This window comes from Lycium barbarum, chromosome 1, assembly GCF_019175385.1.
Source record: "Lycium barbarum isolate Lr01 chromosome 1, ASM1917538v2, whole genome shotgun sequence".
NCBI classification, from domain to species: Eukaryota; Viridiplantae; Streptophyta; class Magnoliopsida; order Solanales; family Solanaceae; genus Lycium; species Lycium barbarum.
Window position 1 is genome coordinate 96622405 of NC_083337.1, and position 72089 is coordinate 96694493.

Below are 72089 nucleotides of genomic sequence, written 5' to 3' on the forward strand. Positions count from 1 at the left end.
TCGACAGGGTCCCGCAACCTTGCATCTGCAAGCGCAGGTCGACGGAGCAAGTCGATGGGCCATCGACCCGCTCGTCGAACCGGACCGTTGTAGCCTTTTTGGCTTCCAAGTATAAATAGGTGGTTCACGACCTTATTTCATATTTTCCTCCATTCTAAATCAGAAAAAACCTAATATATTCTCTCCCAATATTTTCCATCATATTAGTGAAGATTTGACAAGACCTGGACCCCGTAAACCCGAGCTTGTGAAGGAGAAGGTTGCTTCTAGGGTTTCTTCAAGGTTGTGAAGCTTACGGAGTTGAAGTTAAAGTTATTCTTGGGATTTTGATATGCAAGTAAATGATTAGCAAGAGTTTTAGTGAATTAAGTAAAGGGAAGGTATTTGTGGGAGTGGTAAGTTGATGAAGGATAAGATGGTGAATTGAGGTTATTTTAAGAGATGATTGGGAGTGGATTTAAATATATTTTTTATATATATATGTGTGTTGTCATCATGTTGTGGGTATTGTGGTTGATGTTGGATCGAATGAGCAGTTGAAGAGTTGTTAAGCTTATAAGGAAAATGTTGCCTATAAATTGTCAAGGTCTATTAGTGTTTAAATGATTAGTAAGCGAGGTAATAGCCTAATTAAGCCCTATGTTATCTTAATTGTAGACTTGCAAGTTTGAGAGGTAAAAGTTAGACGATTGAGTATACTTCAAGTTATGTTAAGGCCATTCTATGTTAAGGCCATTCTTTTCTTCTTTTGGCACGATCCTTTGATATGATCCAACAAGTGAGTAAGCGAGCTTCCATATTACTCGACTCTTAGAAGCATTTCAGTCTTTGATGTTCGTGTACCTCGTTCATGAGTGATCCCTCTGTTCATGGGTCCAGTCTTATGTATCCAGCTCTGTGCTGTCACGACCCAACCCCGTGGGCCGCGACTGGTACCCTAACTGGGTACCCATACGTACCTACCTAACAGAGTTGGCGAACCAGACCGAGAATTTATGATAGGTGCTCACAGATTCAAACCAATACAAATACGGCGCGCGCGAAAATATACACATACATAAACATACTAACGCTTACACATAAGCCGTTGAGGCTAACATAGCGGACAGAGTCACAAAAGCGTACGTACCTACCTGAATCGTAGCAACCCGTAACCCACATACATATCTACAGGCCTCTAACAGACATACAGAATCATATGACGGGACAGGGCCCCGCCGTACCCAGAATTTACCAAACGTACAGAATGTACAGATGTCAGAAGATATATATACCAAAAGTACACGCTCCGGATCAAAGGAGCTCTCCAAAATAGCAAAATCTGTGCCCTAGACTGGCGGCGTATCACCGGGTGCGTCTGTACCTGCGGGCATGTAACGCAGCCCCCGAAGAACCGGGGGTCAGTACTGAAACATAACTGTCAAAACCACAGTCAAAGCCGGAGATGCAAGGGTATAACTAGCAAAGTCACACTCGGAACCGGAGGTTCAGAAATATAACAGACAGAGCTATAGTGAGGGTCCGTAGTACAAAAAGGTGAGTACCTTATTCGAGACCTCAGGAAAAAGAAATAGTACCAAAGTATAGGTGATGCATGCCAAATCATATAATCATCATATAAGCATATAACATGTCCCGGCCCTCTGATAAGGGACTCGGTGAGTGAAATCATGCGTGTCATAATTATGTACCATGTATTCATAACGTGTCCCGGCCCTCTACTGCGGGTCTCGGTGGAAATCATCATGTGCCATCCTGGCCACCAACCCCGTATCATCATAACATAAACATATACAGATAACGTGTCCCGGCCCGCAAGTACGAGGGACTCGGTGAATAATGCAGAGGAATGTGCACGAGTAACAGAACCTGGCCCGGGCGCAGTGAAGGAAGCGTTGAGGCATCCACGAACAGATTAATGAGAAACCACATACATACAAATCACTATGCAGACTCAATGGAACTGAAAAAGACCAAATGGCAGGTCGAATCAAAGTATCCGAACAGTATTCATAATACGCGTCTATATATCATTTGGGAAGGCACGACAGATTATTACCAGAATAAGACTTTCAGATGTCAAAAATCATTTCGTAAGATTTATAGAAAAATATAGTCGTATCATGATTAGAATGTTAATCTAGATGTGGTCTGAGAAAATCGGACAAAAACAAAGTAGTTAAAATTATACCGAGAGTATCGGGCCTTGTGGGCCCACCTCGGACCAACCCGAGGCGACGTTCGTAAATTACAGATAGTAGACCTTATGAGGTCGTCCATAATCATTTGGAAGTATTCCGACTCCGTTTAGGAAAGTTGCATACTTAAAGCTCACTTTGAAGACAAGTTATAAGGAAATGGACTCAATCTTACTGAAGAAATTGGGGCGAATTTCAATCTCGAATTTCGAGGGACGGAGTCGTATCTAAGGCTCGCGGCCGAGCCTATTACGTTTAGAACATGCCTAAGAATGAAGGGGTAGGCTCTACATACCTTGGTTGCGTCCTACGCTCGTCCAAACTCGATTCCTGTTTCGCCCAAAAACTGCAAATGGTCACATTTACCAGTTAGTATTCATGAGACTTAAAATTTCTAACCTTAACCGATACTTGTCTATAAGAATTTGGGCAGCACCTCCCCTATACATATAGCCTCCCCGAGATTCAACTCGGCTCCAAACAACCAACAACAACCCAACAACAACATCAACAATTATCATAATTCATAATATACGCAATTAGTCTACTTTACGACATAATGCAATAATCCTCATTTCGACTTCACACTCCCAAATCAATACCAACATTCTCTCATTTATTCTAATCAAAGTCATTACAATACCATTCGGAATCATATCATAACATTTCTACAATATATACACGAGATATACACAAGATATACAAACATGCAAACTTTCCATCAAAGCCATAATTTATCCAATTCTCCTAATCTTTAACATACAAGTTCATAACACATTTCCATCTTCCAAGTTCATCAACATAAATCATCATTTGCACCTTAACCACTTCATTTTCTTAATTTCATAAGATCATACTAAAACGACATACTTTTCGACAACAACTTAACAACAATTTCTTCATGTTAGCTTAACCCATTATTCTTCCATCTACTTCACAAAACCATAACAACACAATTAACATACCAAACAAAATTAATTCATTTTTCCACCATCAACACAACACCACACGGCTACATTCCATATTTCCAATTTCCGTCGAATTCATTCAACTTTCATTTCTAATACAATTTTCACCATAACTACAACTAGAATACAACATAAAAATTCAACTCATTACATCAATACATCAACACACACACACAGCCACTTTCCAACAACCACACCCACTTTGCAAACTTCCATATTTTAACAAATTCTATTCATTTCTACATATTACAACATAAACCAAACTTCATAACATAAGAAAATGAATTGATTCTTACCTTTCTTCAAGTTCTTCACTTGCCACCAAAGCTACTTTCTTGCCAAAATAATTATACCAACTTGAAGAGCACCTTGAGCTTAGTAGAAATTTCAAAAGAGATGGATTTTTGAACCAAGAATCAAGCTCCAAGAATTTTTTTCTTTCCTTTTCTTTTCTCTCTCTCTCTCTAGGCCGAATTGCCTCTTTCTTTTTCCTCTCAATTTTTCTTTTGTTTTCTTGATAAGTCTTGAAGCTTCTAGGCTTATATAATAATGATCACATGGAAAATTAATTAAAATTCCATGGGCTTGGGCCATTGTTGGCCGACCACCTCTCTCAAATTGGGCCTCATTTTTCCTTTTTATTTTTGAGCCCAATTGGTTAGAATTCTTGTTTTGTAATTCCCGAAACTAATTTTTAAAATTCCTATTTTGCCCTTGGCCTCCTCTCGTATCTCCACATCAATATTTTCCTGAGTAACATATGCATATTGGCTAGAATCAAAATATAGCCTCATTTCTCCCAAGCCACAAATTATTTCGAATTTTCCGAGTGTTCGAAATTACGGGATATAACATCCTCCCCCCCTTTAGAACATTCGTCCTCGAATGTTAAATTTACCTTATGGGGTCTCGTAACACTTCGGGGAGGTTCCTTTCTTTCCTTCAAAATTCCTTTCAATGTTACAATTGCCATCAACGTCTTTCACCTCTTGTCACACTCCTCGGTCGTAATACCACGTCATATCAAACATATTCATAACTGGGGTCGGACGCATAGAAGCGTATCGGACAGATTCGTAATCGGAGGCAAACGTACGAAACTATGACGGACAGATTCGTAGTCAAAATTAGACATATGGGAGTATGTCAGACAGATTCGTGGTCGGAGTCAGACGTACTAAGATGTATCAAACATATTTGTAATCAGAATCGGACGTACAAAGGCATATCAGACAGAAACATAATCAGATTCAGTAGTACAGAAGCATAATAGACAGAGTCTTGTCAAGATCAGGGGCGTAGAAGTATAGCAGACAGAATTTTTTTGATTAGAATCAGACCGTTTCCACTAATGTTTCAGTAATTTACAAAAATTTCCCTTGTCGACGTTCCACTATTCATTTACCGGTCCGTTCACCAAGTTTTCACACAAATAGTTTTATGTGCCGCTTGTCTGCTCTTTCTAATGTCCGTACTCATTTTCTTTCCTTTAGGTTATCCCAGAGTTCCCACTTACCTCTTATAGCAGTATTTATGAAAATTGGGTATACTTCCCAGGGGGGTCACCCATCCCAGAATTACCCTGGCTCCAGCACGCTTAACTTCGAAACTTTCATATGTTTTGGTGTGTTATTGCTAGTATAATTGCGTCGAATGCCCCACACGACCTTTGTCACGCCATTTAAGGTAGATTGGGGTCTTAGTAAATTTTCGAAAATTTTCCGTAGCGGGTCCCACCCTGGTTTAAACCATACAATTATCAGTTTATCCTTCCGAATCCTCAATGTCAATTCCCATCTGTATGTTCATAGCTGTGTCAAATGGTTCTATCTGGTTTAAAATTATCTTACTTTTACTAATACCCAGAAGAAGAAGATCACGTAATATAATAGAACATAGATCCAACCATACGCATATATCTCAAGAAAGGATTAATAATATACCTGGGTCTGCGCTTGATAACGCTCCTGGGTCCTGCCGGCCGGTCAAAGCATATACGCGGTTCAAAGGACCGCCAGAACTAGAAGCTCCGCCGCGACCTCTGCCACGACTCCCTAGTGCCGGCATATCTCGCCCCGTGGGGCGCATGGCTACTGAAGGAGAAGATGAGCCAGCAACTGATCCAGTAGGCTGGGCGGAACCTGAACCACCCTTGTACGGGCACTCCCTCATAACGTGGCCCTGACGGCCGCATGAAAAATAGGCTCCGGTGGCGCGACGACATTCTCCCGAGTGGTGCTTGCCGCACTGAGGACACTGAGGCATAGATAGCCTCGTCTGACTGAACCCCCCACTTTGTTGCGAATCCAAGGCCCTAGAACTCTGGCCTGCTCCAGACGGACCTGCGCCATCAAAACGCCTGCCGGCGGAGTGTGTACCCCGGCCTGACGGAGGGAGGGATCTACCGGACTGCTGCTGCTGAGGCCATCCGACTCGGGAATCTCCAGAATATCCCGTGAATCTATCCCTTTTGGGCCGTCTCCTATCATGATCGCTATCTGGCTGTCGCACGCTGCGTCGGTCCTCCATGCCTTGCGCATAAGCCTGTAACCGGGCGATGTCCATATCAGTCTGCGACGTCATCGCCATACAACCATCAACCAGGTAATCGTCTAGCCCCATCACATACCGGTGCATTCTGTCCTCCATATCGGCTACGATAGTAGGAGCATATCGGGCTAGGGAATCAAACTCTAAATTATACTCCCGAATACTCCTACCTCTTTGCTTTAGCTGCAAAACCTATCAACTCTCGCCCGTCACAGCTCTGGAGGGAGAAAATGGCGAAGAAATGCGGCCACAAACTCATCCCAGGTAGCTGGGGGAGCACCCTCACCCCTGGACAGCTCCCAGGACTCATACCAATTAGCCGCCACATCCCGTAGTCTGTGCGAGGTTAGCTCAATGGACTCGGTCTCCGAAGCCCTAACCAGTCCCAATGAGCGCCTCATCCCCCGAATGAAGTCATGGGGGTCCTCCTCGGGCTTGGTCCCGAAAAACTCTGGGGGACCGCATGTCAGAAAATCACGGACTCGCAGGCTATCACGCCTGTCATCATCATCCTCACCTTTCCGCCCGCGTCCGGGAGCCTGCCCTGCCACTATCGTCGTCAACAGCTGCACGGCCTCCCTCAAAGTCCTGTTCTCAGTTTCTGGTTGGGGAGCTGGGGCTTCCGGGGCTACTGGTGGAACTGCCTCCGGCCCCTCCGGTAGTGGTACAGTAGAACTCTCTGACTGGGGCACAACGTCGGGCATGGTCTGGGTGCGGGCTCTAGTAACTCTCTGGGCCCGGCTAGTCTCCCCTGTCTCTGGCACCGCTTTGCCCTTCTGGGCGGCCGTCGCCTTCTTTGGAGGCATCGCTGAAAACATAACATCTCGTCATAAAAGAAAACATCCTGATAGTACAGCTCTAACGCACGATCTAAGATCCAAAGAAAGGGTAACATCCTAAATGCCCTGTAGCCTCCTGTTTATAGATGTGGTGCACAACACACCGATAAACAAGACTCTACTAGACATGGCCTGTAGACATTCCGAGGACTAACCGCTCTGATACCACTTTTGTCACGACCCAACCCCTTGGGCCGCGACTGGTACCCTAACTGGATACCCATACGTACCTACCTAACAGAGTTGGCGAACCAGACCGAGAATTTATGATAGGTGCTCACATATTCAAACCAATACAAATACGGCGCGCGCGAAAATATACACATACATAAACATACTGACGCTTACACATAAGCCGTTGAGGCTAACATAGCGGACAGAGTCACAAAAGCGTATGTACCTACCCGAATCGTAGCAACCCATAACCCACATACATATCTACAGGCCTCTAACAGACATACAGAATCATATGACGGGACAGGGCCCCGCCGTACCCAGAATTTACCAAACGTACAGAATGTACAGATGTCAGAAGATATATATACCAAAAGTACACGCTCCAGATCAAAGGAGCTCTCCAAAATAGCAGAATCTGTACCCTAGACTGGCGGCGTATCACCGGGTGCGTCTGTACCTGCGGGCATGTAACGCATCCCCTGAAGAACCGGGGGTCAGTACGGAAAATGTACCGAGTATGTAAAGCAGAAATGTAACAAATATGAGCATCATCAAGAACAGGAGTACAAAAACATAGCTGTCAAAACCACAGTCAAAGCCGGAGATGCAAGGGTATAACTAGCAAAGTCACACTCGGAACCGGAGGTTCAAAAATATAACAGACAGAGCTATAGTGAGGGTCCGTAGTACAAAAAGGTGAGTACCTTATTCGAGACCTCAGGTGTCACGACCCAACCCCGTGGGCCGCGACTGGCACCCTACTTAGGCACCCCAAACAGACTCACAAACCAGATCATCATATTAAGACTCATTCAGACTTAACATAAGTCATTCGAACTGAAAACTAATAGCAGACGTCATACAAGCATTGAACAAACACTTATCTTAAGCGGTCGCCCGTGCAGGACAGTCATATTAAAATCAGAAAGGTAGCGGAATATACATCGCCCAAATGCACACACACACGTACAAACTTATGGGCCGTCTTGGCCATAATAGCATACGGGCCGCTTAAGAAAGTAAAACAGAACCACATACGAACACACCGGACCCACGACCCACAAATATGACTACAGGCCTCTAAATCAAAACGGAACATATGAACATATGACGGGACAGGGCCCCGCCGTACCCACACAGTCACAAATGTACAGAATACACACATAGCAGAAGGTATATACCGAAAGTTAAGCTCCGGATCAAGGGGAGCTCTCCAAATAGCAAAATAAGTAGCCTAAACCGGAGGATCACCCAAACGAGCTTCTGTACCTGCGGGCATGAAACGCAGCCCCCCGAAGAACAGGGGGTCAGTACGGGAGAAGTACTGAGTATGTAAAGCAGAAAGTACAGAAATCCCAATCATAACTGGAGTCGGAAGGAACAAACACAAACATCAAAGTAGCAAATCAAACCTGTGCGGAAGATAAATGTACAAATGCAAATAAAATCATGTGTAGGGCTTAGGAACGTGGCCACCCCCGACGTTGGTGCCACGACACATCATACTCCAGAAGTTTTTCAAATCTCCGTACAGTCTCCAGACAAATCGTATCACACACATATCACATCATCAGAACATATCAAATGCCATATCACATCATAACTCCATAGACGGTAACCGGCCCTATGGCGAGGCCTCGGAAACCGTAGCACATCATACTTCCGAATATGGTATAGTGCTCACGATCACAAAGCCGGCCCGGGTACCGACGAACGAAATCATAGCGAATGGCACGAACGGAGTAGTGCAGAGACCATATGCATATTAAAAGTGATGTACAGGACTCGACACATAATTACATATAGGCATATACCGACGCCAGAAGGCTCGGAGTAGGAGTCAGGTCGATCAAAATTAATATATGGAAGTTACGAAGTTCCAAACTGCAAAACCTTTGAAAAACAATTCACAGGTCATTTTCCGAAAATCTAATATCAATCATAGTGCAAAACGTTCAATAATGTTGTAGGAAATTTCAAACGGACCTTTGAGTCATAGGCAAACGATTACTTTTCATATCGGACGGAAATGAGTCAAACAAACCAAATAAGGGAAGCCTCGGGGCTTGCGGGCCCACCTCGAGTCAAATCGAGGCGGCGGACACAAATCACAGACTTTAGGTTCCATAAAGCCATCTACGAAAGTTTCGGAGAGATTCGGACACAATAGCAAAAGTTATGAAGGTTTGAACATTCTTTCAACCAAATGTAAGGAATATGTTTCAATTGCGCTGAATGAATAGTGCCCAAACTTGAACTCGGATTTCCAAGAGCAGAATTATCCCCGAGGGTCCGATCTTAACCTAGTATGACTAGGACATGCCAAAAGAAGGAAAGGTAGGCTTTACATACCTGGATAGCGCCTTACGCTCGCTTGGCGTCAATCCCAATTTCGTCCAAAATCTAGAAATGGTCAAGTTTACCATTTGTTAGTTTCAAACTTTTCAATAATCCAACTTAACACATACTTGCCTACCGAAATTTCGGCAGCATTTTCTCTGTATATAAGACATCCCCGAGACTTAGCTCGGCTCAATTCATCAACACAACAACCCAGAAATGACATCAAAACAACAATAGACATTAAAACATACACTATGGCATCACTAGCCATCTTTCGACATAACGGAACATCTTTCGCTTCAAACTTACATTTCCAACCCAAACTTATTATTTTCATATTCATCATCCATCAAAATCATTACAACCTACGTCGGAGGCATATCATACCATTTTCACACAATATACATAAGATATGCAAACATTCAAACTCTCCATTAAGCCACTACTTTTCCAATTTTTTTCCTACCCTTCAACATACAAGTTCATTATACATTTCCATCTTCCAAATTCATCAACAATAATCATAATTTGCTTCTTGATACTTTCATTTCCATTTTTTACATAAATCATAACAAAATTGCATGCTTTCCTACAACAACTTGATAACCATTTTTCCAAGACAATAAAGATTGTTATCCTTCCATTCACTTCACCATAACATACTTAACATACAAACAAGATCAAATTCATATTCCATACCCAACATAGCACCATACGGCCACCTTCTACATTCTCCAATTTTTCACTAATTCATTCCTCTTTCATTTCTAACACCATTTCCATCATACTACAACTAAATTACAACATGAATTCAAGCCATCTTAAACATACAATTCATACATAAATTCGGCCACCATAAACACCATCCCAACACACAAGGTTTCCAAGTTTTTCATTCATTCACACATACTACAACATACATACATATATCTCATGGCATGAAAATGGAAAAATTCTTACCTTTCTTCAAGTTCTTCACTTGGAGGTTAAAATTGTTTTCTTGCCACAATACTTATACCAACTTGTAGAGGGCCTTGAGTTTAGCACTAATCTCACAAAAAAAGAATTTTTGAACCAAAGATTTGGGCTCCAAATTTTTTTTTCTTTCTTTTCTTTCTCTTTCTCTTCTCAAACCCGAAATGCTCCCTTTCTTTTCTTTTTTTGTTCTTGTTCCTTTTTCTTGAAGCTTCCTTACACTTATCCATTATATGGACTTATCACATAATAATAATTAATAATTCCATGGGTCAAGGCCTACATGGCCGGTTGGGCACCCTTAAAATTGGGCCTCACTTCACTTATTTTTTTTTAGCCCAAAATGGTTGGCTAATTATTGTAATTCATGGGGCATGTTTCCAAAATTCCAATTTTTCCGTTGGCCACCTTTCGTAATTCCACACCATTGAATTTATAACCTACACATTCATACCAAGTAAGGGCCAATTGGGGCCTTATTCATCACAAGTCAATTTATCTTGAATTTTTCGAATAAGCAAAAATGTCGGATGTAACATCAGGAAAACGAAATAGTACCAAAGTATAGGTGATGCATGCCAAATCATTTAATCATCGTATAAGCATATAACATGTCCCGGCCCTCTGATAAGGGACTCGGTGAGTGAAATCATGCGTGTCATAATCATGTACCATGTATTCATAACGTGTCCCGGCCCTCTACTGCGGGTCTCGGTGGAAAATCATCATGTGTCATCCTGGCCACCAACCCCGTATCATCATAACATAAACATATACAGATAACGTGTCCCGGCCCGCAAGTACGAGGGACTCGGTGAATAATGCAGAGGAATGTGCACGAGTAACAGAACCTGGCCCGGGCGCAGTGAAGGAAGCGTTGAGGCATCCACGAACAGATTAATGAGAAACCACATACATACAAATCACTATTCAGACTCAATGGAACTGAAATAGACCAAATGGCAGGTCGAATCAAAGTATCCGAACAGTATTCATAATACGCGCCTATATATCATTTGGGAAGGCGCGACAGATTATTACCAGAATAAGACTTTCAGATGTCAAAAATCATTTCGTAAGATTTATAGAAAAATATAGTCATATCATGATTAGAATGTTAATCTAGATGTGGTCTGAGAAAATCGGACAAAAACAAAGTAGTTAAAATTATACCGAGAGTATCGGGCCTTGTGGGCCCACCTCGGACCAACCCGAGGCGACGTTCATAAATTACAGATAGTAGACCTTATGAGGTCGTCCATAATCATTTGGAAGTATTCCGACTCCGTTTAGGAAAGTTGCATACTTAAAGCTCACTTTGAAGACAAGTTATAAGGAAATGGACTCAATCTTACTGAATAAATTGGGGTGGATTTCAATCTCGAATTCCGAGGGACGGAGTCGTATCTAAGGCTCGCGGCCGAGCCTATTACGTTTAGAACATGCCTAAGAATGAAGGGGTAGGCTCTACATACCTTGGTTGCGTCCTACGCTCGTCCAAACTCGATTCCTGTTTCGCCCAAAAACTGCAAATGGTCACATTTACCAGTTACTATTCATGAGACTTAAAATTTCTAACCTTAACCGATACTTGTCTATAAGAATTTGGGCAGCACCTCCCCTATACATATAGCCTCCCCGAGATTCAACTCGGCTCCAAACAACCAACAACAACCCAACAACAACATCAACAATTATCATAATTCATAATATACGCAATTAGTCTACTTTACGACATAATGCAATAATCCTCATTTCGACTTCACACTCCCAAATCAATACCAACATTATCTCATTTATTCTAATCAAAGTCATTACAATACCATTCGGAATCATATCATAACATTTCTACAATATATACACGAGATATACACAAGATATACAAACATGCAAACTTTCCATCAAAGCCATAATTTATCCAATTCTCCTAATCTTTAACATACAAGTTCATAACACATTTCCATCTTCCAAGTTCATCAACATAAATCATCATTTGCACCTTAACCACTTCATTTTCTTAATTTCATAAGATCATACTAAAACGACATACTTTCCGACAACAACTTAACAACAATTTCTTCATGTTAGCTTAACCCATTATTCTTCCATCTACTTCACAAAACCATAACAACACAATTAACATACCAAACAAAATTAATTCATTTTTCCACCATCAACACAACACCACACGGCTACATTCCATATTTCCAATTTCCGTCGAATTCATTCAACTTTCATTTCTAATACAATTTTCACCATAACTACAACTAGAATACAACATAAAAATTCAACGCATTACATCAATACATCAACACACACACACGGCCACTTTCCAACAACCACACCCACTTTGCAAACTTCCATATTTTCACAAATTCTATTCATATCTACATATTACAACATAAACCAAACTTCATAACATAAGAAAATGAATTGATTCTTACCTTTCTTCAAGTTCTTCACTTGCCACCAAAGCTACTTTCTTGCCAAAATAATTATACCAACTTGAAGAGCACCTTGAGCTTAGTAGAAATTTCAAAAGAGATGGATTTTTGAACCAAGAATCAAGCTCCAAGAATTTTTTTCTTTCCTTTTCTTTTCTCTCTCTCTCTCTCTAGGCCGAATTGCCTCTTTCTTTTTCCTCTCAATTTTTCTTTTGTTTTCTTGATAAGTCTTGAAGCTTCTAGGCTTATATAATAATGATCACATGGAAAATTAATTAAAATTCCATGGGCTTGGGCCATTGTTGGCCGACCACCTCTCTCAAATTGGGCCTCATTTTTCCTTTTTATTTTTGAGCCCAATTGGTTAGAATTCTTGTTTTGTAATTCCCGAAACTAATTTCCAAAATTCCTATTTTTCCCTTGGCCTCCTCTCGTATCTCCACATCAATATTTTCCTGAGTAACATATGCATATTGGCTAGAATCAAAATATAGCCTCATTTCTCCCAAGCCACAAATTATTTCGAATTTTCCGAGTGTTCGAAATTATGGGATATAACATGTGCATACAGTTTATTCATGCATTACTTTCATTATATATTTATGTACATTGACCCGTGACCAGAAGGCGTTATATACACAAATATTAGATATACGCAAAGTATGAGAAGAGATATAGGCGTTATACACGCATTGTCACTATGATGATAATATTGATTATGGCCGCAGAGGAACCGATATGATATGATGAGATGCCATAGAGGCTTTACAGGCGTTATATACGCACATACATCAGGCGTTATATATGCACATATATCAGGAGTAATATACGCACACATATATAGATGCATGACCATCATTGATAGGCATGAGCATGCATATTATATGCCCATAGAGGCATTGTTAGTTATATAGATTTATGTAGATTTAGGAAGATACTAGTTCATACAAGTACATGCAGTCAGTCATTTCAGTTTATGAGTTCATATCTTATCCATGATTCTTATGTATATATGTTGTTTTTATGCCTTACTTACTCGGTACATTATTCATACTAATTCCCCGTTGCTCGGGGGCTGCGTTCATGCCCGCAGGTACAGGGAGACAGACAGGTGGTCCAGCTCAGTAGGACCTCTAGATCTAGCAGTTGTCAGTACGCTCCATTTGATCTGGAGCTACAGTAAGTTTTGGTATGCCACCCTTTTGAGATGTGTATGAATATGGGTGTGACGGGGCCCTGTCCCGTCCTTTCTACAACTTTCATTCTAGTAGAGGTCTGTAGAAAGTTGTATGTAGTAGTTAGACGATGTAGCCTTGTCGGCTTCTATTCTTTTGTGTACAGTATATGTAGCAGCCTAGTTGGCTTGCACTGTTCTTCTGTATGTTGTGTATATATATGCAAATTGTACAGAGTTCTGATGTTTCTCTCTTATGAGATCAGTTTATGCCATTTATAGGCCTTTGATGTTCAGTATGTTTCAGATACGAGTTTAGGGGTGTTTGGTCGCTAGAGGTCAGACACTTATAATGACTCATAGGTTTGGGTCGTGACATTGTTCCATGAACTTATGTATCCTCTCGAATTATTGATCTTGTCTTCTTTGAGCCCATCCTCTGTCTCGATAGCTGCTTCAAGAGTTTCATCAATATCACGATAGTTGTGGAGTCTGTTTTGGGAAGCAATTTCTCCATTTAACCCAGCTCGGAACCGAGTCATAGCATTCAATGCATCCTCTTTAAAGTCGATTCTCTTTTTTACAAGTTGGAACTCATCATAGTATTCTTCCACTCTCTTCTTGTTTTGTCTTAAAGTGTATACCTTCTTGAGTTGCTCTTGTTTGTATCATTCGATAATGTACTTGTGCCTCAAGATATTCTTTAGCTCTTCCCAAGTAGGCGTGGGAGCAAGTCCAGACAACCTTCTCGCTTTCACTTGAGTTTCCCACCATGTGGAGACGAATTCTTCAAATTGAGCAATGGCATAAGATGTCTTTTTCACCTCGAACATGTCATTTATCAAGAAGATTCAATCAAAATGCATCACCCTATCAAGGAATACATCGGATCACTACCCTCTTTGAAGGTTGGGAGAGTGACCTTGATAGAGTTCAGACTCGTGTCCCGTCCTTCACCATTGTTCCCATTTTCTCCATAGTTATCACCATAGAACTCACGGTTTTGATAGACTCCTTGCTTACCCATTTGAGGGATAGGGCCATTTCTCCCACCTCTTTCTCTTTGAGGAACTTGCACATGCACTCGTTTTCCCCTAGCTTGATTGACATAGTGGTCACCCGCATCTTCATTCCACTCTTCTTGGTCATCATCATCCAAGGGTTGTACATTCTGAATTGGTTAACAGTTTGGTTGGTTTGGAGGGTTTTGGGATATGTTGGGGTCATTTGGAGGTTGTTTATGTGGTATTTGGTCTTATAGAGGTGGTGGGTTTCTTTGGGGTATGGAAGGTTATATGGTGGGGTGGTGTTTTGAGGAGTAGGTTATATAATTGATGGATGGTTCCGGGTGACAATGTAGGGGAGTGTTCTTGATGTTCCCTACTCATAGTCCCTTAGAATTGAACTTGAGGAGAATATGACAATTCCCTCATGCTTCTTTTTAGGGCCCCTATCTCTCACTCCATATTTCCCATTCGATTAGCCGAAGTGGCTATCAAGTTAGCCAAATCATCAAGTGTTACTCTCCGGGTGGGAGTTGGAGTTTCCTCCCCATTAGCCATGGTACCCAGTAAAACAAAACTCAACAAAACAAGCAAACACCTTAGGTTAGTGAAAACAACTCACAATCGCTCAAGTATGCGCACCTTTGGTTGCCTCTCAAATTGCTTCGGCCAATGATTGTGTTCTTGTTAATGTCGATTAGTCACTAAGGATGTAAGTTCTACTCTTGGTCGGAATAGATTCTTGTTAGACTTAAAAAGACAGGCGACTCAATTCAATCTAGCGGACTTGAATCAAGAAGTTTTAATGAAGTTAAAAGAAAAAAGCACGAAGAGAATTGGTACGAAAAGAAAAAAGGACTCAAGAACTAATCAACAACCAAGTAAGGATGATTACTAGTTGTTACTTAGTTTATAGAATCAAAGAAGTGAAATGAAAGTGAAACTCGAATTAAAATGCGATTACCTTTAGGATGTATGGTTTGGTCTTGGATGATACGATCCGTATATTTCTTGGACGCTCAATGTACGCTCTCTTCAACTTGTACGGTCCGTACCTTGAGTACATACTTCGATGACCAAAACAGTAAGTCCCAATTTGTAATGCCTAGGTACGGTCTAATTGTACGAGGCGTAAAAACTTATACGGTGGAGACTTCCCAAATAATACGGTGGACTTCCTAACATTGTACGGGTTGTACAAGATTGTACGGTACATATTTTGATCACGTACCTCGATGTCCAAAAAACAGAAGCTCCAAAATTTTCATGGCCACATACGGTTTAATTGTACGGGCCGCACAAAATTTTATGGTCCATATTTTTTGGCCATATAAACCTTCAGTGATTCCGAATGGTACCTCATTTTTCTTGGATCTTGGGTCAAATATTTTACCTTTGTTGACCTGGGGGGACCCACTAAATTTAGAAACTTTCCTATTGGGGGCTAAAAAACACCTTTCCAAAAACTTTGGTGGAAATTCCGGCTCAAACTTTCTTTTTGTGTCTTCTTCTTCACTGTAAATCTATGAAGATTGCTCAAGAACACATGAACATTCAAAATTCTAGCTACCCTGAAATCAACTATGATCACTCCCAAATTTTGGATTTAGACTCCTTTTTGCTAGAAGAACGAAGCCCAATAGTTGTTACCTCTCAATTATAATCTCAAAACCCACCAAGGTGTTCTTTAATTTCTTCAAAACTTGCAATTCAACAATGGTAGATCCTTCAATAGTGACTCAAATGACACGAAACTTAGGATTTGGACTCTACTAACACTAGGGAAAAAGATTATAGTATCAAATCAACAAAACAAACATAAACTTTTGGGGGGTTTTGGTGGAAAATTTCTAGATTTTTTTATAGTTACAAAATCCAAGACTAGATTTGATGGAACAAACCTAAACTAAGCTCTGATACCAATTGATACAATAACGGAATTAAAAAGACAAGAAAATAACAAGGAAAAGAAAATGGATAGATAGATTGACACAAAAGAAGACACAATTAAGCAACCAAAGCTCTAAACTAGCTAAGACCTCTTAATTGTATACAACTAAGCACCTAATATCTTAGGATGACCTCAAAGGACTTTTAATCCCAAGCAACCAATCCTCTCAACAAGTTCTCAATCAAATGCTTAAGCAAACTCTCAACACTCAAAGTGTATTAAATGTCAATAATCATAAAAAGTCTAAGTAATGAAATTTTTAGTCTACTACTTATACTAGGAAAATAAGGAAGACAACTCGCTATTACAATTATACCCTTAATGAAGTAAGGGCCTTGTTTGGTTGGTCCTCCTTTGAAATGAAACTTGAAAATTCTTACATTTAAGTAGTAGCCACTTTGCATGCATATCCATCTTAATCACTCTTCTCCAATCCATCCTCTCATGCAATCATCAACACTTGGAATCCCCGGGAGGGATCTAAAGTGTACTCAAGTACGTCCCTCTTCATGAACAAACTGTTACATCCCGTACTTTTGACTATTGGATTTATCGTAAGTTAACCGACATAAGCTCGAAGGACAAGATTATTTTAAAGTTATAAGTATTCATGCTATGCTTAACAAGTGATAAGTAACTGTCGTGAACGTTAGAGGTTAAACAAATCGAATAGTATAAGTTTCGTCAATTTTATACCCGTACCTTCGGGCTATGGTTCGAATCGCTCGAACCGGAGAATTTTGGTCATATTCAAGTATGCAAATAAAGAGATCGGTGTTTAAAAGGTTGAGGTCTCGAAATAATTTAGGATTTAACAGGTGTGATGATGGTGATTGGGAATAATATTTGGTGTATGTATAAAGAGGCTATGGACTAGAGTTCTACCACATTATTATGATAATAAGTATATGAAGTGTGTTAGAAGTGATCAATATTGAGTGAACTGAGATAAAAAAATTGATTATGTGTGTATTTGATTAAATGTTGGATTATAGTGGAGATACAGAAAATAGATAAAATTAGTGGAAGTGATGAGTGGAATCACTTTTTCTTCCACATGTCACCATGGGGCTAGGAGGATAGTGACTAGGCACTAAAGGTGCTTGGTGGCATAATTAGAATGCTTGAGAGGTGGTAAGAAGGGGTGGGGAACACGTACTAATATAGATGACTTATGTAATTGTTTTTCTCTTTTTCCTATATGCAATGTTCATCTCTTTTTCCTCAAAAGAAACACAAATTGGGGGAGGAAAACGTACAACCTTATTTTCAAAAAAAAAAGAGTGACGTTGCTTCTCTTCTTTGAGAGTAATAGCAGCGTTTTCTATCTTAAAGCATAAGAAAATCTGTAATTCTTCTCAAGAATACATGTGGATTTTGCACACCGCTTCGATCTCGTTGTTCCGTGTTTATCGCGACGTTGAATTGGAGTTTCCCTCGAAGTGATGTAAGGTAGAAGAAGAGTAGTTCTTGGCATATATAGTAAGAATCCTCCTCTCTCCTATGTATATTTAAATTCATCCAGGTTATAGCTAAATTGTGAGACGAGAACTACGGAATTAATGGCGGGAAATTGTATAAGTTGTTGTTGTTGTTGTGTGGACTGATTTGGAGTGTACTCTTGAGTTGCTGTGGCTGGAATTCTTGGAATATAGTTGTGTATGTTGTTATTGATGTCGTGGCTCTTGATGTTGAGTTGAGAAAGTGATAAAAGTAGGGGAGTTGCTGCCCGATTCTTTATAAAAAAGAGTTATCATTTGATATACATCATATACTAGTGTTCTCTAAGTTGATAGGCGTATTATCAGTGTTATAGGTTGAAGTGCTAATTGAGGCGAGTTCGTTCTTGAGTGTGTATTAACGATAAGAGGTATGTTAAGTCTATCCCTTCCTTCTTTTGGCATGATCCAAGTAATGAAACGTAAACATAATATTATTCCATAAATGGTTCTACTCTTAGTAGTTAGGATGCTTATGTTATTCATTCCTATGAAATGTAATTCAAGCATGTCTAAATATGATTCTGAAGTCCCTTTGAGGCATATGATGATGGTGTTAATGTACATAATGATATTAGGAGGATTAAAGACCATACGTCACTCCGTAGGAAGTTCTATAGATTTGAAAGAGGTCCCCTAACCTTTATGCACTTTCGTAAGAGTAAGATATGAGGTGATAAATATGTATTTTGTACATATAAAGGCTTGACTATTGTACCCTCACGTACCACTGGATGCTGACCGGTTGGGCAAATATGCATCTTCAGTTACCGCCGAATCATAGCTGGATGGGCAGACACATATTTACCACCGAGCGGCGGCCGGATGGGCAGTTATGTCATATGCATTCACCATTGGGCTGTGGCCGGCTGGGCAATTATGTAGTTACCACTAAGCTACGGCCGAGTGGGCAGTTACCACTAATCAGTGCATGTCGGACAGATATGTCATATGCATTCACCATTGGGCTGTGGCCGGCTGGGCAATTATGTAGTTACCACTAAGCTACGGCCGAGTGGGCAGTTACCACTAATCAGTTGGATAGTTAACGTCACGATAATGATGTAGTAGTCAGAAACATGACATTGTAGACATACATATACGAGATTGTAGTTATTATGCATGTTATGGCCCTCTGCGGCAAGTCAGAGATTAAATGTTGACTCTTTTCCCTCCAAGTACTGGTGTTTTATTGTTATGTTTCATTTCCGCCCTACATACTCGGTACATTATTTCGTACTAATGTTCCTTTTGCCTGGGGATGCTGTGTTCATGCCTGTAGATTTAGATAGGTTGTCGGGAGGGTGGCACCAGTAGGATTTGCCAAGTACCAACCAGCGTGGTAAGCTCCATGTCATTTGGAGTTGCCAGGGTCAAAGTTTTGTGTATATACAATATGGGTAGGCCGGGGCCCTGTCCCGACCATGTTACAGTTAGACTCCTGTAGAGGCTTGTAGACTTGTTTTGTCAATACAGTAGGTCAGTATAGAGGCCTTGTCGACCCTTGTATACACCTATTTTGGGTTTGCTGCTTGCAGAGACGTATATTGGCCTAGTTGGCCATGCAGTTATTCATGTATGCATTGGGATGATCCCATTTTGCCGAGTTAGTTTGAAGTTCAGCTATTACAGCTTAAGGCCTCGTCGGCCTAAGATACGATATTATGTTTACAGGTTGGCCTCCTTGGCCTAATTTTTCTTTCGAGACATAGATGATACGAGTTACAGCTTTGTTCGCTCGGGCCTAGTAAGTTACCGGGTGCCAGCCTCAGCTAGGTTGGGGTGTGACACAACCCTTGCAATGCTTGAAGCTCACGAGCTTGGCTGCTTGTGAAAGGCTTTGATAAAACTTGGGTTGTATCATATTTCCTATTCAAATATATGTATTTGAACAGTGTGTTTTGTGCCATAAGATCTCTTTTTTGGTTTATTATTTGATTCCAGAATAGAACAAATTATATAAGGATTTGGTATCCTCGTAAGCCAAGCCACTGTTATTCTCAAGACAAGTTGCAAAGAATTACTTCATTTTAACAATACAATTCATAGAATTATTTTTGTCAATCCATTGGTCATAAAAGTAGATCATGTTTTAATTCCTATGGGAAAAGTTCTAAATCGTTTAGTAAAGCTTAATTGTCCCACTGGAAATATGAGAAACTTGAGTTGACCTTTCAAGTTGAATACTGCTAGTTCAACACCTCTACATAGAAAGTTTTTCTTGTAAAACTTTATTTCCGTAATTTCAATGTATACGAGTGTGTGTGGTTGAGGTAAATTCCTAATTTTTCTTATTTTAGTTTTTGAACACTTGCGTTGCACGTGTGTCCTATACTAATCGGTACAAACTTCTTAAAATAATATAAATAATATTAGAATAATGTCCGAGGAGTTATACGAATTTTGAAAATGAAAAAGTGCAAGCTCAAACTGCTAAACGGTGAGCATATACAACCTATTCTATTGTCATTCCAGAACACAACCATACCGCAAATAACAATCAACGGAAGTTGAAGGATACGTTTCTGTTAGTGTGTGCATATATACATAAATAGTCGTCGTTTTAGTACTTCATGCATGAACAATTTAACAGTCCAACAAATAAGAAAACATATCATCTTTTAGTTTCCAACTATTAATTGTTAAATAATAACCAGAAAGAATTTGATCGCAAGACATTAAATTAATAGGTGAATTGGAGGGTATTTGTGAACAATTTTCCATATGTTAGGGGTAATTTTTTGCTCAAGAATATCCCTCAAACTAACACCCTAACCTTGAAGGTTTTTTCCAATTTTTTTTTTAAAAAAGTCACCTGGCTTGTAATGATAGGCCACATATATTATTTAATTTAAAAATTAAACCAGCACACTTTTAAACCCAAACCCGCTGAGCCGTTTCACAAATGTGTAATAACTAATTTCTCAAATGTTGCTATATAAACTATACTAAGAACATAAGCTATTTTCCGTACGTTAGGGATAATTTTGGCTCTTTTCCATATTTATAACGTGTAACACCAAATTTGAAAAGCAAGTACGAATTCAAAAATAATGAATAAATAATGAATATTTGACATCTCAATTTCCAAGTAAATGTTGTGTGAACTGCAGACGACTGACTTTGGAAGTGAACACGAACCTATTTCCGCTATTCCGGGTTCTTATTGAGCATATCGTGATTTTTCCAAGACGTGCAAGGTGCCTCCCTGTTACACCTCGGAAGTTTTCCCGTACTGGTATGATGAGTGTATGGTGTTTCACTAAGTCGGGAATGGCTAATTATGAAATCTCGGAAAAATAATAAAGTTGCAGAGAAATTCACTGCCAGTGGTCGTATATGGCACTATACGGACCGTATAGTGCACTCGTCCTTCAACCTGCCAAAAATCTCAACTTTATGGAAATTGTTGAATAGGGTTAAATACGACCCAGTTTACGGCCCGTAAACTGGTTTACGGATCGTAAACCAGGTCGTAAATTGCCCTGTCCACCAGCCAAACTCTCTGCTTTTGAGAGAATGCTTAAATACGTTCACTGGGACGGACCGTAAATCAAAATACGGTCCGTAAACTGCACTTTACGGTCACTGTTCATCCCGACAGAAATTCATTAAACATATCTTTTGAGTTATTAAAAGGAACGTTTGGCCTTATTTCATTTCATTCTTTATTCATACAACTCAGGAAACCTCTAGAACTTTCCAAACACTCCATCCACAAGAACCCAAGAGAATCAAAGGGGATATCAAGTCCAACAACACAAAATCTATGAAACCAAGTGCAAGAACACATCAAGGCATCATCTAAGTCAAGAAATTCCCAAGAAGGTGGAACTAGGGTTTTGGCTAAGTGAAGAATTTCAAATCAAAGGTTGTTCAACCACTATCCAAGGTAAGTTTCATGATTATTCCGTGTTGTTTGAGGTATTGGAAAGCATAGACACTTGAAATGTAGAAGGACATAGAAATGGGTCATTGTTGAGTGAATAGTGACATAAATGAATGATAGTAGAACTGAACTATGAACATTGAAGTGTCATGAATACAAATACGTTATAAATGATGTTTATATCATGAAACAAGCAATTAATGTATGAAAACGCAAGGATAAGCTAGAAGTAGAAATAAGGGGAAAATTTGAGAAAAATGGTGAATTTTGCCAATTGTATGTAAATGACGGATGTTGAGTACGATTTTGACAGTAGAATTATAAATGTTGGGAGTGATATGAAACATGAGAAAAATGGTACGAACGATGGAAGCGTTGTACGACTTTTCCTAGAATTTGCGATACATTCTTGTAGTTAGTTTATTAATGGTGATACGGATTCTCTTATGAAGGTAACGACGTGATATCGACGAAGCATAAGTGAGCGACATCTTAGCTAAGCGACCAAGGTATGTGAGGCTAGTCTTTCTTTCTAATGGCATTAATCTTTGATGTAACTTCCTATTCCCTTCATGAGCTCTCACTTTCTAAGAAGTTAAAAGCCTACACTTATGAATGTCCATATGAGATAAGTTATACAATATGATGATGCTAGTATAATGATGATGTTAATTATCGCTTACACTCACCTTATGTACTAGTTCCTTCAAGGTGAGGCAGAGTATAAATAGTTGTTCCATAATGGAACCGGGGGATCACGACCTTACGTCACCCCGATAGAGTAAAGTTGATCTTGAGCTTTATGCATGTATTACAATAAGATAAGTATTTTATGATGAGTATACTATTATTATGAGCATTTTATGATAAGCATGACATGAGCATTTCACATCGTGCCTAGTTGGCCGGGCAGTCACCGCCAAGGCGGGCAGCTATACGGATACACCATGACCTTCGGGCATGGGCAGACACCACTAGTGGGCGGCATGAGATGGTACCCCGGACGCGGGAGGCCTGGACGCGGGCTAATATTATTGATTATCACACCGTTCCGACATGGACGGGCAGCTTGCATATGATGCATATATGTTACGAGGATGAGTATGAGTAAGATGGCACGCATGATTTCCTTTATGATTATCAGACAGATGCAGATATTTCATGTTGATGTGCTTACTATATTGTTGATGTTTTCTTTCATTGTTTATGCTTCTCATACTCAGTACAACATTCGTACTGGCGTCCTTTCTTCGGACGCTGTGTTCATGCCCACAGGTAGACAGAGAGGAGAGCTTGGCCCAGATCCTCAGTAGCAGTCAGCTGGTTGAAAGCACTCCATTGTCCGGAGGTGCTTAGGATTATCCTTTTGGTATATATATATATATGCATATTTTGGGCACGATGGAGTCTTGTTCCATCCATGTATATACAGTATGTTAGTAGAGGCTCGTAGACACGCAGTGTGGGTTAGATGGTCTCACAAGATGTTTTCATATGCATGTATATTATTTTGATGGCCGAAAGGCAATTGTATATAAAGTATTTATGTTTGTTTAATTATGATTTTCCTTCAACTGGCATCTAAATTGTTAAAAGAATATTAGATGGGCAAGATAAGTAGTAGAGTGAGCGGTGCTCGGTAACTAGCTCCGGGTACCCGTCGCGGCCCTAGCTGGGTCGTGACAGAAGTGGTATCAGAGCAGTTCGTCCTAGGAAGTGTCTGCGAGCCGTGTCTAGTAGAGTCTTGTTTATGGTGTGTTGCGTGCCACGCTAATAAACAAGAGGCTACAGGGCATTTAGGAAAATGACCATCCTTCTTCTCATGAAATCGTGCGATAGAGCCATGCTTAGGATTATGTTATTCCTAAAAGTGCGTTATGGCTTCAGAAAATGCCGCCAAAGGGAAAAGCTACAGCTGCCCAGAAGGGCAAAGCTACGACAAAGAGGCAGGCGGAAAGAGAGCCTCCGGCAAATGTAGAGGAAAGCAAATCGCAAAGTGAGGCCGCGCCCAATGTAGGAGAGCAGGGAGGAGCCTCAGCTCCGATTCCTCCACCGGGTGTTTCGGGTCAACAAGTGTCCGAGGCCATCCATTTATTGACACAATTGGTTGCCGCTCAGGCACAACGACAGGATGCGGGTCCAAGGGATCGTTCAGCTAGCACGAGAGCCCGTGACTTTATGGCCTTAAATCCTCCAGAATTCTTTGGGTCGAAGACAGATGAAGATCTGCAAAATTTTATCGATGATATGTTGAGGACTTTAGAGATTATCCATGTTTCCGAGACCGAATCCGTGGAGTTGGCTTCCTATAGACTCCGCGATGTGGCGGTGTTATGGTATAAGAATTGGGTGATAACAATAGGAGAAAATGTTCCACCTCCCGTGTGGCAAGAGTTTGTAGATGCCTTTATTCGTCACTACTTGCCACCCGAAGTCCGCCGAGCTAGAGCGGACAAGTTCCTGAATTTAAAGCAAAGGGGTATGAGTGCCAGAGAGTATAGCATGCAATTCAACTCATTGGCTCGATATGCTCCGACTATGGTGGCCGACATGGGAGACAGAATCTATAGATTTGTGAGTGGTCTAGGGCCACATTTGTACAGAGATTGTTTGACGGCCTCCTTGCAAGACGGGATGGATATTTCCCGGATACAGGCCCATGCTCAGAATCTCGAGGAACGACAACAACAGCAAAGAAGTGATCGTGATGGTGACAGAAGACAAGGTAAGAGGGCTAGGTCTATGAGAGAGAACAGTGAGTATAGAGAGGGATCGAGACAGACACATCCCAGGCACTCAGGTCAGTCCGCGACTAGTGCGCCTCCCAGATTCTCAGACGGAAAGTTCGATCGCTCTTTCCAGTCAAGGCAGGGTCAGAGTTCGATGGCCCCAAGTTCTCAGTATCAGGGAGATGTTAGTCAGAGGAGACCTACGATACCGCGGTGTAGCCAGTGTGGCAAATTACATTCCGGATGGTGCCGTCAGGGTTCGGATGCTTGTTATGCTTGCGGGCAAGTTGGTCACATGATGAGAAATTGCCCCTCAGCGAGGGATAGAGCTAGGACTCAGCCTACAGGTTTAGCAGCGGGTTCTTCTTCAGCATGCCCGACAGCACAGACTCCCCAAACTACAGCAGGTAGAGGCAGAGGTAGAGGGGGAGCATCTACTTCAGGTGCTGTTCAGCCCCGTGTGTATGCTTTAGCTGGGCGACAGGATCTCGACTCTTCCCCAGATGTTGTCACAGGTACCCTGACTATATTTTCCCGTGACGTATATGCTCTGATTGATCCAGGTTCTACCTACTCATATATTACTCCGTATATTGCTGATTGTGTTGGAGTGAGACCCGAGCCAATTAAACCTTTCGAAGTATTCACTCCGGTTGGTGATCCTGTAATAGCGAGGCAAGTATATAAGAACTGTGTAGTCATTATACGTGATCGTCAGACAAAGGCTGATTTGATTGAACTTGAGATGATAGATTTTGACGTAATTATGGGTATGGACTGGTTGGCGTCATGCTATGCTAATGTTTGTTGCCGGACAAAGGTAGTTCGATTCAAATTTTCGGGAGAGCCCATACTCGAGTGGAAGGGTAATACAGTTTCCCCAAAGGGTAGGTTTATTTCCTACCTTAAGGCGAGAAAGATGATAGCCAAGGGTTATATTTGTCATCTAGTTCGGGTTCATGACACGGAAATGGAAGTGCCAGCTTTCCAGTCTGTTCCGGTAGTGAATGAATTCCCAGATGTGTTTCCCGACGAGTTACCAGGTCTTCCTCCAGAAAGGGAAATTGATTTTGCCATCGATGTATTGCCGGACACCGAGCCTATTTCTATTCCTCCCTATTGAATGGATCCAGCAGAGTTGAAAGAGCTAAAGACACATGTCACGACCCAACCCCGTGGGCCGCGACTGGCACCCTAGCTGGGTACCCGTACATACCTACCTGACCGAATTTCGTATCGTACAGATTTTTTTTTTCAAACGGATATTACAGAAGTAGGCCGATACAGTTACGGCACGCGCGCAAACATATATATATATACCTGAACATGCAGACTTTTACATATAAGCCGATAAGGCTAACATACAGATGAAACCCGTAACCCACACATCTATCTACAGGCCTCTACAGACATACAGAGTCATATGACGGGATAGGGCCCCGCCGTACCCAGAATATCCATACATACAGAATACACAGAAGACAGGAGATATATACCAAAAATATACGCTCCGGACCAAAGGAGCTCTTCAAAACAGCTGAATCAGAAACCTACGCTGGCGGCGTATCACCTGGTGCGTCGGTACCTGCGGGCATGTAGCGCAGCCCCCGAAGAACGGGGGTCAGTACGAAAAATGTACCGAGTATGTAAAGCAGAACATAACAGATATAAACATAGTCCGAACCGGAGTCACAGAAATATAACGAACAGAACCATAAATCAGACTGACGGACAGAGTCATGATCCAAACAGACATACAGAATCGTGTTCTTTACAGATAAACAGAATCATGGTTCGGACAGACAGACGGAATCATAATACGGACAGATGAGCAGAATCAGAATCCATACGGACATACAGACATAGTCGTAATTCAGACGGACAGACAGAAGTATGTCGGACAGAATTATGCATGCAGAGTAGTACAGAGTCATACAGAATCATACAGAGGCATGTGCTTATATAAATATAGATGGCACACGCATACATTCATACAGATCCCGGCCCTGTCTGGGGGCGCGGTAACAGAACCCGGCCCTCTTAGTACGGGACGGTGGACAGACAGAATCAGATCCGATCATATGCCATCCTGGCCGCCATCCCCATACACAGATCATAGTATCATACAGACATACAGATCCCGGCCCGTACGCCGAGGGACGCGGTGAACAATGCAGAGAAATATGCACGATAACAGAACCTGGCCCGGGACGCAGTGAAGGAATGCATTGAGACAGCCACGAACAGATCCATGGGAAACCACATACATACAGACTCAATCAGACTAAAGGGTGCCAAACGGCGAGCCAAAATCAGAGTATACGGATAGTATGCATAGTACGCGCCTATATCCTACTTGGGAAGGCACGACAGATTATTATCAGAATCGGATTCTCAGATGTTCAGAAGTTATTTTATAAGAATTTCATAAAAATAGTTGTATCATAATCAAAATAATAGTTCAGATGGTTTCTGAGAAAATCGGACAAAACGGAAGTTTTTAAAGTATTACAGAAGATATCGGGCCTTGCGGGCCCGCCTCGGACCAACTCGAGGCAACATATGTAAATTATCGCTAATAGACCTTATGAGGTCATCCATAATCGTTTGGAAGTGTTCCGACTCCGTTTAGGGGTGTTTTGTACAAAAATTCACTTTAAAGGCAATTTGTAAGAAAATAGCTTCAATTGAATTGAAGGAATTGGAGCGGTTTTCCGTCTCGAATTCCGGGGAACGGAGTCGTACTTAAGGCTCGCGGCCGAGCCTATCACATCCAGAACATGCCTAGGAACAAAGGAAAATGCTTCACATACCTCGATAGCGCCTTACGCTCGCTTGGCGTCGATCCCAATCTCGTCCAAAATCTAGAAATGGTCAAGTTTACCATTTGTTAGTTTCAAACTTTTCAATAATCCAACTTAACACATGTTTGCCTACCGAAATTTCGGCAGCATTTCCTCTGTATATAAGACATCCCCGAGACTTAGCTCGGCTCAATTCACTACACAACAACCCAGAACAACAGCAAAAACAACAACAGACATCAAAACACACACTATGGCATCACTAGCCATCGTTTCGGCATAACGACACATCTTTCGTTTCAAACTTACATTTCCGAACCAAACTTGTTATTTTGATATTCATCACCCACCAAATTCATTACAGCATACATCGGAAGCATCCATACCATTTTCACCCAATATTCATAAGGTATGCGAACATTCAAACTTTCCATTAAGCCACTACTTTTCCAATTTTTCCTAACCTTCAACATACAAGTTCATTATACATTTCCATCTTCCAAATTCATCCACAATAATCATAATTTTCCTCTTGATACTTTCATTTCCATTTTTACATAAACCATAACAAAGTTGTATGTTTTCCTACAACAACTTAATAACCATTAAGTTCCTTCACTCTCCTCACATAATCCATGATTAAAACAACCAAAATATTAATTCAAATCAGTCCATCAATTTCAATTAAAACAACCCCTCACCCATAAATTTCAACAAAACAACAAACGAGTTTATAATGTTGTTTTCTCCGTTCTAATTCGTTAAAACTCTAAATAAACACTTTAATAACATAAAAGGAATTTTATAAATACCTTATCAGAAGATCCACCACGAAAATTTCATCCCCCAAGACCAATATTTATCTCAAATTGAAGGCAACGCAACGTACAACGTTTTTCTCTTCATGAGCTTCGGGATTCGGAGCTCGGATTTTGATCAAAATGACCTTCTTAGCCTTGAAGTTTTCTCTCTCTCTCTCTCTAATGGAATTTTCTGGATCTTTTCTGATCTGAAATGTGGAGGAGGAGGCTGAAAACTCCCTTAAATAATAAGGAAATGGGCCTGACCCGGATTGGAATCGGGTTGGGCCCATTTCACTGCCCAGCTTGACCTTTCCGCCTTAAAATGTCCATATCTCCTTGAACCGACGTCGCCTTGGAGCCCACGACCTACCGTTGGAAAGCTATTTCAATTATCTACAACTTTTATATCCGGGAATTTTCCCAAATTCTAAACTTATAATGCCGTTTTAGCCCCTCGAAGTCAGGTCATCCGAAAACGTTTTCTTAAAAATATTCGTTTGGAGGGCTTCCACTTTGATATGGCCCCAGGGCCCTTCACGGGTTGTGTTTAGCTTTACATATACGATTCGTATAACTTTTCACATGTCCCAAAAAAAATATTGATGTGTGGGCCCCACCTCAGCTTACAAATAATTCGACGTTCGAAAATGCAGAATATAACAACACAGTTGAAAGACTTACTCGAGAAGGGTTTTATTAGACCCAGTTCATCACCATGGGGAGCACCAGTCTTGTTCGTGCGGAAGAAAGATGGGTCGCTACGAATGTGTATCGATTATAGACAGTTGAACAAGGCGACTGTGAAGAACAGATATCCCCTCCCCAGAATCGACGACTTGTTCGATCAATTGCAAGGTGCTAAATGGTTCTCCAAGATAGATCTGAGATCGGGTTATCATCAGGTGAGAATTAGGGAAGCAGATATTCCCAAGACTGCCTTCAGGACAAGATATGGTCACTACGAGTTTCGAGTGATGTCGTTCGGGTTGACGAATGCCCCGGCAGTGTTCATGAATTTGATGAATAATGTGTTCAGGCCCTTCTTAGACCTTTTTGTGATAGTGTTTATTGACGATATCCTGGTATATTCTCGCACAGAATCAGAACATGCAGATCATCTAAGAATTGTTCTTGGTGTTCTTCGAGATCGGGAATTGTATGCAAAGTTTTCGAAGTGCGAGTTTTGGCTAAAATCGGTGGCATTTCTAGGTCATGTTATTTCAGATGATGGTATCCGAGTCGACACTCAGAAAATAGAAGCTGTGAAGACTTGGCCAAGGCCTACGACACCTACGGAAGTTCGTAGTTTTCTTGGGTTAGCAGGATATTACAGGAGATTTGTAGAGGGCTTCTCATCTATTTCAGCCCCATTGACGAAGCTAACTCAGAAGTTGGCTAAGTTCCAGTGGAATGATGCCTGTGAGCGTAGTTTTCAAGAGTTGAAAAACAGGTTGACCTCAGCACCAGTGCTAACACTTCCAGAGGGATCAAATGGCTACGTAGTATATTGTGATGCCTCCGGTGTGGGATTAGGCTGTGTATTGATGCAGCATGGGAAAGTCATTGCATATGCCTCAAGACAGTTGCGAAAGCATGAACAGAATTATCCCACTCATGATCTTGAATTAGCCGCGGTCATTCATGCATTGAAAATATAGAGACACTACTTATACGGTGTGCACGTGGACATCTATACGGATCACAAAAGCCTTCAATATATTTTCAAACAGAAGGAGTTGAACCTGCGGCAAAGGCGATGGTTAGAATTACTGAAGGATTACGATGTGAACATTCTATATCACCCAGGAAAGGCGAATGTAGTGGCAGATGCACTTAGCCGCCGATAGATGGGTAGTTTATGTGGAGTTCCTTCGGAAAAGCGAGAAATGGTTCGTGAGGTCCATCGGTTATCAAGTCTTGGCGTACGACCAATTGATTCAGGAGATGCAGGTATTAGCGTTAATAACCCCACAGTTTCATCATTGAATCTAGAAGTGAAGGAACGACAATATGAGGATTCCCAACTAAGTCATTATCGAGATCTAGCTCACGAAAAAGAAAAGTCTCCATTCAAAGTTTCCATAGAAGGGGTCCTTAGATATCAGGACAGGTTATGTGTACCGGATGTGGAAAACTTGCGCCAACGGATTTTAGAGGAAGCACATTATTCCCGGTATTCTATTCATCCAGGTGCAACCAAGATGTACCACGACCTTAAGTTGCTATATTGGTGGGATGGCATGAAGCGAGACATAGCAGGGTTTGTAGCCCAATGTCCAAATTGTCAGCAAGTGAAAGCCGAACATCAAAAACCAGGAGATTTATTGCAAGCAATGGAAATTCCTACGTGGAAATGGGAAGAAATTAGTATGGATTTTATGGTAGGATTACCCCGTGCGCGAGGGAAGTATGATTCTATATGGGTGATCGTGGATAGACTCACGAAATCAGCTCATTTTCTCCCCGTTAGAACCACATACTCAGCGGAAGATTATGCTAAACTGTATCTCAAGGAGATTGTACGACTTCACGGTATTCCTTTGGCCATTATCACAGACAGAGGGGCACAGTTCACAGCCAAGTTCTGGAAGTCCTTTCAAGAAGGTCTAGGTACTCGAGTTAAGCTCAGCACGGCGTTCCACCCACAGACCGACGGACAAGCCGAGCGCACTATTCAGACCTTAGAAGATATGCTACGAGCATGTGTGCTGGACTTCGGTGGTAGTTGGGATGAGCATTTGCCTCTTATTGAATTTGCCTATAATAACAGCTATCATTCCAGCATTCAAATGGCCCCGTATGAAGCCTTATATGGAAGAGAATGCAGATCTCCAATTGGATGGTTTGAAACCGGAGAAGTACAATTGATAGGCCCCGACTTAATCCAACAAGCGGTTGAAAAGGTTAAAGTGATTCGAGACCGACTATTAATAGCTCAAAGTCGCCAAAAGTCTTATGCGGACAACCTCCGGTATTCCTGAAAGTTTCACCAATGAAGGGAGTAATGAGGTTCGGCAAAAAGGGGAAATTGAGTCCAAGATACATTGGACCTTATCGAATCATCCGCAAGGTGGGAAGAGTAGCCTATGAGTTGGACTTGCCTTCAGAGCTCGAATCTGTACACCCAGTATTCCATGTTTCGATGCTCCGCAAGTGTATTGGAGACCCCACGAGGATTGTTCCGATTGATGATGTACAAGTGACAGAGAAGTTGACATACGAAGAAGTTCCCATTGCTATTTTGGATAGACAAGTGCGGAGGCTTCGAAATAAAAAGGTTGCTTTAGTCAAAGTTCTGTGGCGGAACGATAATCGGGAAGAAATGACTTGGGAAGCGGAGGAGAAGATGAAATCTATGTACCCCCATTTGTTCCAATCCCCAGAAGAGATTCAAGATGAGACGTCGACGATATGAGGTATGAATGTTTTAATTTTATGTTTTGGTCGTGTGTGGCCGTAAATGTGTTGAGATTGTGACATAGCCCTGTGAGGCGATGATATTATGGGTCGTTGTGCTAAATTGGTAGTGCCAAATTACAAAGGCAACTCTGGCAAAAATTTTCTAGAATCCCCGAGTGTCGAACATTCGAGGACGAATGTTCCAAAAGGGGGGAAGAATGTTACACCTCGGAAGTTTTCCCGTACTGGTATGATGAGTGTATGGTGTTTCACTAAGTCGGGAATGGCTAATTATGAAATCTCGGAAAAATAATAAAGTTGCAGAGAAATTCACTGCCAGTGGTCGTATATGGCAATATACGGACCGTATAGTGGTTTACGGACCGTATAGTGCACTCGTCCTTCAACCTGCCAAAAATCTCAACTTTCTAGAAATTGTTGAATAGGGTTAAATACGACCCAGTTTACAGCCCGTAAACTGGTTTACGGACCGTAAACCAGGTCGTAAACTGCCCTGTCCACCAGCCAAACTCTCTGCTTTTGAGAGAATGCTTAAATACGTTCACTGGGACGGACCGTAAATCAAAATACGGTCCGTAAACTGCAGTTTACGGTCACTGTTCATCCCGACAGAAATTCATTAAACATATCTTTTGAGTTATTAAAAGGAACGTTTGGCCTTATTTCATTTCATTCTTCATTCATACAACTCAGGAAACCTCTAGAACTTTCCAAACACTCCATCCACAAGAACCCAAGAAAATCAAAGGGGATATCAAGTCCAACAACACAAAATCTATGAAACCAAGTGCAAGAACACATCAAGGCATCATCTAAGTCAAGAAATTCCCAAGAAGGTGGAACTAGGGTTTTGGCTAAGTGAAGAATTTCAAATCAAAGGTTGTTCAACCACTATCCAAGGTAAGTTTCATGATTATTCCGTGTTGTTTGAGGTATTGGAAAGCATAGACACTTGAAATGTAGAAGGACATAGAAATGGGTCATTGTTGAGTGAATAGTGACATAAATGAATGATAGTAGAACTGAACTATGAACATTGAAGTGTCATGAATACAAATACGTTATAAATGATGTTTATATCATGAAAGAAGCAATTAATGTATGAAAACGCAAGGATAAGCTAGAAGTAGAAATAAGGGGAAAATTTGAGGAAAATGGTGAATTTTGCCAATTGTATGTAAATGACGGATGTTGAGTACGATTTTGACAGTAGAATTATAAATGTTGGGAGTGATATGAAACATGATAAAAATGGTACGAACGATGGAAGCGTTGTACGACTTTTCCTAGAATTTGCGATACGTTCTTGTAGTTAGTTTATTAATGGTGATACGGATTCTCTTATGAAGGTAACGACGTGATATCGACGAAGCATAAGTGAGCGACATCTTAGCTAAGCGACCAAGGTATGTGAGGCTAGTCTTTCTTTCTAATGGCATGAATCTTTGATGTAACTTCCTATTCCCTTCATGAGCTCTCACTTTCTAAGAAGTTAAAAGCCTACACTTATGAATGTCCATATGAGATAAGTTATACAATATGATGATGCTAGTATAATGATGATGTTAATTATCGCTTACACTCACCTTATGTACTAGTTCCTTCAAGGTGAGGCAGAGTATAAATAGTTGTTCCATAATGGAATCGGGGGATCACGACCTTACGTCACCCCGATAGAGTAAAGTTGATCTTGAGCTTTATGCATGTATTACAATGAGATAAGTATTTTATGATGAGTATACTATTATTATGAGCATTTTATGATAAGCATGACATGAGCATTTCACATCGTGCCTAGTTGGCCGGGCAGTCACCGCCAAGGCGGGCAGCTATACGGATACACCATGACCTTCGGGCATGGGCAGACACCACTAGTGGGCGGCATGAGATGGTACCCCGGACGCGGGAGGCCTGGACGCGGGCTAATATTATTGATTATCACACCGTTCCGACATGGACGGGCAGCTTGCATATGATGCATATATGTTACGAGGATGAGTATGAGTAAGATGGCACGCATGATTTCCTTTATGATTATCAGACAGATGCAGATATTTCATGTTGATGTGCTTACTATATTGTTGATGTTTTCTTTCATTGTTTATGCTTCTCATACTCAGTACAACATTCGTACTGGCGTCCTTTCTTCGGACGCTGTGTTCATGCCCACAGGTAGACAGAGAGGAGAGCTTGGCCCAGATCCTCAGTAGCAGTCAGCTGGTTGAAAGCACTCCATTGTCCGGAGGTGCTTAGGATTATCCTTTTGGTATATATATATATATGCATATTTTGGGCACGATGGAGTCTTGTTCCGTCCATGTATATACAGTATGTTAGTAGAGGCTCGTAGACACGCAGTGTGGGTTAGATGGTCTCACAAGATGTTTTCATATGCATGTATATTATTTTGATGGCCGAAAGGCAATTGTATATAAAGTATTTATGTTTGTTTAATTACGATTTTCCTACAACTGGCATGTAAATTGATAAAAGAATATTAGATGGGCAAGATAAGTAGTAGAGTGAGCGGTGCTCGGTAACTAGCTCCGGGTACCCGTCGCGGCCCTAGCTGGGTCGTGACACTCCCAGCCTTCCAACGGGAAAGCCTTCAACATAAAAGTTAATTTCCGTTCTCCCAAAGCCAGAGACACGGGCCGCTACTCCTTCAGAAAGCGGGAATCCGCAAGGAAGAATTGGACATATAATAAAGACAATTAAGAGAACGAAGGATAATTACTTGAGTTCTTTCTCCTTATCCTTCTTTATTTGCTGCTAATTTATCTACTAATGTCTTCCGTTTTACTGAAATGGACAGACATAAAAAATCTTAATAAAAGAATGGAAGAGCTGTTGGAGTAGAGAAAAAAGAAGAAGAGAAAACATCTATTTTACACCATTAAAACAAAAGAAATAAAGAACAACATGATAATAGTATGCATGAATATATTTCTAATTATATATAAGTGTCCAAGAGGGACGAACACAGTAACAACAAATTGTACAAAAAGCTGTCTGAGTTGTACACTAAATTTGGACTTATTTTAATTGTACTTGGTTTCTTTCCTTTTTTTTCCAGTTGTGGGTCCACTTCATTTAGCAAGTACTACTACTTGGTTTGCCACCTATCCTTTGTACACGTGTATTTCACTTTTACGTTATCATATTTCTTTACTTTTACACATCATTTTATTACTCTATTATAGAAAGCACATGAAATTGTACTCTAAGCAGTGACTAACATATGTACATTTCATAAGTTTAACGTTAATTCTACCTCTTGTGTGTTTACTTTTTAAGTCCCCACGTGTCTGCAGTGTCTCAATTGTCCTTTCATTTCCTTCATTTAACATATAGTCCCTCTGTCTCAATTTAAGTGTCTAAGTTTGACTAGACACAGAGTTTAAGAAATAAAGATAAACTTTTGAATTTTGTGGTTCTAAATTAAAAATGTGAATAATATAATAAAATATCCTTTGAATCTTGTGATTATAAACTTGACATGTAAAATATTTGAATTGTCAACTTACTAAATATAAAAAGAGGCGGACATAACCAAAATAAGATAAATTTTAACAACAATTGAGAAATTAAGGGGAAAAATAAGAGGAAAAGAAACAAAATATGGAGAATCACTAAGGAGAATCGCGGTATCCTTTGCAAAATATACAAACCATAAAGACTAACTAAAGTGAGTAATTCCTTTCTTCTTCACTATTCCGGTGGTCTTTCAGCCTTTCTTCTACTTCTCCGATCTTCACTCGCTCGATCTGATTTTTCTCTGGGTTGTTTGGTGGTTCATATAGTTGGTACTCTGAATTTGAGATTTTTTTTAAAAAATTTTCCTGTTTAAATTAGACTTTTGCTATTAATTTTGGTGAGTTTATTCTATAAATTTCTTTATTAATTAGATCTAACGCAGTGTCTCAATTATCTTCATTTGGCATATACTCCCTCTGTCTCAATTTAAGTGTTTAAGTTTGACTAGACACGACGTTTAAGAAATAAAGATAAATTTTTTAATTTTGTGGTTCTAAATTTAAAATGTGTATGATATAATAAAATATCCTTTGAATCTTGTTATTATAAAACTAACATGAAGGATATTTGAATTGTCAACTCACTAAATATAAAAAGAGGCGGACATAATCAAAATAAGATAAATTTTAACAACAATTGAGAAATTAAAAGGAAAAATAAGACCCTCGGCTCTGAATAACATGTTTAAGAATATTTTCCTAGTTTGAAATAGGTTCTCTAAATTTATTTATGCAAGATGATAGAATGTTAACTTTAGGTTCTGTTGATTTTAATAGAACAGATCCTTCATAATTTTTAGTTGGGGTTTTCCATTTCTTTAACCTGTACATGAAGTGTGAGTTTTATTTTCTAATAGTATTTGGTTGTCCTGTGATTCTGTGTAGTGCATTATAACTCAGATTTAGGTATAGGCAATTAGAAACTTGAAAGACAAAGGTCATCTCAGGAAAGAAAGAAACACTCCACAAAAGAAAGAAAGTATGTCATTCACATGGAGAGACATCATCTTTCTAGCCAGTTGACACAACAATGTCGCGAGAGAGAGAATGTTGAGGATACAAGACTCTTCTTCAATTTCCATACTAGGTTTGGATGCTAAAATTGTCTGTTTTTATACAAATATACAAGTGCATATGGAATGTGTCTATTTTTTTTTAATATTGTATATGTGTATATAGTAAAAGGAGTACAACTTTCATAGAAGGGTCTGAGCTACGCGTATACGGAAAAAAATCACAAACAATATGTATATGCCGAGCTGCAAAGTTCAACAGAAAATAGCTTGCACTTGGCCAGGATAACGTAGCTGAAAAAGGAAAGGAGAGAAACATAAGATGCTTTGAAGGTAGCAAAACTTCAGTTAAATATTTTCTTTACCTTTTGCTATTTTGATGCAAATCATTAATTAATGTAAATGTTATAGATCAAATGCTAGGTTTCATTCTACCTTTCCCAAATGTAGATTTCTTTTTTCACTTATTTCCACAAATTTGAAATGGTACATGTGCTCTGACAATTGATGTGTAACAAATGGTGATGGCCAAAGAACAATCGTAGGAATTCACTGTTTTGCACCATGTTGAATATTTTGGTTGAAGGATAGCATTGAGTACTAGTGGTCTATGTCAGAGTGGAGAGAAAATCTAATAACATGTTCTATGATATGTAGTTCACAGATCTATAATGTTCGATTCATGGGTAGTCCTATCCGCTTATTGTGATACAAAAATACCCAAATATGCACAGGAGACAGACGTTCTGGGTGCACATGCCCATGTACACGAGCAAGTTTACACGCTACAAGTATATATCAGAACTTCGATATCATTGAAAGAGGACTTGCTAAGCTTCATTTTTTTCATTTCTATTACTCCTTAACTAATTGATTAGATATAGAAATTGTTGAGCAAGAGGAAGGAGGTGAAGCAAGTGCACGCCACGTGAATAAGGAAGTGGCACAACCTGCTACGGAGCCTGGGACAGCAAGTAAAGATCCTGATATAACTTAATCCGAGTATTCTGATGATTCAATATAGCCGAGGACATTTCTCAGCAAACAAAGATTATTGAGCCTCAAAAGGTGTTGGTTAGGAAATGGCTACCAAGTCTCTGCCATTGGTATAAGTCATTTGATGGTTAATGGCCTTAGGAAATTGATACAAATTTTGGCTCCTGCATTTTGGGCTTGAGCATTACTGTAATATAACCGTTTGCAATGTCTACTTCAGAGACATGAGATAATGCACATTGAATTTTGTACAATGATGGTCTGTCTCATGTTTAATATATTGAATTTGCTTGTATATATACTATTGGTTATTGTTGTCTATTTAAACTCAAGTATGAATCAGTGTTTGATGTTATCTATTTTATCCACGTAAGGTCAGAATAACACGATCGATATTACTCAAATGTACATGAGCTCATCTTTTTCGCACTTATACATGAAAATGTCATGCTCAGCCCATGTTAGTACAGATTACAGAGGTACTTGGCCAAATGTAGTTAACTGTTTAAGTTGTATTGTTACAGTAAAAAAATTGCATCTAAACCAAGCATGTTGGGGCCGTGCTTCACGGGCCTTGGTTCATGTAAGAGGACAAGGCCTATATCTGTCTCCGCCTACTACCTAAGCAAGAATGTTGCTAGGGACAATGTTAATGAAATTATCCTTGTAAGAATATCTGCAAAGGAAAGAGGTTTAAGGATTGATGGCAATAAGGAGGAAGTAAAAAGATTTGGGAGGCATCAACACCATGTGACTATCAAGTGAAGGCTGGTTGTGAAAACGAAACCTTTAAACCAATAAGTGAAGGATAGCTGCCTATAGAGTTGGCAAGGTTCTGGTGATGAAGATGTCGTGGTTAGCTGCTACTCTAATGAGTAATATTATGGCATCTGCCCCATGTCAACCGTTTTAAATATATGACATCTGCTAGGATCAATCATATTAGCATATAAGCTTGTGCAATTCTAATTTTATGTTTTTCCATCTTTTACTTTTTTGTTTCTTCTTTACATGCATTCTCATCACCAAATGATTCTGAAAAGTATCTAAAAATTAACAATTGTTCGTCAACATAAAATGTTGGGCCCGTTGGCCAACTAGTACATATCTAAGCAAATAACTAATTTAGTAAAAGGTATGGTTACCTTTAACATTAACCAATAAGTTCCTTGAAGATGATTAGAACATGCACACTCATACTCAGTCGCGCTTGTTCTTGAAAAATGAAAATTCAAAGACATATATATTTTATTATCCTAAAATTGCTTTAAGCTTTACTATTGTTGTTTACCCTTAAAACGGTAACAATTAAATTTGTAAGTGGTTTATAGGATACGTGGCTAGATTAATAAGTTATGTATAATAATAATATGCAAACGATAAATGTATATTGAAGAATAAGAGAAAGTAAAGCTTAAGAAACCAAATTGTAGGTTCTGAGAATTGGTCCGATTTTGGAAATTGCTTCTCTAACCTGAGCCAATCAATAAGAAAACTCCTCTTTTTTTTTTTTTTTTTCCAGATTACAAGTATGATGAATAGTAAAAAACTAGCCCTAAAATGAAGGGGGTACACCCCTATTTATAGCCAAAAGTAGATGGGCCTTTAGTACAACCTAAAAAAGGCCTTTTTAAGAAAATCCTAAAATGAATAAGATGGCGTCCGTACGGATGTCAGAGATCCCGTACGGACGTCAGCTCAAAAGGCGGAGCGGTTAGGTGACGTGTAAACTGGCTCGCAACGGATACTCCGGACCTGTGACGAGTGTCTTCATCTTAGGCTCGAATTTTCCTTGCTTATCAACATACCCTCGATTTTTGACATTTAGTTGGAAAAACCCACAACTCCTTGGTCCTCGTTGCCTTCGATCTTACCCGAGGCTAACGACCTCGTTCCTTTTCGACCTCGTATCCGACAGCCACGATATTTACTTTGTTTTCCACTATATACAAATTACCTCAATTTTTACCGTGTACAGATTTGATTTTTCCCGTATACAGATAGTTCCCACACTTCTCGAATCGAAGTTTTATCGAAGTGATGGGAAGTGGAATGATTACCTCGGTGACTTCCTCAGTAAGCTTCCCTTTGAAAACAGGCGGGAAATGAAACGTCCTTTCGTGTCACGTCTCTCTGATTCCGGACACGTGTCCTCTCCTGGTTAGTCAACCCTTCAGTAACCGCCTCAAAGCCCATCACTCCCTTCTATAAAAGGTCGATTGTTTTCACTTTTCACGTTTTGCTTTTCACCTCTCGATTATTTCACTTACCTTGTTCAGCTCTTGCTTCTCCTTGAATCTTGTTTCGAATTCTGAGTCTTCGAAATTTTCTGAGAAAATTCATCTGAGGTCCCAAAATCTATACCTTTTTCTAGAAAGTTTTCTTCTAGTCTTCACAACTTCATCCTTTTCATCTTCATATCTTCATATTTTCAATCTTCAAATCTTCAAATTTTACTCTTCAAATCTTCTTATTTTCCTCTTCAAACATTCAAAATGGCAACGAACACCGAATCTACTCTTAAAGACGTTCCTCCGTTTACCTCTCCGAATATCGAGGTTGTCGCCAGCCCTGGAGGCAAAGCACAAACCAGCTCATTCGAACCCCAGGTCAAGGACATAGTCCCATCTAAGTACAATTTCAACCACGAGTTCGTCGTCGAAACGACTGTAAAGATGTCTGATCGGGGTTACGACGTCAGGTATTACCCATTAGCAATCAAAGAGGCACACCTTCCTAGAGTACGAACTGAGTGCGGTTGGGACAATCGCCCTATAGAGATTATTGCTTCTTGTGATGATGAAGCAATCACAGACTTTAAGGAGGGATTTTTGTATATTTACACATACCTTTTTACTTTCAAGCTCAGCCCCTAAATAGATCCGGTTATCCTTGAGATGTGCTAGACATATAAAGTGTGCCTTGCTCAAATTGGTCCGAAAGTTTGGAGGATCATGGCCTGCCTTTTCCTTTTGGTCGACAATGCTAATGTTGACTTTACCCTGCACCATCTGATCCAGCTATATTGGCCGAGGATCTTCTGTTGTGGAGTTATAAAGCTCGCCAAGTGAGGGAGGAACCCCATTCTTTTTTGCGTCGATGAGAACAGAGACCGAGGCTAGTACGAGTGTTTTGTCTGGGTTTGAACCGCATACATTATACCGGCGGAGTACAGGCCTTTTCCCGAGAGGTGGAACGATAAACGTAAGTGTCACACCCTAATCTCCCTAGGGTGTGATGGGCACCCAACCCCATATCCGGAGCCGAGCGAACCCACAGAGTCTTATTACATACATAATCTCTTCGGACTTTGAAATCAAATAAAAGTGAAATACATAGTAAGCTTTCAAAATCTTTCTTTTATCGTTTGACTCTGTTAATCAGTGAAAATGACAAACATAATAAATGCTTTTGGAAACTTTCAGAAACACGTCAAATCTGTAATCACATGGGATTTGTAACATAACATAAAATGACACATCGGCTGATGGAGCCGCTTACAAAACTGACATCCTATACCCACGACTCTGTCTGCAAAGTCTCTAACTTCGAACAAAACATCATAGCACATATACTCTGACTCGGCAACACTCGAGGAGCAAATGGAGTTGCCAATCCAGCTGAAGCATCTTCTAGCAATGTCCTTTACTCATCTGGGTGTACCTACGTGGCATGAAACGCAGCCTCCGAAGAAAAGGGGGTCAGTACGGAATATGTACTGAGTATGTAAAGCATGGAATACAGAAAACAAAATTATAATCGAAACAAACAGTACAAATGTAAGTACATTTTCAGAATACCAAAATACTTATTTTTTAGAATGCAAACTGTGTATACTGATGTCATGTGTCAGAAGAAGTACAGAAAATAAGTAGATCGTCCAGAGTGCCAAACATGCGTACTTTCCAAACACAGACCGTGCATGCCAACATCGTATACATATACACATAACTGATTCATATGTAACATAATAGTGTCGGGGAACGTACGGCCCGATCCACATATATATATAACATATTAGTGCCGAGGAACGTTCGGCCCGATCCACAAATGTATTTGCTGCGGTACGTGCAGCCCGATCCATATACATATATCATATTACTGTGGCACGTGCAAAAGGTTAGTACAGACAATAAGCACGATGTACAAAATAACAAAACAACTTACTGGAAACATGAATCATGCATGCCAGAACGGTATCCGGCCCCTTGCGGGACCCGGGGAACGTGGCGCCACCCTGCCTTTGGCGCCACACACATCATACTCCAGAAGGTTTGCTCCGTAATCTCCGTCACACATCATAATATCACATCATAAGATCAGAGTATACATATACACATATATGGTTCGGCGAACCATGAACACATCATAACACCATAACACATCATACTCCAGAATACATATATGGCACCCGGCCCTCAAGCAAGGGACCCGGAACAATGCGCACGATATATATCGGCCCGGGACTCAGCGAACGATATAATAGTAGTATGCACGAGCAGAGTAGTGAGAAACCACATGCACATAAATCAAGACTCGATGGATAAATATACTTACCGACCCCTGAAGGCTTAGAAACAAGTCTCGGGTCAATCCAAATTAGTATAAGAAAGTTATGAGCGTTTGAATTACAGAACGTTCTACAAGCGTTTCAGAAGTCATTTTTGGAAAATCAAAGTCATAATCTTGTCAAGTATCTTTCGGATATCGTTATGGATCAGATCAAATAGAAATTTTGGAACCATACGCGCGTATCAAAATATATCAAAGACTCGATGAAATAATCGAACGTGCTAGCATTTGAAAATCAAAACTTTAGTCATATGGATTTTTTTTTCGAATGCCATTTGGCAACATATCAACAAACTTTAGACATCATAGATATGCATCAAACGATATGGAACAACTTATGGAAGTCAAAGATATTAGCCATCCTAGTGGTTCTAAGAATAGGAAATTTCTTTGAAATCATACATATACGTCATTAGCTCGTTTCGTAAAAGATCATGCCAAAAGAAAGAAAGGGTAAGCCTTACATACCTTGCCCGCTTTTTACGCTAATCCGAACTTAAGTCTTTGGCTTCGCAAGATCTACAACAATATTCGTACATACCAAACATTAGCCATAACACTTAAGAGTCCAATTCCAAACCAACACTTGATCTACAGAAATTTCGGCAGCATTTCCCCTGTAATTACAACGACCCCGAGAATTCAATTCGGCCAAAAATACAACAACAAATCCGAGAATTTAACTCGGCCAAAAATACAACAACAATACCAACAATTATTCTAACAATATCCACAATCGATTCAAAACGCATACTAACATTAACAACTTCTTTCTACAAACCTCAATGACATTTCGCTTAGGTCCAATTCATATTTGCTCACATATTCAAGTACTAATCCGGAACTATTCAAACAATATTCAAGGACACTTTAAACAATCCGCACAACATTCAAACCATCCTACCAAAACTCCATTTCAACCGAAACCTTCCAAATGCGACACAACAACCACAATACATTCTCTTCTTCCAAATTCATGAACTATATCAACAATTCACACACTAACAACATTATTTTCCATAAGTGCAAGAACACTATATTCAATTCACATTAACTTCTAAAATAATTTTCCAACAATTACAACTTGAACTAGAATTTTTAAACTTCCATTTCTCATCATAGATTCCGTTACAACAACAACCAAAATACTAGATAAAATTAGCTCATCATCCCTACACACTACAACACATATACACGGCCACACACACTACACATACACGGCCACCACACAACTTCCATATTTTCACATATTTCATTTCTACATACTACAACATACCCAAACCATTCATAACATATAAAAGAATATTATTTCTTACCTTTTTCCCTTAATTTCCCACTTGGCTAGAATCATGAACTTGCAACAAATAGAGATCTTCTTGCTCCAACAATTATACCACGTTAAGAGGACCTTTGAATTAGCGAGAATACTAGAGGAAAATATTTTTTTGGATCAAAATTGAAGGCTCCAAGTTTCCTCCCTCTTGGCCGAACGGTCTTGTATCTTTGGCCTTCCTCAAGGTTCTTGAAAATTCCAAGTGGAGAGAATGAAAAATGTGACTAAATGGCCATCTTTTATGAATATATCTTAGGCCTCCATGTGGGCCTTGGGCCACCCCACATGGTCGGCCACCTTGGCCCAAATTAGTCAAGCCCACTTTCTTTTCTCTCTTTTTTGTTTTTTGTTTTGTTTTGTAATTCATGAAAATTTATTTTCCGAATTCCAAATTTGCCCTTAGCCTTCCTCCATATTTCTATGAGTCATCTTGCGAATTTCCCATTTTACCCTTATCCTTTCTCAATATTTCCATACTAGTAAACAACTTGTTCATCGAAATAATTTGGAAAATAGTCTTGCCTTTGACTTTTCGCAATTATCTCGAATTATCCGAACGTACAAAATACGGGTTATAACATCCTCCCCCCCTTTAGAACATTCATCCTCGAATGTTCAACTGACCTCATGGGGTGTTATAACACTGCGGGAGGGTCCCTCTTATAGTTATCTTTTTCTTCATGTCCATTCCTTAGCTTTTACCCTATTTTCTTCTATAATCGAACTTTTCGGTCTTTACATGAATTCTCATTCCGTGTCATGGGTTTTCTAACCCACCATACCAAGTTAGTATTCCTGTCCTTCCCAAGTCATATCTTCTCTGTTATTGTTTCATTATCATACCTTAACAAAAGTCACATCTTTGGTACGTAATCTTCACTTGACGATCCGATATGGCCACAGGTTGTTCCTTGTTTGCATCTAATCTACAGTATTGCAGTCTCGCTTATCGTCCTATAAATATCCATCGGCTTTTGGTGTTCTCTTCTCTTCGCTCCCTGTTTCTTTATGTCTTTGTCACTATCCCTTTTAATCTTTCATTCTAAATATTTATCAAAAAAACATATGTACGTACTGTTTCCTTGCCATTCATTATCCTTCGCAGTCCAGTTGCGCTTATAGTGACTTATGATCTGAATTCGCCTAACTTCTTAGTTCACAACACCTTTGAGTTCTTACTACAACTTTTTCTTTGTTTCCTACCCTCACATTTCTCGACACAAATATACTTGTCTTTGATTTCTTTGTATTGACGCTCAGTTCATCCTTCGTTATTTCTTGTTGGCTCTCCGGTGGGGATTCCTTACAAATGTGATCGAGCATCGCTTCACATCGATGATTCATAGAAATTCATAGCGTATATCCTCATATTCCGTATAATTAATGGTCCATGAACCATTTTCTAGTATCCGACAAACTCTTTTATTTTACTTATAGGCACTGCGTTCTTTCCTTCGGTCAAAATTTCAGACTACCAATCGTTGATACTTCCGTTATAATAGTCGTTCCCGTCCGAAACATCTTTTGGATCTTATCATTTTCTCACTTATCCTTTCTGCATTTAGCTTGTAGACATTTTCTTGCTCTTTTATTACTCTTACAACATGTCGCTGCGTACTTAGGTACGGCGTAAATTTGTCCGATAAGAGAGATTCAAATCATGGCATAAACATAGCATAATTCCTGTTAGCATGAAGCATTCACTTAAGGTATCCTTCAACCCTTCCCTTTATGTCGGCCTCACGGTACACTCATTGTCAATTCATTTCTACTTCTTCCATGTATCCTTTTGATGTGCCGACATGTTTCGAACTCTAGTCCCGAGCTAATAAATTTCCTTTTCCAGTGCTTGAAAAATGTTGTGATTCTTTTTAAGCCTAACGTAATACGTTCTCCCCCCCCCCCCTTTTGGGGCTCCTCATATGCCAATAGTCCTTCTGTGAGATCTTTTCCAACTCTGTGCATAACATATCGAAACTTCTTACCATAAGCTTTCCTTTTCATTTTCTGTCTACATTATCATTCTTGTCAACATTCCCATACTTTCCCATCCACTATTAATCCTTTCACCTATTTTAGCTTACTTACTCGTAGTTCTTCTTAATTACGCGTTCGCGCTGCAGCTATGCGTCCATATTTTCGAACGTCTCGCTACTTTCGCTCACAGCATAGAATCCTTACGGCTTATACTCTCTCCATCCTCGCTCATCGTACCTTTAACTATACTTATGAACGAGCAGTCTTCCATGCACATTCTTTATATTTCATTCCATTCTCTCTAGGACCAAATCTTTCAGACTTCACATGAATTCTCGCTCCACGCCTTTTTATCCTTATTCTTTCCTTAGTGCGTAATCGGGTTCCTATTGTTAACTTGTCAAAGTATCCTTCTTACTCCTATGATTAAGGATTTCCATTTGTTTTATTCCCAAATGTTCTCCTCTTCCTTCGACTAATCCGTTAATATACCTTTTCTACTTTCATTCTTAACCTTCCCTAGGTTCCTTCCTCCTCGAACACTTTTCTCCTTTTGCCATTTGTGGCATCGACTCTGAAGTTCATGAAATATTACTTTATACGCGCGATTCCGCTTCCCTCTTAAGTCATCTTTTCAGAAAGGCACTTCCATATCTGAGGCATCCATGTTAATATGGCTGCACACTTATTCCTTTATATACCTTTCAAGGGCCGAAATTTTCTAACATCGTCACAAGGCTTTATCATTATTTCTCTTACCTCACATTCCTTGTCGTAGTCACTATTTCTTTAGCCTCACTTATTGAAATTGGTTCTCGAACCTCACACATTCCTCTTGTTCTATATTACCACACTTTACCCTTTTTAGGTACCTACCTGTAGTAAAAATAATAGCAGCTTATCTTGTAACACTCGTACCATCTATATTTTTTTTTTGCTGTCACTCGAACTTTGGAACCTTTACTTGATTAATGCCTTCTTTACCGTAGCACCGGTTGCTGGGACTCACACGTCCACCGACACGATCACATGTGAGATATCATATGTATTCATATATATATATACATATATAATTACTATCAACTAGCCCACAAATACTTCCAAACGCTATTCAAGCCTATCCAAATTCCAAAGCTGTGACGCACTTTCTGTCTCTTCTCCAGTCTAGCCTGTCTTGTCCTACGCGACCTCTTATGGTATCCAACCATCCCGTATACTCTAGTTCCGCTTAGGCTACTCTAGCTTCTCATTTGCCGCTTAGGTCTCAATTTATAGAACTTTTAGTTCACTTCCCAGGGGGTCACCCATCCTAAAATTTCTCTCACCTCAGCACGCTTAGCCTCGTAACATTGATGAAATCCAGTGCCCTAATGCTGATATAATCGCGTCCACTTCGCCACATGACCTTCATTACATAATCTGGAGCAAGTCGAAGCCTTACAGAATCCGAGACATTTTCGTAACACGTATTTCTCCTTTACAATTACTATTTTACCATTTTCAATCCTCAATATTCACTATTCACTTACATGTGTACTACTTTTCGTCCTAGATTCCTAGATTCCCGATGGTAACAAATATACCTTCATCGCCGTTACTTGTAAGTATTCGGATATCAGTCTGTCCGGATTCCCACTCAACATTCTTGTATAATAATTTATAGCAAAACTGATTATCGACTTTCTGAATCCTCCAACAGACCTTGTTCCTACTAAGTCTCGAATGTTATCCATTGCAATCCTTCGGACTGCTAATCGTCCTTCTCACAATTATGTTTCACGCTACGCCCAAATCCGTAGATCCTCTAAAACATCACATTTCAGTCATTGTCTACTTACGATATTTCCCTTCCACACTTCCTTCTGTTAGGCGTACTTAACTAGGTGACCTAATTTTTTGAACAATTCTAGCAGAATCTCTTTTACCATTCTTACCATTCAATATCTGTACGCAGCAAATACCAACAATGCCTTACAGAGCATACGGCTATATGTCACATTCTAGCCACCCGAAACTTCCAATTTCAAGTAACAGGACAATTATGCCAAGGCTTATTGCTATAACTTTCGATATCATCCCTTACCTCCTTCCATCGTACGTAAGGCTTATATAAGGAGCTTCTCATTTTTTATGACTTGGCTCTATCGCACGATCTAAGACAGAAAGAAATTCAACAATCCCTAGATGCTCCGCAGCCTCCTGTTTATAAATATGGCCGGCTTCACACCCATAAACAGGACTCTACTGGACACGACTTTGCAGACAACCCCTAGGACAACCTGCTCTGATACCACTTTGTCACACCCTAATCTCCCTAGGGTGTGATGGGCACCCAACCCCATATCCAGAGCCGAGCTAACCCACAGACTCTTATTACATACATAATCGCTTCGGACTTTGAAATCAAATAAAAGTGAAATACATAGTAAGCTTTCAAAATCTTTCTTTTATCGTTTGACTCTGTTAATCAGTGAAAATGACAAACATAATAAATGCTTTTGGAAACTTTCAGAAACACGTCAAATCTGTAATCACACGGGATTTGTAACATGACATAAAATGACACATCGGCTGATGGAGCCGCTTACAAAACTGACATCCTATACCCACGACTATGTCTGCAAAGTCTCTAACTTCGAACAAAACATCATAGCACATATACTCTGACTCGGCAACACTCCAGGAGCAAATGGAGTTGCCAATCCAACTGAAGCATCTTCTAGCAATGTCCTTTACTCATCTGGGTGTACCTGCGTGGCATGAAACGCAGCCCCCGAAGAAAAGGGGGTCAGTACGGAATATGTACTGAGTATGTAAAGCATGGAATACAGAAAACAGAATTATAATTGAAACAAACAGTACAAAAGTAAGTACATTTTCAGAATACCAAAATACTTATTTTTCAGAATGCAAACCGTGTATACCGATGTCATGTGTCAGAAGAAGTACAGAAAATAAGTAGATCATCCAGATTGCCAAACAAGCGTACTTTCCAAACACAGACCGTGCGTGCCAACATCGTATACATATACACATAACTGATTCATATATAACATAATAGTGCCGGGGAACGTACGACCCGATCCATATATATATATATATATATATATATATATAACCTATTAGTGCCGAGGAACGCTCGGCCCGATCCACAAATGTATTTGCTGCAGAACGTGCAGCCCGATCCATATACATATATCATATTACCGTGGCACGTGCAGAAGGTTAGTACAGACAATAAGCACGATGTACAGAATAACAAAACAACTTACTGAAAACACGAATCATGCATGCCAGAACAGTATCCGGCCCCTTGCCGGACCCGGGGAACGTGGCGCCACCCTGCCTTTGGCGCCACACACATCATACTCCAGAAGGTTTGCTCCGTAATCTCCGTCACACATCATAATATCACATCATAAGATTAGAGTATATATATATGGTTCGGCGAACCATGAACACATCATAACACCATAACACATCATACTCCAGAATACATATATGGCACCCGGCCCTCAAGCAAGGGACCCGGTGAACCATACACACGATATATACCGGCCCGGGACTCGACGAACGTTATAATAGTAGTATGCACGATTAGAGTAGTGAGAAACCATATGCACATAAGTCAAGACTCAATGGATAAGTATACTTACCGACCCCTGAAGGCTCAAAAACAAGTCTCGGGTCAATCTGAATCAGTATAAGAAAGTTATGAGCGTTTGAAGTACAGAACGTTCTACAAGCGTTTCAGAAGTCATTTTTGGAAAATCAAAGCCATAATCATGTCAAGTATCTTTCGGATATCGTTATGGATCAAATCAAATAGAACTTTTGGAACCATACGCGCGTACCAAAATTAATCAAAGACTCGATGGAATAATCAAACGTGCTAGCATTTGAAAATCAAAACCTTAGTCATATGGATTTTTTTTCCGAATGCCATTTGGCAACATATCAACAAACTTTAGACATCATAGATATGCATCAAATCATATGGAACAATTTATGGAAGTCAAGGATATTAGCCATCCTAGTGGTCCTAAGAATAGGAAATTTCTTTGAAATCATACATATACGTCATTAGCTCGTTTCGTAAAGATCATGCCAAAAGAAAGAAAGGGTAAGCCTTACATACCTTGCCCTCTTTCTACGCCAATCCGATCTTAAGTCTTTGGCTTCGCAAGATCTACAACAATATTCATACATACCAAACATTAGCCTTAACACTTAAGAGTCCAATTCCAAACCAACACTTGATCTACAGAAATTTCGGCAGCATTTCCCCTGTAATTACAACGACCCCGAGAATTCAATTCGGCCAAAAATACAACAACAAATCCGAGAATTTAACTCGGCCAAAAATACAACAACAATACCAACAATTATTCTAATAATATCCACAATCGATTCAAAACGCATACTAACATTAACAACTTCTTTCTACAAACCTCAACGACATTTCGCTTAGGTTCAATTCATATTTGCTCACATATTCAAGTACTAATCCGGAACTATTCAAACAATATTCAAGGACACTTTAAACAATCCGCACAACATTCAAACCATCCTACCAAAACTCCATTTCACCCGAAACCTTCCAAATGCGACACAACAACCACAATACATTCTCTTCTTCCAAATTCATGAACTATGTCAACAATTCACACACTAACAACATTATTTTCCATAAGTGCAAGAACACTATATTCAATTCACATTAACTTCTAAAATAATTTTCCAACAATTACAACTTGAACTAGAATTTTTAAACTTCCATTTCTCATCATAGATTCCGTTACAACAACAACCAAAATACTAGATAAAATTAGCTCATCATCCCTACACACTACAACACATATACACGGCCACACACACTACACATACACGGCCACCACACAACTTCCATATTTTCACATATTTCATTTCTACATACTACAACATACCCAAACCATTCATAACATATAAAAGAATATTATTTCTTACCTTTTTCCCTTAATTTCCCACTTGGCTAGAATCATGAACTTGCAACAAATAGAGATCTTCTTGCTCCAACAATTATACCACGTTAAAGAGGACCTTTGAATTAGTGGGAATACTAGAAGAAAATATTTTTTTGGATCAAAATTGAAGGCTCCAATTTTCCTCCCTCTTGGCCGAATGGTCTTGTATCTTTGGCCTTCCTCAAGGTTCTTGAAAATTCCAAGTGGAGAGAATGAAAAATGTGACTAAATGGCCATCTTTTATGAATATATATTAGGCCTCCATGTGGGCCTTGGACCACCCCACATGGCCGGCCACCTTGGCCCAAATTAGTCAAGCCCACTTTCGTTTTTTTTTTGTTTTGTAATTCATGAAAATTTATTTTTCGAATTCCAAATTTTCCCTTAGCCTTCCTCCATATTTCTATGAGTCATCTTTCGAATTTTCCTTTTTACCCTTAACCTTTCTCAATATTGCCATACTAGTAAACAACTTGTTCAGCGAAATAATTTGGAAAATAGTCTTGCCTTTGACATTTCAAAATTATCTCGAATTATCCCAACGTACAAAATACGGGTTATAACAGTAAGTTTTATAGGGCTTACCCCTTTTTTTATCTGTCGTTGAACCTTTCTCTTAACTATTTTTTGATGTTTTAGCTGATGGATAGCTTCTGGAGGCGATCCCCCGATTTACTAGGTGGATCAAGAGTAATATTAGCCAACATCCGCACCAAGAGAGGAGATGGAAAAAGATATCCCATGAAAGGTAGGCAGCACAAAATCACGATATTTTTCTCTTTCCTTTGCTTCACATTATTTTCCTCTATTCGACTTTTTTCTGAACTAGCCCTTTCAATATTCAGGTTTGGGAAGAGATTATTTGACCCCTCGACCCACACCAGCGGATGAGCCCTCCACACTGGGTTTAGTTTTGATATTTCAAGGTTAGAATGGCTTATTTCCGAGGCTCAAAAAAAGAAAAAGAAACCCAAGTCTTCTAGGGGTCATAAAAGAAAGAAGAGTTCGAAGAATGGAGCAGGTACCTCCGAAGCTTGAGGTCTGAGGGATGACCCCGATGTCGACATCTGGGTCGCGAGAATTAGTTAGGGCCCTTCTGTTGCTGCTGCTACCAGGGTTGAGACAACTTCGGTAGAGGTCCCAGAGAAGAGCATCGCAGTTAATCTGTTCGGCTCTGCCACAGGTGGGGAAGTTAAGGCCCCTTTACCCCTAGTAACTGAACTTCTCCAAGTCCCGGTCCCTTTAAGGGTTGTCGAGATGATAGAAGTTATAGATCATACTTCCCTTGAAGCAGAGCCTTTGGTTAAGAGGGCCAGATGGGCAAAAACAACTTCACCACCTCCTCTTTCTCAGTCCTCGGAGCAGGATAGTTTTGATCATATGTTTCTCGAGGATGGGTCCGCCGATAATCCACCTGCAATAGCGGAGGCCTCCGGGTTCGGCCACCTTCCAATTCCACAAGTGTCAAGGAGGGCTAATCGGTCTACCGAGTCTGGCTCCAGGTTCCGACTTGTAGATATTTTTTCGGCCCTAAGCATAGAGTCGAGAAGGACTAGGTCGACCATGGTCGCCGTTTCTAAAGACTGCAGCTTTTTGTCGCACCCCATGTGGGTAGCCAGTTATCTTCAACCTCTTGTGTCTGAGTTGGATAAAGAGAAGATGACTGGACTCTTGTGGCAGTGCCTTCTCAACGAGAGTATGCATGCTGGCAACCGGGTGAACATTTTTCCTCCCTTTTCCCTTCCAACAAGTTTTAACTTATTTGGTGTAACCTTCACTGTCTGCTGATCTTTAACCTTGTTTCCTTTTTTGCAGGCTGTCGTCCTCGAGAACGAAGGTTTTCTTCGAGCTCAGCATGAGATAGATGATTTACGATCCCAGTTAAATTCCCAAAGTCGAGAGATTGAGAAGTTTAAACTTCTCCTTCAACAAAAGATGATCAATTGAGCCAAATCGTCAGTCCTCCGACCCTCCGAGCCAAACTCGAAGTAGCTAAGAAGGAGAACCTTCGGTTAAAAAATGAGCTCGATGATTCGGTCCAGAAAACAAAGTCCTAGAAGAGGACAATAAGTAGCTCAACCAGGGGAACTTTGAGTACATCTCAAAGCTCGGTGAGTTAGAGGCCATTATTGCCCAATTGCGGCAGGAACTAGATTTTGTTAAAGGCGAGGTTGCAAAGATGAAGGAGAAGTTTAGGCAGCTCGAGTCCAAAAGGGTCGTTGAGAAGGAAACCTTGAAGGTTGCCAAAGAGAAAGCCGAGAGTCGAGCTCGGGCCAATGAGAAAATCAAAAGTGACCTCGAAGCTTCTATTCGAGACAATGATGGGCTTCAGGCCGAGCTGGCAGATTCTAACCATAGTCACAATACTTTGAGTGAAATGAGGTCCGAGTTGGAGGTCAAATACAAAAGGCTCCGAACGACCTGAAGGAAGCTCATGATGAAGTTGAGGCTACCGAGGCTCGGTCTATCCTTCTAGTAGAATACGATACGTGGAAGTCTCGAAGGTCTATGCTTGAAGTGGCTCAACATGGTATCCTAGATATTTCTGCTCGAATTTACAAGGCAAAGAATCTCGAGGACAGGGCCAAGAGAGCACTAGAATATAGTTCCGAGGAAGGGCCTGAAGAGCCCGATTCTGGTGACTCAGGTTCTTCTTCTACCCGCCACTAGATGGAAATTGTACTTCAAGGCGGTCACTGCGAATCTTCCGCCGGGATGACTTAGCCAACGACACGTGCCCTTAGGGGCTCGCGGTACTTGTTTGCTATCTGTCTCTCGCCCATATTTAGCCTTGGACGGAATTCACCGCCCCATTTGGGCAGATTAAATAGGATCAAAGGACCTTTGTATTTTGTTTTGACTTTACAAGGATAGGCTTCGACCCTTTATGACATATAAAATTTGTATAGCCTTTTCTTTTGCCAGTATTTCTTTTGATAAGTTCTGATACTTAGTCACGTGAGACTTCGAGTAAAACGGACAAATCCTTGAGTCGGATCGAATTTATGGTACTGTTTCATATTGATATTGTTTCGTTAAAAACGACTAAGGTTTGACCTTGAGCCCTTAACCATTTTTGTCTTATCAGACGAGTAGTTAATAATTTCACTTTTTGTTGAAAAATGAACCAACTTAACTTATGTGTTTTTGTCTTTACTTATACCGGTTTCTTTTCATCCGATATCTTAATGGGGGCTTGTCCGTAGGAGCCTTTTTATGCTTTGTGAATTCAGACGTCTCTGAACCACTTTGAGCATATGAGTCGAGGTCTTTAATTACTCAACCCTCTTTTGACTGTTTGAAGTCTTTGTAAGTTGGGCTCAGTTAATTATTACCTTATTGCATTCGTCTATTTTGTGATGACAGTCTCCAGTCGAGGGTAGCCCATAGGCCTTAACAAATAGTTACTTGCGGGTGCTTTCATAAGAGAGCATATTTGATGCATATTTTTACCGAAGTGTTTTTCTTCATATTTCAAATAATTGTCTTGTACAAGAAACTAAGGACTTCATCTGACCCTTTCTTCCTTTTGCCATAGCAAAACCATCTGGGCACGATTCATTCAATCATTTGTCCCTTACAACGAATCCTAATGCAGAAGGTTTGGTCAATACAAAAAAATAAAAAGTGTTTTGACTTTGACTTCACTTCTTTGAGCTTTCTTCGATCTTGTCGTTCCTGGAGAGGGTATCATAGTCCCCTAATATTTGTGTGTAAAGCATGAGTGTAGCAGCACTATAGAAAATGATCTTGTTGAATACCCAATCCCCAATACTTAGCTGGTCTTTGAGTTCAGGGCACATGGCCTATATTTTGAATTCTAAAGTAACACATTGTACATTGTTGCCTCATTAAAAACCTTGCCGGAAAACCCACTTTGGGATAAAATCGAGCTAACGAAAAAAGAGTGCAACACGTGTTTTCAGACCTAATTCTACTTTCTTCGAATTTTTCTCCGGTTTGAATGTGCAAGGAAACGGTGAGAATTATTGAAATTCACAAAGGGTTAGTAGCTCGTACCTTAGCAATAATATTTTTCAAGTGTGCCATATTCCAGTTGTTATGTAGCTATTGGCCGTCTCCAGTTTCTAGTTGATACAACCCTTTGTCGGTTATTCCGATTATCTTATACGGTCCTTCCCAGTTCAGGTCCAATTTTCCATCATTGGGATTCTTAGCATGCATGGTAATTTTTCGAAGCACTAAGTCTCCAACTTGAAAATCCCGAAGGTTCATTCTTTGATTGTAACATCTCTCCATCCGTTGATTTTGAGCTGCTAAACGGACCTACGCAGTTTCACGGAGTTCGTCCGCTAAATCAAGCTTCACGGCCATAGCCTCTTCATTTGACTCGTTCGTCACATACCGAAATCTTAGGCTCGATTCTCCAACCTACATAGGAATTAAGGCCTCCGCAGCATAAACTAGAGAAAATGGTGTTTCTCCAGTACTTGACTTCGATGTCGTTCTGTAGGCCCATAGTACCTCCAGTAGAACTTCCTTCCACTTATGCATCAATGACTCTAGTCTCTTTCTTAGATTTTGAATTATGGTTTTATTTGTCGACTCCGCCTGTCCATTTGTACTCGGTTGATACGGAGTCAACAAAATCTTTTCGATCTTCAATCCTTCGAGCAAGTCACTGACCTTATTACCTATGAACTGTCGACCATTATCGCAAGTTATCTCAGCAGGAATGCCAAACCGATAAATGATATGGTCCCAAATGAAGTTAATGGCTTCCTTCTCTCTGACGTTCTCAAAGGCTTGCGCTTCAACCCATTTAGAAAAATAGTCAGTCATAAACAGAATGAACCGAGCCTTATCGGGAGCCCATTATAAAGGACCGACAATGTCCATTCTCCATTTCATGAATGGCCAAGAGGATAGGGACGAATGCAGCAATTCCCTCGGTTGATGAATCATTGGTGCGTACCTTTGGCATCCGTCACATTTTCGGACAAATTGTTTTTCATCCTCTTCCATTCGGTTCCAGTAGTATCCTGCTCTGATTATCTTTCGGACCAAGGCTTCGGCTCCCGAATGGTTACCGCAGGTTCCTTCATGGACCTCCCACATCACATAATCTATTTCTCTGGGCCCCAAGAATTTAGCCAAAGGTCCGTAGACAATCGGCGATACAACTCGTCATCGACCAAGCAGAATCTTACAGCTTTGGTTCGAAGGGACCTCGACTCCTTAGAGTCTGCTGGGAGCTTCCCATCTCGCAAGTAGTCTATATATTTATTGTGCTAATCATATGTCAAGCTCATTGTATTTATCTCGGCGTGGCCATTTTCCACTGCCGAATTCATCAACTAAACGACCGTGCTAGAATTGAATTCCTCCACTCCAACTGACGAACCTAAGTTGGCTAATGCATCTGCTTTATTGTTCTGTTCCCTTGGTACATGTTGCATTGTCCATTCTTTGAACCGATGTAAGATTACTTGAATTTTTTTCCAGGTATTTCTGCATTCATTCATCTTTGACTTCGCAAACATTGTTGACCTGATTCACAACCAGAAAAGAGTCGTACTTTGCTTCGACGACTTCGGCCCCTAAGTTTCGAGCCAGTTCCAAACCTACAATCATAGCCTCATACTCGGCTTTATGGTAAGTTAATTTTAAAGTCCAGATCGACTGTCGAATAATATCACCTGTGGGGGCCTTAAGAACTATTCCCAGGTCGAACCGTTTTACGTTCTATGCTCCGTCCGTGTACAGGGTCCAAATCCCCGAGGTTTTCCCTGTGATTAGCAAAATCTCTTTTTCTACCTCGGGAACCATTGCAGGTGTAAAGTCCGCTACAAAGTCTGCCAAAATTTGGGATTTAATAGCCGTTCTAGGTTTATACTCAATGTCATAACCGCTTATTTCTATGGCTCATTTCGTTAACCTTCTTGACATCTCTGGTTTATGCATGATATTTTTTAAAGGGTAAGTGGTTACTACACATATGAGGTGACATTGGAAATAAGGTTTCAATTTCCTAGAAGCACTTACCAAAGCTAAAGCCAATTTTTTGGGGTGAGGATAATGTGTTTCTGCATCCCCTATTGTTCTACTCACATAATAGATAGGGAATTGCGTAAGTTCTTCTTCTCAGACCAAAACGCCGCTTACCGCGACTTTCGATACTGCAAGATATAAGAACAGTTGCTCATCTGCCTTCGGTGTGTATAGCAAAAGTGGGCTCGACAAGTACCTCTATAAGCCTTCCAAATCTTTCTGACATTTCGGTGTCCATACGAAGTCATTCTTCTTCCTTAGCAGTGAAAAGAACCGGTGACTTTTATCCGAAGATCTCGAAATGAATCGGCTCAGAGCTGCTATTCTCCTGGTTAACCTTTGCACTGCCTTCACGTTGTTAACTAATTTGATGTCTTCAGTGGCCTTAATTTTGTCCATGTTGATTTCAATTCCTCGGTTCGACACCATAAAACCCACGAACTTACCTCATTTAACTCCAAAGGCACACTTCTCCGAGTTCAGCTTCATGTTGTACTTGCGAAGTATGTCGAAGGTTTCCTGAAAATTCTTTAAATGGTCCTCTGTTTCCAGGGACTTAACTATCATATTATCAATATAAACCTCCATTATTTTACCTATCTGTTCTTCGAACATTTGATTAACTAGGAGTTGCTAAGTTGCACCAGCATTTTTTAATCCGAATAGCATTACTTTATAGCAATAAGTCCCATATCTGGTTGTAAAAGAATTTTTCTCTTGATCCTCCGGGTCCATCCGAATCTGGTTGTACCCGGAGTAAGCATCGAGAAAACATAACATCCGTCATGTCTAAATGGGACCATGCAAAACAATCGGCATTATCTTGAAGAAATTTAAGTATTCTACGCCTGAGCTCCGAGGTTAACCCCGTTCCCAGGTATACATTTCTGTCTGGCAGGTGTACAAACAAGATAATCTGTTCCAGCTCTTCTATGGTAGATTTAGTTGCGTCCGAATCATCCGGCATTACGAACGATCTAGCCACACCGAAATCGTTTTTTTCGAAGTTCAGGATCATCTCTTCCTTTTCCCCACTCGAACTAGCTGAGCACCCACTCTGTAATTACTATTTGGTGTCTTTGCCTTCAGTTGGTTGAACAACCTTTAGGATCGGCTCCCTCCAAATGGGGGGTGGTACTTTGACTGCGAACATCTCTCTTGCCGCGGGTTGTTTGCCACATACCGTCTTTATCCCATCCTAGGTTGGGAATCTCAACATTTGATGTAATGTCAATGGTACTGCCCTCATGCTATGAATCGACGGTCTACCGAGCAAATCGTTGTATTTCATCTCTCCCTCGATGACATAGAACATCATTTGTTGAATAGTTTCGGTGATGTTTACCGGCAAAGAGATTTCTCCCTTAGTAGTTTCGCTTGCCATGTTGAATCCGCTGAGAACTAAAGCTGCCGGTATAACTTGGTCCAAATGCCAAAGTTGCTCTACAACTCTCCATCGGATAATATTGGTCAAACTACCTGGATCAATCAAAATATGTTTAACTTGAGATTTAAAAATATCGATAGAAATTACCAAATCATCATTGTGGGGTTGAATGATGCCCTCTGCATCCTCTTCATTGAAGGAAATAGATCCTTTGGGTACATAATCCCTGGTTCGTTTCTCTCGAACAACCAAAACTTTTGTCCTCTTCATCATCGGACCTCGTGGCATTTTCGTTCCTCCGATTATCAATATAATCACATGCTGAGGCTCCATGGGCTTGACCTGTTTGTGATTTTTCTTGCCTTTTTAATGTCCTTTGGCTCTGTCACTTAAGAATTCGCTAAGGTGACCATTTTTTAATAGTTGAGCCACCTCCTTTATCAGCTGGCGACAATCCTTAGTCCTATGACAATGAGTACTGTGATATTCACACATTGTGCTTGGATCTCTTTGAGCTGGATCGGATCTCAGTGGCCTCGGCCACCTTGCATCCTTAATATGGCCAATGGCTGAGACAAGTTCTGTGGTGTTGATGTTAAGTGGTACTCTGAAAAACTCAGGCTATTCCCATTATTAACTGACCAGTCGGCATCACCTTGAAATAGCACACCTCGACTGCTCGGATCTCGATCCGTTTTCCTGTCACTCCTACTCGAATGATGACTAGGATAGTTTTTCCCTCTATCCGACCTAAAGTTGGATTTCTCCGGTTGAACATCAGGTCGGTACTTATCCTTTGACGGACTTGTCTCTGGTTCAGACATCCTTTTTGGCCTTTCAGAACTCATACTTCTGTTTACCGGACCTGGGGGAAGCTCAAGTTGATCATCCTCCACCCAAATCTCTGATTCATACCTATTATGGACATCAGCCCAAGTCACCGCCTCATACTCTAACAAATTTTCCTTTAACTTAAACGAAGCGGTAGAGCTTCGGGGGTTGAGACCCTTGGTAAAGGCTTGGGCGGCCCATTCTTTCGGGATCGGGGGAAGTTCCATTCGTTTCTTTTGGAACCTATTCATGAATTCTCGAAGTAATTCATTATCTCTTTGGGCAATTCTGAAGATGTCCGCCTTCCTTGCCTGCACCTTCTTGGCTACGTCATGTACTTTAACAAATGCATCCGTGAGCATCTCAAAAGAAGTGATGGAATGCTCGGGCAGATGGTCGTACTAGGTCAGGGCCCCTTTAGATAGCGTTTCACCAAACTTCTTTAGTAGCACCAATTCAATTTCATTTTCCTCAACATCGTTGCCTTTAACAGCACAAGTATACGAAGTCACATGCTCCTGTGGGTCCGTCGTTCCATCATACTTTGGGATATCGGGCATTTTGGACCTCTTCTAGATCAGCTTTAGGGCTCCATTAGGAGGAAAAAGCCTTTGAATGTATCACTTTGAGTGTTGGTCCTTTCATGATCGGAGGGGCCTCCGGGATCTGGTCCACTTGAGAGTTGTATGTTTCTACCCTTTTCTCATTAGATTCAATCCATTTGGCCAATGCTTCGAACATTTTCAGGACCTCGACAGATGCACCGGACCTCGATCCGTTGTCACTATCAGTGACCCGATCTCCTTCTTGGCTTGCCTTGGTAGCCTAACTTGGCCCCGCCGCTACTGTTTTTCCATCTTTCTTTTAAAGCTGAGCTCTAGCCACCTTTTGTTCCTACAATAATTCAAATATCACATGTAAGTTAACTTCCTCTACGGCGTGTGGTGTTTTTGGGGCCTGTGCCCAAAGAAAAGTTGCTAAATTATTGTTATTTAAAGGATCTGTGGCTGGAGTGCGGGCATCGTTCTAGTTGACAGTATTCTGGTTAAGCCCCTTGGGTGAGTTAACAACATTTGGATCGGCTGGATCAGCGGGGGGTACGTTCTGGTTTGGCAAACCACTGTTGTAGTTTTCGCCAATCAGCTCGTTGTTGTTCATGTGCCCAGATTGACTGCTGCTTGCCATCTCGAAATTACCTGAATCACAAGCTTTCAAGGAGCAAGTGAAAGATAGAGTAGCAAATTAATAACCACTATTATCCTATGCCCCACGGTGGGCGCCAAACTGTTTACCGTTAAAACGGTAACAATTTAATTTGGTGGTTTATAGGATACGTGGCTAGATTAATAAGTTATGTATAATAATAATATGCAAACGATAAATGTATATTGAAGAATAAAAGAAAGTAAAGATTAAGAAACTAAATTGTAGGTTCTGAGAATTGGTCCGGTTTTGGAAATTGCTTCTCTAACCCGAGCCAATCAATACGAAAACTCCTCTCTCTCTTTTTCAGATTACAAGTATGATGAATAGTCAAAAACTAGCCCTAAAATGAAGGGGGTACACCCCTATTTATAGCCAAAAGTAGATGGGCCTTTAGTACAACCTAAAAAGGGTCTTTTTAAGAAAATCGTAAAATGGATAAGACAGCGTCCGTACGGATGTCAGAGATCTTGTGCGGACGTCAGCGCAAAAGGCGGAGCGGGTAGGTGACATGTAAACTGGCTCGCAACGGATACTTTGGACCTGTGATGAGTGTCCTCCTCTTAGGCTCGGATTTTCCTTGCTTATCAACATACCCTCCGTTTTTGACATTTAGTTGGAAAAACCTACAACTCCTTGGTCCTCATTGACTTCGATCTTACCCGAGGCTAATGCCCTCGTTCCTTTTCGACCTTGTTTCGGACAACCACGATATTTACTCCGTTTTCCACCGTATACGAATTACCTCAGTTTTTACCGTGTACAGATTCGGTTTTTACCGTATACATTGTAATAGTGTAATTTTCTTATACTACCATATTAAATTAACCTACTTAATTTCCAAATTAGCAAATCATGTTAACAGTACATAATATTAATTAGAAATTTCTGAAAAGCATGATACATATAAAAAACTCAAATAATATGAAAATTAAAGGAAAGTTCCTTTCTCTTTAACAAACAATAAAACTAAATATTTTATATACCTGTAACAGATGCTGATGAGCAGCACAAATCAATGTTTTTTTTATTAAGAGGGACAATAATAACATTAATGAATAATGAAATGATCTACACTTGTGCATGTTATAAAGTGATAAAAGGGATATCAAAAGATTATACGTTGAGAAGATAAAAGGCAAAGATTAAAACTAAGAGATGAAACAGCTTTATGTTCTGAACTTATTATCAGTCCTTTTAAATAAAGCAACGTCTCTTAGGAGAAATGAAATCAACTTATAATTTGAGAACCATTCTGGAAAAGAAAAAGGCACAGCTAGTAATCACATTTATTGTAGTTATTATTTATAACATTTATACTTTTTAATGGTGAATGGTAAAGTGGTGGACGTTTGTGTTTGTTCTAATTATTATTATTTTATTAGAATGCATAATTACATTTCTGTACAAAAAATTATTTGAAGCAATACTAAATTGAAGGGTGTTATGGTCACTCAACTTTTAAAGGACATATTAGTAATTCAACTTTGAACTTTGGGGCTTCTGTAATTTCACCTAGAAAAATTGATAGGTGAAAATAAAAAAGAATGAACAATTGAACAAATGAACATTACACTATAGAAAAAAAGAAAGAAAGAGGGGAAAAAGGGCTATAATAGGTGAAAGTCGAGAAGAAAAGGGGCTATGATATGAAAGAGTATTGGGATGTTGGGCAGAGAAAGAAAAAACTATGGGCGAAGGAGAAACCAGTGTGACTTTGAACAAATTTTGGTTTACTATAATGTAACTGAAGAAGGCCCCATTATTGCCACATCAGAGGTTCCCCTAACTTTATTTCAATTTTCCACTTTTAGTCTTTCAAATATGATGGATTATGCTTTTGGTCCTTGATAAATTTGTATATTAAGTATATTCAATTTGCATTAATTAATAAATATGTATATATGTATATTATTTCTTTATTTATAAATTTCACGAATTAAAAAAATTATTACACCCTCTATCCCAATTCATGTAAGACTTTTTCCTTTTTTTGTCATATGTCTATGTATATATGTCATATTTATAATGGAACCACCATGAGGAACGCAGGATGTATTTGAGGTACCATTCCATCAATGTAAGCATCAGGCCAATCGGATCTAAGTACAAGGAGTTATGGTCGGGCAACGGAAAGTCGTAGGGGATCCGTGGTAAGGATATGCGCCGCACATCGTGATATTCGTCGCATATATAATAGCGTTGCATACCGAGACGCAGACATCCACTCGAAATTTCCCAACATTTTGTTTTCATTATGCGTTACCATGTGTGTCCGCATGAGGTGATATGCGATGCATATGGTATTATGCGTTGCATTTCGGAACTCAAAAGTTTGTCATGTTTTACCAGCCCACTGTTTTGGATATGCGATCGCATAAGGGAATATGCATCACAGATTCTGACGTAGACGACCCAAGTTATTTTCTTTAAAGACGCATTTTTTCAAAATTCTATTTCATATTTCAGTCTTCCCACGCCCTAGCACGACTTTTCTTTCCTCTCCTCATTCTCCTACATCAAGGTAAGTCATTCCTGAGTATTTCAAGTGAATTATAACATACACACATGTATTCTAAGTATAAATCCGTTGTCTCTAACCTAGGGTTTTCAAGAAAACAAATCTCAAGGTTCAAGCTTTTGGGATTCTTCTCCAAGTTCAGACCCTTATTACAAGTTTTGGAGCGGTTAAGGCATGTAAGGCTTCTATCCACATGTCAGAACATCATTGTTCTTCCCCATACCACGTTTATCCATAAAAATACGAAATTCCACAAACCTAGGGTTTCCATTAAATTCATGATGACCCTAAGTTACATGTATACCATGTTTGTATTACTAATTCATTATTGTATTCTTGAAGTTCCTTTTTTGGTTATTGGGAATCCGACCGTAATCCATGAACACCCATATTTCGCATTCCATGGGTCTTAAATGCAAGTTATGAGTCATTATGCTTAATTCCATGAAATCCTACATGTTTCCATGTTTCATACAAATTATACTATGTATCTACAGTCATGCTAAATTGTACATACAAATCATGTTGACAAGTCATGTCATGAAAACCATGGGATTCTAAGCCAATTATAACCATGTCCATGTTCATATTTTTTGAAGTAGCATAGAATTACCGAGAAGGCTCAAACAGCCTGAAACTACGTATGCCAACTTAGGGTAAGGGCCACCCAGTTAGGATGACACCTCCAGACAATTGATTGGATTTTTTTATGTCATGCTCATGTCTCATACCCTGGCGAGGTATGGGATTGCTCTATTGGTCGAGGCAGGTACCAGACTCCATGTACTCATGTGGTGATTTCATGTTGTCGGTTATACTAAGGCTCTCCCACAGATAAATATGTACTTACAGATTTTTTACCCATGTTATATTACACTCATGTTCATATTCAGTTTATGGTTTCAGTTCAAGCTCTATTACTTCATGTGCCATGTTTATTCATTCAATTGTTCTACATACCAGTGTAACAAATGTACTGACACACCTTTATTGCTCGGGGCCTGCAGTTCACAATGCAGGTATTGGTTTACAGGACGACGGATCTGCTCATTAGGACATTGCTCGTATCATCTTTTGGTGAGCTCTATCTCTCGAGGTTTTGTCTTTATTTATATTCATGTCATGCTATGTAGTAGAGGTATTCTGGGGGCCTTGTCTCGGTAAATAGTTTAATTCTCAAATTCATGATTTAGAGGTTTCATAGACTAGTCTAGCATGTCATGTCAGATGTTCAGTGTTGTATATCCAGCGTTGGCCTGTACTTGTTATGTTCAAACAATTTTCAACGTTCAAGATATAATAGTATTTTCTGACTTACGATTATTGAATCCCAAGTTTTACTAAAATTGTTACACCTTGTAAGATTTGCACAATAAGACTCGCTAGGTGTTAGTGGTTTTATTGCGGGCATTTGAGGTACCTCTAAGGATATACGAGATTATATATGCTTATCTTATGGTTATGAGGGGCAATTTTGGTCTAACTTGGAGAAAGAAAATCTCTTAGTATATGAAGGGTTTTGAGGAAGAGCAAAAGCCTAAGATGAAGTTCGGGAAGTCTAATTTCCAACGCAACAAACCGCGCCTCGATCCAACATCGGAATCAAGCGTTATGGGCATTTTAAGATAGTGCTTTAGAGCAGTGATTAACTCTGCATGAACGCACCTGGGGGTGGCGCGGATGCGCAGAGGAGCTAGGGGACAACTCAGCACGAACGTGCTAAGCAATTTTTAGGTAGGTGCAGGCAGACCCTGGAATCTTATAAAAGGGGCCTTACCCCCTTATTTTTCATAATAAGCACCTCAAAACTCTCTCAAATATTCTGGAAATTTCTTCCAACTTCCATACATAAATTTTAGCCCAAATCAAGTTTAATCTCCGGATTCGGGTTCGAGCATCGTATAGTTGCGGTTATAAAATCGTATTGCGGCGAGTCTTTGCTTGAACTCAAGGTGGAAAGTGAAGATATTGTGGTTCTAGCGGAAGTAAGACATGAATCTTCCTTTATTAATATTGTTTATTTACAGAGGCAAAGTCATTAAATAATGGTAGAATAAGTTGGTTAGTTGAGAAATTTGGAAAACATCATGTGGGATGTTTTATGGAGCATATTAGTATTGATAATGTTGTTGTTGATGTTGGTATTGTTGTTGTTGTTGTTGTTGGTTGTCGGATTATGATTTCGGGCTAGGCATATAAATAGGGGAGATGCTGCCCGATTTTCGGCAGGATATGAAGTAATTTAATTTGAAAGCTTAATATAAGTATACGACGATAAGTCTAACGATAGTATGAATTCTCTCAAATGTTGATTGGCGACCTCGGGACGATAAGCATAAGTAGTAGGAGACAAAAAGGTATGTTAAGGCTAGTCCCTTTCTTTCTAAAGGTGTCACACCCTAATTTCCCTACGGTGTGATGGGCACCCGACCCTTACTTAGGGCTGAGCGAACCCTCAGACCTTTAGTGCACACATAAACTTCTTAGACTTTTACATCAAATAGAAATGAAATACATAGTATAGTTTTCAGAAATATTCTTTTTCTTTGTTCTCAATTCAAACAAAATCTGTAACCACATGGGATTTATCACATACTACAGAATAACACATTGGCTGATGGAGCCGATTACAACACTGACATTCTATACCCACGACTCTGTCTGCAAAGTCTCTAACTTCGGACAAACATCATAGCACATATATTGTGACTCGGCAACACTCCAGGAGCAAATGGAGTTGCCAATCCAGCTGAAGGATCCTCTAGCAATGTCCTTTACTCATCTGGGTGTACCTGCGTGGCATGAAACGCAACCCATGAAGAAAGGGGGTCAGTACGCAATATGTACTGAGTATGTAAAGCATGGAATACAGAAAACAGAACCATAATCGAAACAAACAGTACAAAAGTAAGTACATTTTCAGAATACCAAAAGACCTATCTTTTTCAGAATGCAAATCATGTATACCGATGTCATGTGTCAGAAGAAGTACAGAAAACAAGTAGATCATCCAGAGTGCCAAAATGCGTATTTTCCAAACACAGACCGTGCGTGCCAACATCGTATGTCATCATATACATACACACATAACTGATTCATATATAACATCATAATGCCGAGGAATGTACGGCCCGATCCATATATATATAACATATTAGTGCCGGGGAACGTTCGGCCCGATCCACAAATGTATTTGCTGTGGAACGTGCAGCCCGATCCACATACACATGTTATATTGCTGTGGCACGTGCAGAAGGTTAGTACAGACCATAAGCACGATATGCAGTGTAATAGAAACAACTTACTGGAAACACGAATCATGCATGCCAAGAACGGTATCCGGCCCCTTACGGGACCCGGGGAACGTGGCGCCCCCTGGCTTTGGCGCCACACACATCATACTCCAGAAGATTTGCTCCGTAATCTCCGTCACACATCATAATATCACATCATAAGATCAGAATATACATATACACATATATGGTTCGACGAACCATGAACACATCATAACACCATAACACATCATACTCCGGAATACATATATGGCACCCGGCCCTCAAGCAAGGGACCCGGCGAACCATGCGCACGATATATACCGGCCCGGGACTCGGTGAAAGAGATCACGACACATACACGAGCAGAGTAGTGAGAACTATATGCACATAAATCAAGACTCGATGGATACGTACACTTACCGACATATGAAGGCTCATAAACAAGTTTCGGATCAATCGGAGTTAGTATAAGAAAGTTATGAGCATTTGAAGTACAGAACGTTCTATAAGCGTTTCAGAAGCCATTTTTGGAAAATCAAGGCCATAATCATGTCAAGTACATTTCGGATATCGTTATGGATCAATTAAATTAGAGTTTTTGGAACCGTATGCACATATCAAAATATATCGAACACTCGATGGAATATTCGAACGTGCTAGCATTTGAAAATCAAAACTTTATGCATATCAAATATTTTTCGAATGCCATTTGGAAACGTATCAACAAACTTCAGACATCATAGATATACATCAAAACCATATGAGACAACTTAGGGTAGTCAAAAATATTAGCCATCCTAGTGGCTCTAAGAATGGAAATTTCTTTGAAATCATACGTATACGTCATTTGCTCGTTTCATAAAAATCATGCCAAAAGAAAGAAAGGGTAAGCCTTACATACCTGCTCCACGTCCTATTAGCTACGTTTATTCGTCCAAGCTCGTTAGTCTACATTCAAGGAGATTTACATAATCATTAGACATATTGTCATACACTTATCTTAATCTTTCAAGTAAACTCGCTTATAATCTGCCGAAATTTCGGCAGCATTTCCCCTGTAAATACACCATCCCCGAGAATCTAACTCGGCCAAATCAACAATCAACAATCCGAGAATTCAACTCGGCCAAATTATCAACAACAATACCAACCATCACACTAACAAATTCAACAATCAATCCAAAAATATGTATATTCTAACATTAACAACCTTCGTCACACAATTCGACGGCATTTCATTTACATTAAATTCCATCACATATATTCAAGTTAACACCAATGATCCCACATTCAAATATTAATCCGAAATCATCCTAACATGATTCAAGAATACTTCAAACAATTTACATAATATTCAAAACAACTCATTCAACATCCTACTTCATCCGAAACCTTCCAAATTCAACAAAACAATGACAACTCATTTCCTTCCTTTAATTCATGGGCTATACTAATAATTCACATACTAAAACATTATTTCCATAGATACAAGAAATGATATTATAGTCACATTAGCTTCCAAAACCACCTTCCAACACTTACAACTTCAACTAGAATCATCCAACTTTCATTATCAACATAGAATCCACAACAACAACAATCAAAACACTAGATAAAATAATTGGTTTACCATTCCTACACCACACACCTATACACGGCCAACTCCACACCACACGGCTCAACACAATACACATTATTTTCATGATTTTCATTCATTTCTACATACTACAACATACACAAACCTTCCATAACATATAAAAGAATATGAATCCTTACCTTTTTGCTCAATTTCCCACTTGACTATAATTATTAACTTGCAACAAAGAGGGAATTTCTTGCTCCAACAATTGTACCACGTTCAAGAGGACCTTCAAATTAGTAGGAATACTAGAAGAAAATATTTTTTTGGATCAAATTTGGAGGCTCCAATTTTTCTCTTCTTTGGCCGAATGGCCTTTATTTTTGCTCTTCTATAAGTTTCTTGAAAGGTCTAAGTGTTAAGAATGAAAAAGATGACTAATTGGTCATCTTTTTATGAATACATATTAGGCCTCCATGTGGGCCTTGGGCCACCCCACATGGCCGGCCACTTTGGCCCAAGTTAGTCAAGCCCACTTTCTTTTTCCTTTTTTTTTGTTTTGTAATTCATGAAAAATTTATTTTCCTGAATTCCAAATTTGCCCTTAGCCTTCCTCCATATTTCTATGAGTCATCTTGCGAATTTTCCTTTTTACCCTTAGCCTTTCTCAATATTTCCATACTAGTAAACAACTTGTTCATCGAAATAATTTTTGGAAAATAGTCTTGCCTTTGACTTTTCGCAATTATCTCGAATTATCCGATCGTACAAAATATGGGTCATAACAAAAGGCATGACTCCTACGTTACGATTCCATATATGTCTTCCATAACATCCCTGTTCCTGAAAAGCTAGAAGTTCCTAGTTCTCAAGGTTTTTATGACATTAAAAACAAGATGTTTCTATGATGACCATGATGACAATGATGACTCTTTTCTTGTGAACTCATATATATTTTTCCATGACGTCCTTATCCCCACAAGCTAGAGATTCATTATTCTTACAGTTTCTTATGACGCTAAAGATGATTATGTTTTCATGATGATGCGGATGACGATGATGATCCTATTTCTAGAAGTTTCAAAGTTTATGATTTTAATGCTATGACGAGATTATTGAGCTTATTTAATAATTTCCTTGATTCTATTCATTGATGTTGATCTTACCTTATAATCATAGTTCCTTCAAGGTTAGGTATAGCGATGATGATTGTTCCATAATATAAATCGGAGGTTACCGACCTTATGCCACTCCGATAAAGTGGTAACTTTTATTTGGGTTCTCATGCATGTTGCTTATATGATTTATGTGTGTGTATATATATATATAAATAGGGGATATGGGAAAAGGGCGAGGCATTATATTCGCATAGCCACCTGATCAGTTGGTATATCATGACATCGTCCTGGACGCGAGATATATGGGTATGGATCGGGCTGCACGTTCTGGAACAACATAATATATATATATATATATATATATATATATATATATATATATATATATATATACATGGATCGGGCTGCATGTTCCATAACAATATAAAATATTTACGAATCAGGCTACACGTTCCGTAGCACTATTATGTTATATAAGTACGAGAAATGTTTTTATGAAAAGACTAAGCATGCATAATATTCTCCCTAAGAGGCAATCAGGTATACAAGTATTCTTATCTCATGTTATGTTCTGTACCTCTTATTATTATATTATTATTCATGCCTTACATACTCGGTACACTGTTCGTACTGACGTCCTTTCTTGTGGACGCTGCGTTCATGCCTGCAGGTAGACAGATAGATGGGTCTGATCCCTAGGAGCTCCATCAGTGGCATCTCAGAAGCGCTCCAGTTGTTCCTGAGCTGCAGTCTTTTGGTGCTACTCCTTTGTACATATATAGTTGGGCATGGCGAAATCCTACCCCGTCTTATGGATTCGTGTATTTTACCTCGAGGCTCGTAGACATATGTATGCTATTAAATGTTCAATGGCTTCTTCAGTTCTTATTGCCGTATAATATTTTGGTAATCTCGTTGGCTTATGCTTATGAACACTATTATTGATGGTTGTATCGGGAATGATATTCATGAGTTGTACATTTGGTCCACTTAGAGATGCTTATGGAATGTTAGACTTGTTACACCTCGAAACTTTAGGTTGCTGAGCGGTGAATGGACTAACGTAAGTTAAGGTGTACATGATGTCCCTACAAGTAAGAAGGGTTGCTTAATGATTCTAATTAAGATTCCAAAGAAGTTAGAGGCAAGGGAGAAAAGTTCGTCAAATGAAAATCCACTGCAGTTCTGCGAAAGGGGGGTTCGACGGTCGTTCCTTGTACCGTCGAACGGACCGACGATTTGTCGATTGTGCCGTAGAATTGAGTTAGCGCGAAGACCATTCGGCAGATTAGATCGACGCACCGTAGAATGAAAAGGAAACGAAAGGTTGCTCACTGGAAATTTAACGACTTCGACGATCAGATCCACACTCCGTCGATCCGATCGACGCTTCGTCGATCGTACCGTATATCTCAGTCGGGACTGATTTCAAGCTTTTATATAAGGATCCTTCTCTCATTTTAATTCATTTCATTTCCAATTCTCCACACACCAAGAAGCCTCCAGAACGTTTTCCATTATTCATCCATTAGAATTCAAAGGAAAGTGATGATCAACTTCATCAAACCAACAAGAATCAAGAGTATGAAACCCATTAAAGTCATCTAAGCTAAGAAAACTCAAGGGAAGTGAGTTAGGGTTTTGGTGCAAGAAGATAAGCTCCACTCCAGTATTGTTCATCCATCATCTAAGGTAAGTTTTATGATCATTCTTGATTGTTTAAGGTGTTGAAAGTTAAAAACACATGGATTGTAGAAAGACATAGAAAATGGGTCATAAATATGGGAATAGTGATATTGTTGGGTAAAGGTTTGGATTGAGTCATGATTATCGATATGTTGTGATTGTAAATATGTTATTAATGACATTTAGACCATGGAATAAGAATTATATATGAGAAAACGCGATAGTGAGCTATAACCATAATTGTGGAGAAATTGAAGGAAAATGGTGAATTGTGGGAAATGTAGATGAATGATGATTATTGTTTGCGATATTGTGACTATTGTTATGAACGTTTGGGAGTTGATATAGAATGTGGGACAAGTATTAGAAACAAAGGAAATGCTGCCTAATTTTCCCTAGAAATAGTAAAACGTTCTTATAGCCGATTAACTAATGTTAATGCGAATCCTCTTGAAGGTAGAAACGCGAGCATCGAAGGAGAACGATCAAGCGATAGATTAGTTAAGCGCAAAAGGTATGTGAGGCTAGCCCTTTATTTATATGGCATGAATCCTATAGCATGACTTTTCCTTCCCCTTCATGAATTTCCTACATTCTGGAAAACTAATAGCCTATGATCAAGAAAAGCCATACGAGATGACAGACATACTATGAGTTCAATAATGATGATGATGAGTTTAAGTCTAAAGATTCTAGATGTTCATGATATGATGTTCCTATAGAGTTAAAGATGTCGTTTACTGTATACACTCACCTTATTTACTATTTCCTTCAAGGTGAGGCAAAATGTTTATAAATGTTCCATAATGGAATCGGGGGTTCACGACCTTATGTCACCTCGATAAAGTATATCTATCTTGAGTCTCTATGCATGCATTATGATGAGTACATGTTGATGATATTACACCGCGCCTATATGGCCGGGCAGACACCGCTAAGGCGGGCAGCTATATGTATACACCATGTCTAGATGGCATGGGCAGACACCACTAGTGGGCGGCATGAGCTGATACCCGGACGCTGGAGGCCTGGATGCAAGCTAATGATTATCACACCGATCCGGTATGGACGGGCAGCTTATACATTTATGCATATATGATATGATGATTATGAGTAAGACAGCATGTGTTATTTCTTTTATAAGTGATAGTCATATATAGTTGCTCCTTACTGATGCTTTCTCTATCTCATTGACCTATCTTCATTATTTATGCCTCTCATACTCAGTACAATGTTCGTACTGACGTCCGTTTTCTTTGGACGCTGTGTTCATGCCCACAGGTAGATAGGGAGGTGATCTTGATCCAAACTTGTAGGAGCCAGTAGCTGACTTGAGAGCACTCCATTGTTCCAGAGGTGCTACATGGTTCATTCTTGAGTACATATATATATGTATTATGGGTATGACGGGGTCTTGTCCCGTCCATATGTCTAGTACTCTAGTAGAGGCTCGTAGATACGCAGTGTGGGTTATATGGACTCATGAGATTACTACCGTATATATGTATATTATTTTGATATCCAAAAGGTTTTTGTCTATGAAAGTATTTATGTTCTCAAATGAAAAATGATTCTCTTATGATTTGAGTGTGAATTTGATAAAATAAGGCTTAATGAGCATGATGAGTAGCAGAACGAGTGGTGCTCGGTGGTTAGCCCCGAGTACCCGTCACGGCCCCTTGGCGGGTCGTGACAAGACTAGAGGTGCTCGGTAGACTAATACCGGATACCAATCATGGCCCTCTGGCTGGGTCGTGTCAAAAGTTGTATCAGAGCAGTTCGTCCTAGGGTATGTCTATGAGCCGTGTCCGGTAGGGTCCTGTTTATGGGTGTGAAGCGCGCCACACTTATAAACAGGAGGATACGAGGCATTTAGGAATAAATGACCTTCTTTCTTATCTTAGATTGTGCGATAGAGCTATGTTATCAGGATCCCCTTTTCCATAATCGTATGTTATGATTTCAGCAATGCTTATGAAGAGGAAAACTACAGCGGCCCAGAAGGGCAAGACGGTGGCGGGAAAAAAGACTGAACGGGAGCCACCAACAGAGATAGAAGAGGGTGAGTCACATAACGAGGTTCCATCTCGTACCTCTCCAACTCCACCCTTACCGGAGGAGCACGAAGGGGCTCCATCTCCAGTACCACCAGTTCCTCCGCTAGGCGCCTCAGGCCAGCAGATGACCGAGGCTATTCAGTTGTTGACCCAGTTAGTTGCCACTCAAGCATAGTGGTCAGTGCGAGAGCCCATGATTTATTAGTCTGAATCCTCCAGAATT